Source organism: Mobula hypostoma, chromosome 3, assembly GCF_963921235.1.
Source record: "Mobula hypostoma chromosome 3, sMobHyp1.1, whole genome shotgun sequence".
NCBI classification, from domain to species: domain Eukaryota; kingdom Metazoa; phylum Chordata; class Chondrichthyes; order Myliobatiformes; family Myliobatidae; genus Mobula; species Mobula hypostoma.
The window spans coordinates 31,277,439-31,349,527 of record NC_086099.1 but is presented as its reverse complement, the minus strand read 5'-3'; positions in this window follow the sequence as shown (position 1 = coordinate 31,349,527).

The following is a 72,089-nucleotide window of genomic DNA, read 5'->3' as shown; positions in this document are numbered from 1 at the left end:
AGGCTGTAGAATGGGGGTTTGCAACCTGGGGTCCGCAGATAGCTTGCTTAATGGTAGGAGTGCATAAAAAAAGGTTCGGAACCCTTGCTGTAGAGGGTTGTACTCAGCCAGCTCCATCGTGGGTACAACCCACCCCACCATCAAGGACTTCTTGAAAAGGTGGAACCTCAAGAAAGCGGTATCCATCATTAAGGTCCCTAACCATCTGGAACATGCTCTCTTCTCATTATTACCCTTCGGGAGGACGTACAGAAGCCTGAAGACTCACATTCAACATTTTAGGCTGCAGCTTCTTCCTTTCCGCTCTCAGATTTCTGAAGTGTCCACAAACCCACGAATGCTCCCTCACTATTTAATTATTTTTTGTAATATAGTAATTTTGATGTCTTGCACTGCACTGCTGCCGCAGAACAACAAACTCCATGATGTTTGTCAGTGACAATAGGTCTGATTTTGTAAAGTCTGGTCATCATATCCACTTACACTACAATGATCTCCATCAACTGCTGCCCATTACTTCTCCTAATCTATTGCTCCCTTTGATGAAGTGGGCTTTATCACAGTAGATTCCTTTGTGACAGATTTGAAAATACGCACAATTAATTTTCATTTTAATATACTGTATTAACTGCATCAGGAGCTAAGCTAGTTAAAATCCCTCTCACCTATCAGCTTGCTAACTCTTGCTCTACCCCTTCCATTCACCTTTTTTATATTGGCTACCTCCCCTTTCTAGTTCTGATGAAGGGTCTTGACCCCAAATGTCGACTGTCTATTTCCTTCCGTAGATGCTGCCTGGCCCTTTGAACATCCTTTGTGTTGTTCTATATTCCATAATCTTCCATTTCTTGTGTCTCCAGTGAATTAAAATTCTCCCTATTTTGACAAAAAATTATTTTATCCTGTTTTTAAATAACATTGGCTGATTGGTGACTGACAAAACATTCATATTGAGAATGTGCTCCTTTTTCTGTTACAGTCTTTATTTCAACATTTTGTTTCTTAATCATTTTTCGTGTTTAAAAACATATTTTATAAAAACCACATTTCAAGTTCCAACAATGTTGGAAAAGTAGATAGTTCAGTTTATGTGGTAATCTTGTTTGGCATAATGCTGATATTCTTTTAAAACCTCTGACTCACTGGAAAGAGTGGAACTGGAGAATGAATGCTTTGACTCTAAAAAGTGGCTCAGACAATATTACCAAGAATCTTTTGCAACAAATGTTTATTTTCTCGGGAGTGTCATGGGTTTATTGAAAATTAACTAACAATCCTTTTGAGAGGAAAAGGAAGCAGACTGCAGGGGTCTGGTTTGTGCTCTCACAAGAAAAACATGAAATGCTGATTGAGGGATTCCAAAAGATTCAATGAAATTGGGTAAAACATTTTAAAGACAGTGTTAACGAAATTAAATGTTTATATGGGTCACTCAGTAGAGTTTTATTGAAAAAATGGTCAGCTGAACATACTTAGGAGCTCGCTGTTATTATCGTAAAATTTACAACTTTTGCTCTCAGTTCATCCTTTCGACTGAATTAGCAATGCAGGAAGGACCTGGAAGTGTACAGTGGCATTGGAAAACATGAAGGGGATGCAAATGCTAAAATATCCTATTCATTTAATAACATTAATTGAATCAGTACTTTTAAATAGGAACTCGCATGATATGTGCATGTGCAGTAGAGCCTTCGATTAACTCCTACTTATTGATGCTGGATGATGGAAAGACAGTCAAGGGAACACTGGAACAGTCATTCTAATAGTGAACATAACTATGGATAAGGGCTTTAGAACTACATCAGACTAACTAAAGCAATGGCAGAATTAACTGATGTTAAGGGAGGTGATGTCAAAATGTTTGGATGCTCATTCAGGGTTGAATTCTACAACAATGGGCTTAGTCAGCCATAGACAGGGAGAGGGATGAAATCAATGTCCAAGAAACAGACAACATGCTTGAAAAATAATAACTGGTTTACTCATGCTTATTTGGAGGGCTTTCATGTTCATTCAAAGTTGCATATCAGAAAGAAAAGTGTGACAAATCTGAAAGAGAAGAGCAGCTGAAAGAGCTGATGGTAAAGCTGAAGAAGAAACTTCACTCTTTCCTTGGAAGAATGAGACCACTTATGAATATTTATGCTAAATGCTTCATTGTCTCAGTGAGTTTTACTGGCATGAAATAATCAAGCATTCATTAAAAAAAACATTTCCAGTGATAAAGATATGGCAGCAAAATCTATTGATATGAAAATGACACCCTTTTGAAATTGTTGTGAAAAAAATTGTCAGTAAAATGTAACTTCAAAGAATGCCTGTGAAATCAGAAGCAATTTTTAAAAAACAGGTGATTTTCTTTTGCACTGTAGCAACTTGTTTTTGGTGAATTCTTTCAAATCTCCAAAACACATCTTAGGATGTTTAATTCATTATCATTTTCTTTTACATTTTCTTTCCGGACATATCATGTTTGGTCTTTGCTGCTGTTCCGGTAACTAATTGGTGAGGAAGACTGAGAGGCTGCTTCAGCAGTTGAGACTCCAGTCAGATGTAAATATTTCAAAGCCCTGAACTCCCATTTCATCTCCCAAACTTTGAAATCTTTATTAATTGTAAATTTTGGTCATGTACAGATATATTAACTTCTCAAAATTCAGAAATTTGTACTTTTTTAATCAAACATTCATTCTCTTTAATTTTGAACTGTTCCCGTTGCTTATCAAACATGCGTGGAACTAAAATGACCAAATATAGATTTAAACATAAATCAAATTATTCACGTAAAAATCGAGCTGCAAGAATTTGGAACAGATTAAATCACTGAACTTTATGCACTCAGACTCCAAGTAATTCACTGAGCTTAAAGACTTGCTAGCTATCTAATGTAATTTTGCCATAAGTCTGAAAGAAATGGGTAAAGTCAGAGAAGTATATAAAAACCACAAATGGAGGAGTAATGGGTCTTCTTCCTTCCTGCTGAAGTCCCATAAATGCAGTGATTCTACAGTTGTTTGCTGGCCTTCCATGTTCTTCCACTACCTAAAAAACAATCGGACTAAATATACCATTTAACTTTACACATGTCCAACTGCATTGTGGTTCTATACTGACAGAACAAATATGGTTTGGATGATCAGCAGTGACAGCAGAAATGTACAGAGTCACAATCTATCTTCAGTTACTTTGATTTACACTGAAGCAGCAAAAACAATTAGGCACTCCAACACCCCTACTGTAATACTGAAGACCTGTGCTCGAGCATTATCTGTGCCTTCTACAAAGACATTCCAGTACAAATGTAAGATTGGCATTGACCAGCAGTTTGGAAAATTGCTCAGGCATGTTTTATTCACAAAATAAAGATGCACGAATCCAGCTTAGCTCACATTCCGATTTAAGATTCAAGATTGTTTAATGTCTTTTCCTGCACGCAAGTGGAAGGAGAATGAAATAATTCTGACTCTGGATCCAATGCCACACAACAACCACCCCCCCCTCCCCGCGCGCGCACACACACAAAATACATGGACCACAATAATATTAAAAAAACACAAAATGAATATAAATACATATGATAGCTTACAGTATATAGATAGATTGATTATTTGTCCATAAAGAGATGCTCGGCTGTATTAAGGTGACTGACAGGAAATAATGAAATAGTGATGGAGTTAGTGGGTGGAAGTGTTGATCAATTTTACTGCTTGGGAAAAGTAACTGTTTTTGAATCTGGTGGTCCTGCCGTGGATGTGTATGTGTGTGTGTGTGTGTGTGTATATGTGTGTGTGTGTGTGTGTGTGTGTGTGTGTGTGTGTGTGTGCGTGTGTGGTGTGTGTGTGTGTGTGTGTGTGTATATATGTGTGTCTGTGTGTGTGTGTGTGTGTGTGTGTGTGTGTGTGTGTGTGTATATGTGTGTCTGTGTGTGTGTGTGTGTGTGTGTGTGTGTGTGCGCGTGTGTGCGCACGCGCAGCTTCTAGAATACTTTCTACTGTGCGTCTGTAGAATGAAGTGACTATGGATGTGCAAAGTTCAGTTCTCATCAGCCTCCTCAGAAAGTAGAGATTTTGATTTGTTTATCATATGTACATGTTAGCATACAGTGAAATGTGTTGTTTGCATTAACAACCATCACAAACTAAGAAAGTGCTGGGAGCACCTGCAAGTGTCACCACACATTCTGGTGCCAACAATTCTTGGCAGAAAACACAGAACTCAATAAAATAGAACATGACATTTAACAAAACAACAGCAAAACCAAATCCCTTTTCTCTATTCCACCCTCCCTTCCAACCACCCACACACATGAGCAGTCCTCCACCTCCAGAACATGCTTTGGCCATCGGGCTTCGACTTCCGAACTTCTGATCAAACTTTGGGCTCCTATCTTCGGCATCAACCCTCATCTAGCTGATGATGGGACCCTAAATTCCAAGCTCGATCTCCAGGCGCTCCAACTGACGAGCCCTTATGCCAGTTCATGCCTCCTGCTTACATAGATCCAATTTTGAGACACGCTGACTGGGAGAGCCCAGCATCCACAGATGTCTTCATCACTTGTCCATATAAATTACCTTAGAGCATAGAGCAGAGGTCTGGACTACAAATGTCTCTCATCATCTGTCCGCTTTGCTGGACCTCAGACACGGTGCGCAGAGTGGAGGCTTGACCCCAATCTCCTCCATATCCTTATCACTCTCCCTAAATCCTAACTGGAGCTCTAACTCCCCTCCTTGTCCCATAAACCATCCCTATGAACTTTAAAAAAACTAAGTCAGAGCCATGATCTCAACAGAGATTGCAAGTTGCCTCCATCTTGAAAAAAAACATTATTATCCATTTATTCTCCATCATCAATAAGGTGATTCCTTTGAAAGTGCTGTCAAATGACACATACACTCCATAACCTGCTTATTGATACCCAACTTGGGATTTTTCCAATACCAATCAGTTCCACATCTCTTCACTGCATTCACCTGAACATGAACTGAAAAGCTGAATTCAGATGTGAGGGGAGAGTGAATGTTTTGACATAAAGCTAGCATTTGACTTAAAGTGGCTTTAAGAAACCATGATAAAACTGAAGTCACCAGTTAGGGGATCATTATTGCATATAGATCAATAATCCCATTGGGAGAGTGATGAAATATTCTCCACTGGCTAGGATGGAAATATCTCATTGGACACTCAAGAAAGCAAAATCATCCAAACCAAACAGTCCTCTTGATTGGTGCTCCATGTAGCACACTGAACATTCATAACTTTGATTACTGTGTGGAGTACCTACATAATAAATTACAGTAGCTTACCCAGGATGGTCTACCTGCATCTTCCAAACTCATGCTCCTATTATCAAGAAGGACAGGGGCATCATATGTGTGGGATCACCACAACCTGCCCCTTCCTCTCTAAGTCACACACCACTCTGACTTAGAAATACATCTCCAAATCTTTATCTTTGCTGGGTTTAAATCCGAGAGCTCCCTATCGACAGCACAGTGGAAGTACCAGAAGGATAGGCATTTCAGGAGTTTCCAGAAGGTGGGTCCCCATCATCCATATAAAGGTGATTGGGTATAGATAATTGTTGACCTTGGCAAAGAGTTTGTATAACTCACTGTTCATGACGCTTGCCTATTCAGTTCTTGAATGAACTGACACAACCCTAATCTCTTAACACGGCAACTTTGTTCACTTTCCACTAAAATTGACATTTTTTTTGTTTTAATTGTGTTCTTTCTTGTAAAAAAATTTATAATTTAAGTTACATACACAAATTGTTAACAAACTCAGCAGGTTAGGCTGCATTCATGGAGATGAGCAAACAGTTGACATTTCAGGCCAAGACCCTTCAGGACTGTTTGTTCATATCTATGGATGCTGTCTAACCTGCTGAGTTCCTCCAACATTTTGTATATGTTGCTTTGGATTTCCGTCATCTGCAGAAATAAAGTCCAAAAGTTCAAAGGTTCATTTAGTAGCAAAGCATGGATCCATATACACACAACTGTGAGATTGGCCTTCTCCAGATAGACGTGAAAGAAAGAATGTGAAAGCCATTCGGAGAGAAACATCAAACCCACTCTCCCTGCACAAAATAAAATGACATCCCGATCATCAACCTCCCCAACACAAAATGGAACAAGAACATTGACCCTCAAACAACCCCTTCCCGGCACAAAATAAAAGCAGAGAAGTATAACATAGCAAAGACAAGTGGGAAGCCGAAGGATTGGAAAACTTTTAAAGAACAACAGAAGGTAACTAAAAAGGCAATGCATGGAGAAAAAATGAGGTACGAAGGTAAGCAACACACATCAAAGTTGCTGGTGAACGCAGCAGGCCAGGCAGCATCTATAGGAAGAGGCACAGTCGACGTTTCAGGCCGAGACCCTTCGTCAGGACTAACTGAAGGAAGAGTGAGTAAGGGATTTGAAAGCTGGAGGGGGAGGGGGAGATGCAAAATGAGGATCATCATTTTGCATCTCCCCCTCCCCCTCCAGCTTTCAAATCCCTTACTCACTCTTCCTTCAGTTAGTCCTGACGAAGGGTCTCGGCCTGAAACGTCGACTGCGCCTCTTCCTATAGATGCTGCCTGGCCTGCTACGTTCACCAGCAACTTTGATGTGTGTTGCTTGAATTTCCAGCATCTGCAGAATTCCGGTTGTTTGTGTACGAAGGTAAACTAGCTAAGAATATAAAGGAGGATAGTAAAAGCTTCTTTAGGTATGTGAAAAGGAAAAAAATAGTTAAGACCAAAATTGGGCCCTTGAAGACAGAAGTGGGTGTATTTATTATGGGGAACAAGGAAATGGCAGATGAGTTGAACAGGTACTTTGGATCTGTCTTCACTAGGGAAAACACAAACAATCTCCCAGATATAATAGTGGCCAAAGGACCTAGGGTAATGGATGAACTGAAGGAAATTTATATTAGGCAGGAAATAGTGTTGGATAGACTGTTGGGTCTGAAGGCTGATAAGTCCCCGTGACCTGATGGTCTGCATCCCAGGGTACTTAAGGAGGTGGCTTTAGAAATCGTGGACACATTGGTAATCATTTTCCAATGTTCTATAGATTCAGGATCAATTCCTGTGGATTGGAGGGTGGCTAATGTTATCCCTCTCTTCAAGAAGGGAAGAAGAGAGAAAACAGGGAATTATAGACCGGTTAGCCTGACGTCGGTGGTGGGAAAGATGCTGGAGTCAATTATAAAAGATGAAATTACGACACATCTGGATAGCAGTAACAGGAATGGTCCGAGTCAGTATGGATTTACGAAGGGGAAATCGTGCTTGACTAATCTTCTGGAATTTTTTGAGGATGTAACTATGAAAATGGACAAGGGTGATCCAGTGGATGTAGTGTACCTGGACTTTCAGAAATCCTTTCATAAAGTCCCACATAGGAGATTAGTGGGCAAAATTAGGGCACATGGTATTGGGGGCAGAGTACTGACATGGATTGAAAATTGGCTGGCTGACAGAAAACAAAGAGTAGCGATTAATGGGTCCCTTTCAGAATAGCGGGCGGTGACCAGTGGGGTACCGCAGGGTTCAGTGCTGGGACCATAGCTGTTTACAATATATATTAATGATTTAGATGAGAGAATTAAAAGTAACATTAGCAAATTTGCCGATGGCACAAAGCTGGGTGGCAGTGTGAAATGTGAGGAGGATGTTATGAGAATGCAGGGTGACTTGGACAGGCTGGATGAGTGGGCAGATGCAGTTTAATGTGGATAAATGTGAGGTTATCCACTTTGGTGGTAAGAACGGGAAGGCAGATTATTATCTAAATGGAGTCAAGTTAGGAAAAGGGGAAGTACAACGAGATCTAGGTGTTCTTGTACATCAGTCACTGAAAGCAAACATGCAAGTGCAGCAGGCAGTGAAAAAAGCTAATGGCATGCTGGCCTTCATAACAAGGGGAATTGAGTATAAGAGCAAAGAGGTCCTTCTGCAGCTGTACAGGGCCCTGGTGAGACCACACCTGGAGTACTGTGTGCAGTTTTGGTCTCCAAATTTGAGGAAGGACATTCTTGCTATTGAGAGAGTGCAGCGTAGGTTCACAAGGTTAATTCCTGGGATGGCGAGACTGTCATATGTCGAAAGATTGGAGCGACTGGGCTTGTATACTCTGGAATTTAGAAGGCTGAGAGGGGATCTTATTGAAACATGTAAGATTATTAAGGGATTGGACACGCTGCAGGCAGGAAGCATGTTCCCGCTGATGGGTGAGTCCAGAACCAGAGGCCAGAGTTTAAGAATTAGAGGTAGGCCATTTAGAACAGGGTTGAGGAAAAACTTTTTCACCCAGAGAGTGGTGGATATATGAAATGCTCTGCCCCAGAAGGCTGTGGAGGCCAAGTCTCTGGATGCTTTCAAAAAAGAGATGGATAGAGCTCTTAAAGATAGCCGAATCAAAGGTTATGGGGATAAGGCAGGAACTGGATACTGATTGTGGATGATCAGCCATGATCACAGTGAATGGCAGTGCTGGCTCGAAGGGCCGAATGGTGTACTCCTGCACCTATTATCTATTGTCTATTGTCTATAAAAAGACTAATAGAGCACAATAGAACATCAACTCCCTAACCCTCTCCCCTCACACAAAAAAAGGAAAAGAAACAGGTGATAAAAAACCCATAATATGAAAACAACAGGAATTCTGCAGATGCTGGAAATTCAAGCAACATACATCAAAGTTGCTGGTGAACGCAGCAGGCCAAGCAGCATCTATAGGAAGAGGTGCAGTCGACGTTTCAGGCCGAGACCCTTCGTCAGGACTAACTGAAGGAAGAGTGAGTAAGGGATTTGAAAGCTGGAGGGGGAGGGGAGATGCAAAATGATAGGAGAAGACAGGAGGGGGAGGGATAGAGCCGAGAGCTGGACAGGTGATAGGCAAAAGGGGATACGAGAGGATCATGGGACAGGAGGTCCGGGAAGAAAGACAAGGAGGGGGGGGACCCAGAGGATGGGCAAGAGGTATATTCAGAGGGACAGAGGGAGAAAAAGGAGAGTGAGAGAAAGAATGTGTGCATAAAAATGAGTAACAGATGGGGTACGAGGGGGAGGTGGGGGCTTAGCGGAAGTTAGAGAAGTCGATGTTCATGCCACCAGGTTGGAGGCTACCCAGACGGAATATAAGGTGTTGTTCCTCCAACCTGAGTGTGGCTTCATCTTTACAGTAGAGGAGGCCGTGGATAGACATGTCAGAATGGGAATGGGACATGGAATTAAAATGTGTGGCCACTGGGAGATCCTGCTTTCTCTGGCGGACAGAGCGTAGATGTTCAGCAAAGCGGTCTCCCAGTCTGCGTCGGGTCTCACCAATATATAAAAGGCCACATCGGGAGCACCGGACGCAGTATATCACCCCAGTCGACTCACAGGTGAAGTGATGCCTCACCTGGAAGGACTGTTTGGGGCCCTGAATGGTGGTAAGGGAGGAAGTGTAAGGGCATGTGTAGCACTTGTTCCGCTTACACGGATAAGTGCCAGGAGGGAGATCAGTGGGGAGGGATGGGGGGGACGAATGGACAAGGGAGTTGTGTAGGGAGCGATCCCTGCGGAATGCAGAGAGAGGCGGGGAGGGAAAGATGTGCTTAGTGGTGGGATCCCGTTGGAGGTGGCGGAAGTTACGGAGAATAATATGTTGGACCCGGAGACTGGTGGGGTGGTAGGTGAGGACCAGGGGAACCCTATTCCTAGTGGGGTGGTGGGAGGATGGAGTGAGAGCAGATGTACGTGAAATGGGGGAGATGCGTTTAAGAGCAGAGTTGATAGTGGAGGAAGGGAAGCCCCTTTTCTTTAAAAAAGGAAGACATCTCCCTCGTCCTAGAATGAAAAGCCTCATCCTGAGAGCAGATGCGGCGGAGACGGAGGAATTGCGAGAAGGGGATGGCGTTTTTGCAAGAGACAGGGTGAGAAGAGGAATAGTCCAGATAGCTGTGAGAGTCAGTAGGCTTATAGTAGACATCAGTGGATAAGCTGTCTCCAGAGACAGAGACAGAAAGATCTAGAAAGGGGAGGGAGGTGTCGGAAATGGACCAGGTAAACTTGAGGGCAGGGTGAAAGTTGGAGGCAAAGTTAATAAAGTCAACGAGTTCTGCATGCGTGCAGGAAGCAGCGCCAATGCAGTCGTTGATGTAGCGAAGGAAAAGTGGGGGACAGATACCAGAATAGGCACGGAACATAGATTGTTCCACAAACCCAACAAAAAGGCAGGCATAGCTCGGACCCATACGGGTGCCTATAGCTACACCTTTAGTTTGGAGGAAATGGGAGGAGCCAAAGGAGAAATTATTAAGAGTAAGGACTAATTCCGCTAGACGGAGCAGAGTGGTCGTGTGAAGATGTCCACATCCATAAATGCAATAGTCCAACAATAAATGCAGAACCACGATACCATCCTCCGATATCACCGACATTCATAGAAAGAGAGGGACACCACATGAGACAGAGGCCTACTTGCCTGCCACAGCAAGCCACAGCGAGGCCGCCCACAGAGAAGGCAGGCAGTCAGCACTGAAGTCGAGCTCGCCTTCTGTATTCACTTCGATGTCTCAGTCTTCCTCGATGCTTTAATTTGTGAAATAGAGTCTCATTTGATCTCCAAACTGTAAATCGCAGGCTCTAACAGTCCCAGAAACACATTTAAGATGATAAACAGACGTAAAAGAAGTAAAAGAGACATTTTTGTGGGCATCTGGAAGATATCGACATGCTGGCGCCATCTTGACTGGAAGAAATTTATTTTTATGTTTTTCTTGTGAAATGATACTTGCATGGTGTTATGGGTTGGTGAAGCAGCATTCTTTGTACAGGTAGTACAAACATGTATTATGTATGTGACCAGAAACTTCAATTTTGCCTTTCATTATGTTTTCATTCTCAGGAAGAATTTTAAACACAAGAACTTATATTTAAAACCAGTGCAGTTGGACTGGTTGTAAAATCTGGAACCCTTCCAAGCCATTTTCTTGGCATTACAACTAGAGATGGGTGAGTAGCAGATGGAAGATAACCAATTTCTTGGGCTAATGCCCTACATACTTTTAAATTTTCTGACCTTTCAATAGGTTGAGAATTTGTGGTGGAATCTCAAAGCCTACATTTTGTTTTTTTGTAGTCTTTCGCAAGGGTCCTCATGAAGTTGAACAGTGGTTAGTGATAACTGGATGTGACCAGAAGTTAGGAACAAAGTTAGAGCATCTCAGGTTGGAGGTCAGCAGAATGGAGATGTGGTAGAAACGTAGGGTGCCCTTAGACGCCCAGATGATTTTAAATTTGCCCGCAATTTAAATTGTATGTGTGCACATCTTTAATGGTATATAACAGGATGCTGTCCAAGTTGCATGCCATCTTGGACAATGTCTCCCATCCACTACATAATGTACTGGGTGGGCACAGGAGTACATTCAGCCAGAGACTCATTCCACCGAGATGCAACACAGAGCGTCACAGGAAGTCATTCCTGCCTGTGGCCATCAAACTTTACAACTCCTCCCTTGGAAGGTCAGACACCCTGAGCCGATAGGCTGGTCCTGGACTTATTTCATAGTTTACTGGCATAATTTACATATTACTATTTATTATTTATGGTGCAACTGTAACGAAAACCAATTTCCCCCGGGATCAATAAAGTATGACTATGACTATGACTATGACTATGACTACTAACATACACATGTGTGTGACCAAAACCCTGCACTTTCTTGGAGTGGTTATTGGAGTGTGCACTCCTAATTTAAAGGTCAGGTAGTATCCCTGGGATGGGAATCAATGTTAAACTTTCAAGTTGATGACCTTTCATCAGCAAGAGAAGAAATCAGAAATATTGCAAAAACAGGAGATTGTGCAGATGCTGGAAACCCAGAGCAACACACAAAGTGCTGGAGGAACTCAACAAGTCAGGCAGCATCTGTGGAGGGGGATAAGTAGTCGAAGTTTTGGGCAGAGACCCTTGATCCAGACTAAAAGGGAAGAGGGAGGAAGGCAGAATAAGAAGGTGGAGGAGGGGTAGGAGTACAAACTGGCAGGTGATAGTTGAAGCCAGGGGAGGGGGAAGGTAGGTCGGTGGGGGAGAGGGGGTTTGAAGTGAGAATCTGAATGATGATATCGCAGTGTTTTAAAATTGAGAAACATTAAAAAGGAAAAATCTTTGATTACATCCATTGGTTTCTCCTTTGTATTCAGGGGAATTTTGGGTCATCATCACATACTCTATATGTTCAGTTTTCCCTGAAGCCTCTTCATTAGAAACATATGAGCAGGCTATCAGTTTCAGGGTATTTGTAGGCACTTAATCCCCTTAGTTTCTCTAGTGGCTTATCTTTATTAATTTCTTAAGTCTCTCACTGTCATAAAACCCCTGGTTCCTCATTATTCTGCTTATGCTTTTACAAGTTCCACAAAGAGGTCAAATACTAAGTATTCGTTGAATGCCCCTGTCATTCATGCTTTACATTTAAAAACCTTACATTTATTTTTGTTCCTCTTTAACATTTTTACAAAGTGTTAGAAGCTCTCTCCATCTTCTTTTATAATTCTCAATAGTTTACCTTAACTGTTATCATGCTATCTCAGTATGACCGTCTTAGAATTTCCATAGCTTTCTGGGATATCACTCTCCTCGGCAACATTTTGAGCTAATCCTTTTCCATCTTTATCAGATTCAGATTCATATTTATTTATCACACATACACGTTAACGTACTGTGGAATGTGTCATTTGCATTAACAACTAACACACCTCAGGATGTGCTGGGGCAGCCCGCAAGTGCCGGTACACATTCTGGCATGCCCACCGTGCCCAGCAGAACAACACAGAACACAACAAGCTGCAGAACAGCCTTCCTACACCCACCCACCCACACACACACAGTTGGACAGTACTCAAATTCCAAGACATGCGTCCAGTCTCTAGTCTTGGCCATCGGGCTTTGACTTCTGGTCTTCTGTCCGGCTTTGGTGCTTTGATCTTCAGCATTGGCCCTTGGACCAGACAGATGATGGGACCCCAAACTTCAAGCTTGAACTCTGGACATACTGATTCACTGGCCCTCGTGCCTCCTCCTCACACGGACATCTGATCCTGAGCCACACTGACCTGGGACAGTCTGAATGTCCTTCATTACACATCCACGTCGCTGGCCATCAGGTGTGGATGGTAGCCTAGACTGTGGGTGTCCTTTGTCGTCTGTCCATTTCACTGGACTTTGAACACTGAATGGAGGCCTGACCTCTAGCTCCACCATGTCCCTTTTCCTAAACCTTAATCTCACCTCTAATTTGTCAACATCCCTGTCCCTAAACTACAACCTGACCTCTAACTCTCCACTCTGTCCCCAAATCCATCACTACGAACTTAAAAAGCAACTAAGTACAAAGTCTGATCAACAATCTCAACAGGAACCACAGGTCAGCACCATCTTGACTACATCTTTAACCTCCTTAGTCAGCCACCAATGGATCACTTTACCTGTGAGGTTTATATTTTTCGCCACTATGTACATTTTTGAGGACATACTGTACATTCTTTAAGAATGAGTTTGAAGCATGGGGGATTGGGGCACTAGAAGTTTGGGGGATTTTGGGTGAGGATCTCCAGAGCAAATTTCATTACTGATCTGCAAAATGATGGCCTGATATTAACTTGTGTGGTCTCTGTCTGAAGAAAGTATGAGGCAGCACCAGATATTGGCACCATCCTTCACAGAATACAAGTTACTTTGCCAATGAACATCAGTTGCCAATTTAATACAGATTCTTCCCAGATTACTACCATTTAACTTTTTTACAGCCCATCTATATGAAAAAGCATTTGGGAGACTAGTGGTAGGGATTTGTTTGCTACCACAAGGCTGCGGCATCTTCTGTCCTGTGGGAGCTCAGTTCACAGCTACATTTCCAACATGTGAGCAATTCAGTTTACAATCAGTACACAGGAATGCAACCCATAACCTGGGAAGGACCTGTAATATTTGTGTTGGATAACAAGTACATTACTAAAAGTTCAAAGGGAGCTCAATTTGAGTAAATTTAAGGAGTGATAACTTCAAGAGAGTGAAGGTCTCACTTGATAGTTAATAGATCTAGAGTAGATAAGAAACCACTAAGATGGCCTTCTTGAATCAAAAATAAAATGCTTGTACAAGCAGAAGAGTAAATAACACAATGAAATCTTCCCTTATACTATCAAAGACAAGTGCTAATTCCTTTCCAATTCCACCTGCAGTTCTCTCAGCTAGATTCACTGAAGCGTGAATTGTTGGGGTCATCTACTGTATCTGGTGCTTCCGGTGTGGCCTCCTGTATGTCGAAGAGACCTGACGTAGATTGGGAGGCTGCTTCACCAGGCACCTACACTCTATCTGTCAGAAAAAGCGGATCACCAATTAGGCATCCATTTTATTTCCACTTCCTATTCCCATTCCAACATGTCAGTCCATGGCCTCCTCTAACTGCTACGATGAGGCCACTCTCAGCTTGCAGGAGCAACACCTCATATTCCATTTCTCGAACTTTTGGTAATTGCCCTCACCCCCCTCACCATTCCCCATTCCCATTCCCTTCTCTCAACTTATCACCTTACTTGCCCATCACCTCCCTCTGGAGCTCCTACCCTTCCCTTTCTTCCATGATCTTCTGTACTCCCCTATCAGATTCTCCCTTCCGCAGCCCTAGATCTCTTTTTTTCAATCAAATTCACACCTCTTTACTTCACCACCCCCACCTTTCTGGTTTCACATATCATTCACCACCTTGTCTTTCTTCCTCACCTCCTTTCACTTTATTACCTTGACTTCCCATCCCTTTGTTTTTGTCCAGATTCTGCACTACCTTGGTCTTGTTGAACAAATAGGGTAAGGAATGTTCTTCAGAACTTTTTAAAAGTTGTAAAGCATCTAGTACTGATTATTGCATACTTGGCCAAAGGTCTTTATGGGCTCATTTGCATGATTTCCTGGATATCCTTGTGGAATATTTCCACAGATTCTGTCTGAACTACAATGTAATTCCAGCATGTTATGTTTTTTTTCCATATTTCTAGCACCTGCTTTTGTATCGATTTTCATTCACAGCGGCATTGATGCTTCATAGTGTGTTATTTTGCCAGGCAACAGTAAGGATCGGTTGTCAAATTCTTCCACCATTATTTAATATATTATGTTTCAAGGCACTTATTTCATCAATTACTGTCTGAAAGCAGGCCAGCAGTAAAATAGGAGTCTACATACCTACCTTGGAGCAGTTTCCATAGCTCATGCTCTGGAAATAGCCACAAAAGCTTTCAAATGAGCCCATCAAAACTGTAGAATTGATCACATGTGCAGCTGAACCCACGCTAGCTCAATTTCTTATTGGAATGGCCTACCATTCTATGAGTACCTAGCAGGTCTGCTGCAATCAAAACTGGATTTTTCATCTGATGCACATAAGTCTGGAAGAAATCGAGATTTCTTTATCGTATTCCAATCAGCTATTTAACTTGGTTATAAAATCCCCAGGTATTCCTGGTGTAAGTAAATGTGAGGGCATAAAGGCTATATCTTTGATATCTATTTTTTGCCTTTTTAGGGTGTGGGGGGTTCTTTTAAAGACCCTGGACTGGAGTTACACTCTGACTTCAGTTCTTTGTGGGAATGGGACCCGCTCTCAGGGCCTCATGACTGGCTGCTTTTTGATATCCCAAGGACATGGCCTGGAAGACAAGTGCACCTTCAGGGTTCTGGGATATTGTGACTCTCGGGACATGCTGATTCTAGGCCGGTATCCCTGACTGAAGTGTCATGGGAGAACATGGAACACTGGGAGCAGCCAGTTAGCTGTGGGTGGGGGGGTTGTGCCCAGAGAGCTGCAACTTTTTGGTGCTGACTCTCCGGGTACAGAACTCAGAAAACACAATGCAACAGACTTTTAACATCGTAAATCAGTGAGTTGTTTGTTATGTCTTCCCCTCTCGCTGTGAAATAGGGACACTCTTTTTCCGTTATTAGTGAGAGAGAGAAGAGAGAGAGAGAGAGAGAGAGAGAGAGAGAGAGAGAGAGGGGGGGGGAAGAGAGAGAGAGAGGGGGGGGAGAGAGAGAGAGAGAGCCTGTGGTATGTCAAGTTACTAGGTGAACGAGAACTCTTAGGGGTACTGCAAGTCTGTATCTTCACTGATGCTTTGCTGCATTCTTGAGTGCCTGGTGAAGGATGCTGATGCTTTTTATTCTGGTGGGGGTGGGGGGAAGGGGGTTTTTGCCTTGCTGCCTCTTCTGTGTGGGAGAGAGAGTTGAGAGGAGGCTTTGGGTTCTAATGTTTAACAGTCATTCATTCTCTGGGGCACTCCTCTGTTTTCATGGATGTTTGCAAAGAAAAAGAATTTCAGGATGTATATTGTATACATTAAACATACCTATTGCAACCAATTGATTGAAAGCATAGCTTACAATTCTCTTCTATTAACTGAGCAGCAAGAGTCCAGATTTTGTCTACTATCCCTTGCAAATGGAACAAGCGCAATAAAGCACAAGCAGAACAAAGGGAGAGAAATCCAACCACAAGATATTAATATTAATTGCATGATGATCCAGAACTCTAGGAATATTTACATTTCAATACCTTAAACTTCCAAAACAGACAAAACCATTTCCATGTTTTTTCAAAACTCATGCCATACAAAATCTTAACATCAATTATTCTGATGCCACAAACAGACCTAAGTAAAGCAGGAGGTTTGTGTGTTGTGGATATTACATGAAGTTGGTTTATTCCCATCAATCAAATAATGACTGTATCTCATGAACTTTCATTTAAGATCATAAGAAGCACAAGTCTCTGTACCACCTGTTATACCACTGCCATTTAAGGCAGCAATGAAGGTCCTCCATCTGTGGGAGTGTTCAGGGCTTTCTTCATCGTGTCAGTAGCTCAGTTTTCACTACTTTCAGTCATGCGTCGAGACTCAGAAATATCATCGCACTCAGGTATAGAAGAATTTTTCATTGCTGTTCCCATACAGTTTTATTTTACCAGTTAGGGCTGTTAGCCCTGAACTGAACCCCCGAATCTGGAGGACCAGTGGACCATGCTTAGACTGACCTCTGCCCTGTGACCTGCTTGACATGGGTGACCCTACCAAGAGCCAAAGCTTCAAGCTCCGACTCTGGCCAACATAGCTCTCTGGGTCACTGAGGCACACAAATCTCCAAACTACAACAAGGTTGTGATCCTCTTGGAGGAAGAAACAGAAGTAGGAAGAGGCTATTTAGCACCTAATGTCTGTTCTAACATCCAGTAAGATCTTTTATCTCACCATCAGCATTCTAAACTAATTCATGCAGTCTACAGTACTATCATCATTAATCTCCTTAATTACCCATGAATGGATCACCATACCTGTGAAACATTTAATTGTCCTGGGGGTTCTTAACATTTGTACAAACCTTACATGCCTTAATTCCCATGATACCCAAAAATCAATTGATCCCAGATGGAATAAAAATAATATTTATGTGTTATATAATACAAATAATCTGTAGGCTAGCTAGATAGTGATAGGTTAGAGGTGCCTTTATTGTACAAATGATGATTGTAATTCTATAACATGTTATTATTCTGTTGGGCCATTTTCAAAAGATATCTCGCAAAACTACAATTGTAGGTTTTTAGTCACTTTATCATTTTTTATTATTATGGATCTAGGCATACTTCTGACAAAGTAAAAAACATTAAGGTTTGCAGAAGATGATGACTTTCAACTCATTCTGTGGAGTAGAAATGTATCTTTTAAAAGCTTGTTCTGAAAACATTTCTGTTTCTTCTTTTAATAATTCTCAAGGTAACTGCAAAGAGAAAGGATACATGCAGTGTTTCCAGAAGACTCCTGAGTGCAAAACTGTTACGTTGCTGGGCTGCATGAATGCAATTCCAGAGCTCAGACTCAATAGCTTGTGTGTTTGCTTGGCTTTACACAATCTCTGTCAATAAAGGGAACAAATGGATCTCAATTCTATTGAAAAGATCTCACATAAATGTCAAAACACAAAATGGCATGACATTGTCTCCAGCTGTTTAATGGAAATCTCTTCATCAATCCTGAGCAGGGTTCTTGTCTGCAATAGACAAAGCAATAGAAACACTCTGCCATTATTTTAATTGATTGATCTTAATCAGAAATAAAACTTTTGGATTATTGTATCTGATATTGCTTTTGTTATTTTTTCAAAAGTTGTTTCAATAAATGTACTTCATTCAATATACAATCAGTGGCCACTTTACCTCCTGTACCTAATAAAGTGGCCACTGAGTAAAGGTTAGTGGTCTTCTGCTACCGTACCCCATCCACTTCAAGATTCAACATGTTGTGCACTCAAAGATGCTGTTCTGCACAGCAATGTTGTAACATATGCTTATTTGAATTACTGTAACCTTCTTGTCAGCTTGAACCAGTCTGACCATTCTCCACTGACTTCTCTTGTTAATAAGTCATTTTTGCCCACAGCACTGCCACTCACTGGATGTCTTTTGTTTCCTGCACCACCCTCTGTAAACTCTAGAGACTGTTCTGCTGCGAAAATCCCAGGAGATCAACAGTTTCTGAGATACTCAAACCACCCTGTCTGACAACAACAATCATTCTGCAGTTAAAATCACTTCAATCACATTTTTTCCCCATTTTGATGTTTGGTCTCAACAACAACTGAACCTCTTGACCATGCCTGCATGCTTTTATGCATTGAGCTACTGCCACATGATTGGATGCTTAGATATTTGCATTAACGAGCAGGGGCTCAGGTGTACCTAATAAAGTGGCCACTGAGTGTATCCCAACTCTCTGCTTTCTATTAGTTAACCAATCCTTTATTTATGCTAATACATCACCCCTGACTTGATGCATCCTTCTGGGCAACATCTGGTCTAATCCAGAATTATGCAATAGGAAGTTGAATTTTGTCCAAAGATGAAGTACAATAGGGAGCAATCCCAGTGTCATTTCTCTGTCATTCTGGAAATTCTGGGTATGAGCAATCAGTTGTACTTCAGATGTGATTTCTACATCAGGAGGATGTAAAATGATGATATTTCCAATGCAATGTTCTTGAAAACTTAAAAGTTCAAAATAAACGTATAATCAAAGTATATATGTGTACAAACATACATGTGTAATGCCCTGGTTCATATTTTTTACTGTTATGCTGTTCTGTATTTCATTTTGTGCTGTTCTTTGCAAGCTGCTTGTTTTCCACTTATGTTTGGGTTACTGTTGTAGATATGTTGAAGATAAAGACAGGAGAATTGTGTGCCATCCAGTTAGGATAGTCGGATTAAGGGGAGGTTTCTCTGGGGAGGGACACTAATGTTGGGCTTGGGGCTTTTGTTAGAGAGAGATGAAGCAAGACGACGCCAGAAAGAAGAGGTCATAGGATTCGACCAGGAGCGGGACCGTAATTTGACAAAGCCTGGGGTGAGATCGAAGGAGGATCGGCAACAGAGATACCGTGAGCTCCAACTTGTGCACATTAGACTGTTTCATTAAAATGGACCATTTTCTATTTTTGTTCTTTCTTCATTAACCCTTTAGTCAAATTAAGAATTATAAAGCTAAATCTTTTAATCATATGTGGTGTTCTGTCTGTTATTTTGTGGTACTGATTTGTAACAGGATAACAAATCACGCAGCATCCACACAAACAGGGGATTCGGGGTGGGCTCACATCTCAATCTCACACGTTTGGTGGGACAGGATATTGTCTTCACTAGACTTACGCAATCAAGGAAATCAGTGTTTCACAAATATATATCATCATATACAACCCTGAGATTCATTCCCTAGACTTACGCAGCCGAGGAAGTCAGAGTGTTTCATAAATATATATCATCATTAACAACCCTGAGATTCATTTTCTTGCAGACACATTCTCAGGAGCCTGTGGAGTTTTGGCATGTCATCAAAAACCTTGGCAAACTTCTCCAGATGTGTGGTGATAAGTGTGCTGACTGGTATTACAGCCTGGTATGAGAACACCAGTATCTTTGAGCAGAAAATCCTACAAAAGGTTATGGATTTGGCCCAGTACATCACAGGTAAAATCCTCCCAACCATTGAGCACATCTACATGAAAAGTTGTAGAAAAGCAGCATCAAACGTCAAAGATCCTCACCATCTAGGAAGAAGGTACAGGTGCCTCAGGACTGGCACCACCGGGTTGAAGAACAGTTACTATCCTTCAGTCATTGGACACTTGAACAAAAGGGGATAACTACACTCCATCTACTTCTGGTGTTCCCATAACCAATGGCCTCACTTTAAGGACTTGTTATTTCATGCTCGTTATTTATTGCTATTTATTTATATTTGCATTCACACATTCTGTTGTTCATTGATGCTGTTTGCAGTTACTGTCATATAGATTTGTTAAGTATGCCCACAAGAAAAAGAATCTCAGGGTTGTATGTGGTGGGTGACATAAATGTTCTCTGAAAATACATTTAACTTTGAACTTTTGAGACATTAACAATAGATACAAAGAAACACAATGAAATCAATGAAAGGCCACACCCAACAAGATGGACAAACACCAATATGCAAAAGATAACAAAATCTGCAAATATAAAGGAGAAATAATAATAATAATAATAATAAACTGGATGAGGGAGGAAAAATAACACAAATGCACGCACGCGCGCGCGTGCGCACACACACACACACACACACACCACAATTAAAGAAATCCAAATACCCGAAGTTACAATGGATATGCTGAAAGAAGTTATAAAAATACCCACAAATGGAAAAGTTTTGGCAGTAATAATATTCATAATTATTGGTATAAAATTTACTTGCCTTCATCTGTACCTATCAATACATATAAACAACTTTCTTTAAAATCCTGAAAATGTGCTTGAATTTGAACAGATAATCAGCTTTCTGGTTGTGCTGATGTTGAACGAGAAGTTGTTGTAGTACTGTTCAACCAGAATTTCAATCTCCCTCCTAGATGCTGATAAATCACCTCCTTTGATTCAGCCAACAAACTTATCTTTGGCATTGGAGCTGTAATTAGCCACTCAAACACAAAGTGAATTGAATGGGAGACTGAGCACACAGCCTTGAAGTGTACCTGTGCTCATGATGACCTTGATCATTAGAAACTGTTCAAAGAAAACTTGTTATCAAAGTCAATATATGTCACCATAAACAACCATGTGATTTGCTTTCTTGCAGCATACACAGTAAATCCACGGAACACAATAGAAACAAAGGCCACACCCAAAAAGGCAGACAAACAAGTCATGTGTAAAAGCTAACAGGCTGTGGAAATACAAAAGAGAGAAATATAATAATATTAATAACAATAAATAAACAATAAATATCAACAACATGGGATGAAGAGTCCATGAAAGTGAGTCCATATATTGTAGGAACAGTTCAGTGATGGGGTGAGTGAAGTTGAGTGAAGTCATCCCTTCTGGTTCAAGAACCTGATGGTTAATAATTGTTCCTGAACCTGGTGCTGTGGGTCCTGAGGCTCCTGTACCTCCTTCCTGATAGCAGCAGTGAGACGAGAGCATGGCCTGGCTGGTGGGGGTCCTTGATGATGAACACTGCATTCCTGTGAAAGCTGCATCCACAGCTTTGTGTAGGCTTTTCCATTTAAGGCCATTGGTGTTTCCATACCAAGCCATGATGTAACCAGTCAATATACTCTCCACTGAACATTTATGGAAGTTTGTCAAAGTCTTAGATGATATGCAGAACCTTTGCAAACATCTAAGAAAGTAGAGGCGATGCCGTGCTTTCTGACCTTGTCCACCTTTAATCCCCTGACTGGGACTGGCTCATGGACCTCCAGTTTCCTCCTCCTGTCATCAATAATCAGCTCCTTGGTCTTGCTGACATGGAGTGAGAGGTTGTTGTTGTGGCCCACTCAACCAGATTTTCGATCTCCCTCCTAATCCCTCCATATTACTCCTATCCAGGCCTCCCTCCACTGGCTGACAGTATAGTTCAGAACTGATTTTAAGATTCTCCTGCTTGCTTATAAAGCCCTAAATGGGCTGCCCCCCCCCCCCCGCTTACATCACAGACCCTCTAACCCTTTATTCTACTTCCAGGTCCCTCAGGTGGTCTGACTTGGGGCTCCTGGCTGTCCCGCGATCTAAATTTAAGTTCAGGGGTGACCGCACCTTTGCTATTGTAGCCCCTAGACTGTGGAACAGCATTCCCCTCCCTATCAGATCTGCCTCCTCCATCGACTCTTTTAAATCCAGGCTCAAAGCTTACCTTTATTCACTAGCGTTTGAATCCTCCTGATGTGGCTGATTTTTGGCTTTTGCCCAGGCTCTTGTGTTGTTTCTTTTGTGCCTATAAGCTGTTTGCCTTATTGGTTATATCTGTATTTCTTGTATTTGTGATTTTAGCTATCTGGTCTGATCTGTACAGCACTTTGGTCAATGTGCGTTGTTTTTAAATGTGCTATATAGATAAATTTGACTGGACTTGACTTACTGATTCATCACCACCATTTGATTATGGTGTCATCAGCAAACAAATAAGGCAATGGAGCTGAGGCTGTAGGTGCAACTGGGTGATAGACATTGAAGCAGGTTACCATGTCCTTCTTAGGCACTGGTATACTTGAAGCCTGCTTTAAGCAGGTGGGTACCTCAGACTGCTGAGGCGAAAGGTTGAACATATCAGTGAGCATTGCAGCCAGTTGATCTACAAAGGGTCTCTAGCACTTGGCCAGATACTCTGTCTGGGCTGCAGCTTTCTATGGCTTCACACTCTTCTCATGCTGACCTCAGAAATTGAAATCACGAGGTCATCGGGGGCTGTAGGAGTTTGTAAAGGTGCCTCCATGTTTTGATGGTCAAACAGAATATAAAAGGCATTGAGCTCATCTGGAAGCGAAACCCTGTAGTTACCTACGGCACTTTCACTTTGTGGGAGATAATAGCATTCAAGCCCTGCCACAGCTATTGAGCACCTTTCAGTGACTCAAGTTTGGTCCAGAATGCTACTTCACACGTGAGATGGCTTTTTGTAGGTCACATCTGGACTTCTCATATTTTATTTGGTTAAATGTCACTAATCTGGCCCTCAGAAGATTGTGGATATCATGGTTTATCCAGGGCTTCTTGTTGGGGCAGATTAAATTATTTTGTGAGGACACCACTAATCTATGACTGTTTTTAAAACATCCATGACAACCATGGTGTATTCATTCAGATCCTTTGATGAGACCATGAAGGTGGCCCAGCCCACCGACTTGAAGCATCCCCATAACCACTCCTTTGCCTCCTGCAACCACCTCTTTGTTGTCCTTACTTCTAGAACCTTGTTCTTATCCCATGCCTGTATGCAGGTAAGAAGAGAAAGATCATGAATCACAAGCTTGTTAAGATGTTTCAGAAGTACAAAGCTTAAAGGTATTGTGGTGAGAGTAGTTTGGAAGAGGTATATTTTTAAAATTTGTAGGCTGCCCACAAAGCATTGCTGTGTTTCACCAGTACCATCATACAGTTTTTCTTGTAGTTTCTTGGTTTCCAACTGCAATAAGATTGCTGAACGGATCTTGACCTGGATCTGGGCTGTACCCTCCAAATGTCCGGATTTGCCCCTTGGTTTTTTGCACTACCTTACTTTCCCTTTTCTATTTTCTATTTATGATTTATAATTTAAATTTTACTATTTACTATAGATTTGTACTCCAGGAAGCATGAAGCACAGAATCAAATATCGCTGTGCTGATTGTATGCTGTAGTATCAATTGTTTGGTGACAATAAAGTAAAGTCTATGTTGGGCTAGGAGCAGCCATTATTGAGTGTTCAGGGAGAACCTGATTATCACAGCATAGTGCTCAGTGGTGACAATTTTGAGTATGACAGTTTCTTACCTTTCATCCTTCAGTTATTCTCCCTAAATGACAGTGACCCACATATTATCAGCCACTTTCTTGACCCCTATGAACCCCCAAGTCCAGTTCCTAGTCTCTTGATCTGCCACCTAACCCAAACATCATTGCATGTCCCTGTTTCTCCTCTCCAATTGCCCATCACTCCTGGACTCCAATGTCTCCATTTGCATTGCTGCTGACATTTGATACCAATCCATACTCTCCCACCCACTCTTCCAACCCAGCCGGCCACAGCACAAATTCACCAGGGCATTTGGGCGCCAACATCAGGACCTACGGAATCCACCTCAGAACAGATCCTAGGAGGCACATCCTTGAAATTTCAATCAGCAGGACAAAGGATGGTTCGTGATAGAACCCTTTTGTATTACTAGAGTTCCTAGCTTATATGTGCACAATGCATCTTTAAAAGTGATCTTATATACAAGAGATTCTGCAGATTCTGGTAATGGGAGTCTCCAACCTGATGGCATGAACATTTCTCTAATTTTGGTAATTTCTCCCTCCTTCTCTCTTTTTCATTTCCCTGTCCTGGTTACCCCTAATCACTTCTCCTCGTCACCTGCCCTTCACTTCCCATTAGTTGCCACCCTCCTTCTCTTTGTTCCATGGTTCAGTGTTCTCTCTTATTAGATTCCTTCTTCTTTGATCCTTTTCTTCTTCCACCCATCTCCTTGCAGGTCCTTACTTCATCACCCCTACCTGGTCTCACCTATCACCTGCCAACTTGTACTCCTTCCTATTTCTCACTTCCTTATTCTGTCTTCTGCCTTTTCCTTTCCAGTCCCGAAATGTTGACTGTTTATTCCCCTCCATAGATGCTGCCTGACTTGCTAGATCCTCCAGCATTATGTGTGTGCTGTTCAAAAGTGATCTTTTTTTCCAAAATTCCACTTACAGTAATGGATAAAAGGATTAGATAAGTACTTGATGTTTCATATGGACAAGATGGACCAATAGTCCATTCAGTATTGAAAGATTCAAGGATGCCAAGTCAGATTTCTCCCAACTATCACCATGACCTTTAAGGCACAAGTGATGGCAGATGCAGGCATCTGAAGCAAAGTAAAATAACCACTGAAGAATCCTGTATCAGGACGTTAGATAGAGTCTTGACCTGAAGCATCGACCATCACTCTGCCTTCATTGATGCTGACAAACCTTCACTTCCTCTGGCAGTTTGATTTTCACATCAGCGTAACTTCAATGGAAATGAAAATGGAAAAAGATGTGTAACACATTGTTGATGCTGTATCTGTTAAATCAGCAGATTTAACCATCATCCAAGTTATTTACATAAATCCGAAATGTTGCTCAAAATGGCTCAGAACTCGGTGTGTGATTCCATTCCTGCTGTGCTCCTTTTTAACTTTAGGTTTGGCACTAAGTGGCCTTTTCATCACTGAATGATGTATTTGTGTGCTAAAATATATTAATAACATTTAAGCAATTACTGAGATGAATTATCCAACTTACTTTTGTTAGGTAACATGAACCTTTCATAGAGAACTCAGAAAGAAAGGTCTAATTTACATATAGATTGAAGCGCTCTGCAGAATAAAGGTCCTGTAACTTGGAAAACGATTGGGGGCTATTTGTAAAATTTCCATATTATTTTCTATGGACTTTCTTTTAACTGTGAAATGGGGAAAGTAAAACTCTTGAGGGGTTTTATTTTCCTCGTATCACATGTGTCTTTATATCAAAAGTAGTTAATTTAAAGAGCTTTTTGTAACAGCTCTTGTTTCACTTCTACTCCATCCGCCAAAAGCAGAACATCCAGGTGACCAAATTTTTTACTTCCGATTCCCATTCCTGTTCAACCATTATGGTTCATGGTCTCCTCTTATGCCATTCACAGTGTGGATGAAGAACACATTATATTCTGTCTGGGTAGCCTCCAACCTGAAGGCATGAATATTGATTTGTACTTTCGGTAAAAAAAAAATTCCCTCTCCCTCCACTATTCTATTCTCTCCTCTGGCGTCTTACCTCTTCTCAGCTTCCTATCACCTCCCCCTAGGTACCCTCCTCCTTCCCTTTCTCCTATGGTCCACTCTCTTCTATTATCAGATTCCTTCCTCTCCAGGCCTTTATCTTTCTCATCCACCTGGCTTCAGCTATCAACTTCTTGCTCTCCTCCTTCCCATCCTCCCACCTTTTTATTCTGGTGTCTTCACCCTTCCTTTCCAGTCCTGAAGAAGGGTCTTGGACCAAAACATTGACTGTTTATTCAATTCCATAGGTACTGCCTGACTTGCTGAGTTCCTTCAGCATTTGGTGCGTGTTGCTTTGCATTTTCAGCATCTGCACAATTTCTTGTGTTTACAATTTAACAGTTCTCTCCAAGTCATTAATCTCTTTCATAAAATTTTGTTATATAGAAGTTCCTAAATGTGTTCATATTGCTGTTATATCTTGAGGTGAAATTCCCAAATTCCATTCAGTGCAAGGGAAGATACTGAGCAATCTGACATGGATTTGACCAGGAAATATAAAAGAAAATTCACATTGTCCTGGTGCAACAATGTAGATACCTGCTAGGAAAGCTCACTAGTGCTTCTACTTCCCATCAGGAGACTAAGAAAATTTGGCATGTCCCCCTTGATCCTCACCAGTTTTTATAGATGCACTGCAGAACAAGGGTGTTTTGCATGTTAACTTGCAGGTAGAGTTGGTGGTGAGGAAGGCAAATGCGATGCTAGCAATCATTTCAAAAAGTCGAGAATACAAGAGCAGGGATGTGATGCTGAGGCTTTATAAGACACTGGTGAGGCCTCATCTTGAGTATTGTGAACAGTTTTGGGCTCCTCATCTAAGAAAAGATGTGCTGGCATTGGAAAGGGATCAGAGGAGGTTCACAGGGATGATTCCAGGAATGAAAGGGTTATCATAGGAGGAATGTTTGATAGCTCTGGGGCTGTACTTGCTGGAATTTAGAAGGATAGGGGGGATCTCATTTGAATGTTGAAAGGCCTAGGCAGAGTAGATGTGGAAAGAATGCTTCCCATGGTGGAGAGTTTATGACAAGGGGGCACAGCCTCAGTATAGAGGAGTGTCCATTTAACACAGAGATACAGAGAAATTTCTTTAGCCATAGGGTGGTGAAGTTGTGGAATTTGTTACCACAAGCAGCAGTGGAAGCCAGGTCATTGGGTGTATTTAAGGCAGAGTTTGATAGGTTCTTGATTGGATATGACATCAAAGGTTATGGGCAGGAGGCGGGGAGTGGGGCCGAGGAGGGGATAAAAGGATCAACCATGATTGAATGGCGGAGCAGATTCAATGGGCCAAATGGTCTAATCCTGCTCCTTTGTCTTATGGTCTTATGGTCTTATAGAGAGTATCCTATATGGATTCAACACGGCTTAATATGACAACTGCTCTACCTGAGGATGCATGAAAATACAGGAAGTTCTGGGAACAACTCATCAATTCAACAAAACCATAATCGCCTCCATGGTCTCCGTCTGTGCTTCTCTGTCTTGTTAAGAAGTTAACATAAGCAAAAATACCAACCACTCCAGACATTTTCCCTTCTTCATCCTCTCATCAGATGCAAAAGTCTAGAAGCATATATGTAATTCCAGGTTCAAAGGCAGCTTCTATCCCACTTTTATATGACTATAGAATTGTCCCTTTCTGCAAGAAAATTTACTCTTGATCTCACAATCTATCTCTATCTCATTATTGCCTGTAGGCACTGGACTTTCTCTGGAAATATAACACTTTATTCTGCATGCTGTTAATGCTTTCCATTGCCCTTTCTCAATGCATTGACATGATGAAATGTATGGATGGTATGCAACACAAAACTTTTCATTGAACCTCAATGTATATGACAATAATTTACCAGTTGTTAGTGTGAGAAGTGTTGGCGCGTGGCCAAGTGGTTAAGGCATTTGTCTAGTGATTTGAAGGTCGCTAGTTCGAGCCTTGGCTGAGGCAGCGTGTGTGTCCTTGAGCACGGCACTTAATCACACATTGCTCTGCGACGACACCAGTGCCAAGCTGTATGGGTCCTAATGCTCTTCCCTTGGACAACATCAGTGGCGTGGAGAGGGGAGACTTGCAGCATGGGCAACTGCCGGTCTTCTGTACAACCTTGCCCAGGCCTGCACCCTGGAAACTTTCCAAGGCGCAAATCCATGGTCTCATGAGACTAATGGATGCCTATTATTATTAGCGTGAGAAGGCTCTGGATTATCTGAATATAGAAGTGCCAGGCTTCCTGAGAAATACTTCCCTCTATCAATCTATTGGTGTTGCAAAGATTGGGTGAACACAAATGCAGGACACTGGCACGGAGATAGAGTTGGGATGCAGATGAGGGTGTGAGCGTGGCTGGAGCTGAACAGCAAACAGGAGGATGAAGGGAAAGGCAGGCGGTAGGCAATGCTTCTCTTGACTCGGAGAGACAGAGTTACACAGGTAAACCTCAGTACTGAAACAGAACTTAGAATACACAATCCTAAGCGGCCGGGAATGCGAATTACCACACTGGCTGAAACAACGATTTGGCGATGAGTGGATGCAAAGCCGGGGTATTTATGCTTCAGGTTTAGATGCGAACCAGGTGTGCCACAATCAAGGAGCCCGGGAGAACACAGGAAAAAGGGAATTAGGAGAATATGAGGAATTAACTGTCTGGACTGTGACAATTGGAACACTAAAATTAGACTCCCCATGCAGTTACTCAGCAGGATAAACTACCTGTAGGAACCGTGTCTGGTAAAGCTGAAATAAATTAATCAATTTAATTTGTTCAGTTGGGGTAAATAGCTGCAAGAGAATAAGTTTTAGATAATTTGTGCTTTATTAAACAAAAAGATTGAAATTATTTCCACATGCAAATTTTTTTATCTTTTAACACTTTTAATAATTCTTTGGGTGATGGGGTAGAGATACAATATGTCTCCACCAAAGGAGGTTTAAGGCACTCTTTCTCTCTGCTAGCCTACAGATCACCTTCGACAAGGTGTGTCACCTGCTTCGACCCCCCAGTCAGGGTCACGTGAAGCTATGGGAGCAGGTGGTGGATGATCGAATGAGCAGCTGTTGCATATCACAAGTCCTGGTTATGTGATCACTGATGCCAGGCAGACACTCTCAGAAAAGTACTGATAATGGCAGGGGTCACCCAACTTGTAAAGATACTGCTTAGAAGAAGGAATGGTAAAGCACTTCTGTAGAAAAATTCCAGAATCAGAATCAGATTTATTATCACCGGCATGTGATGTGTAATTTGTTAACTTAGCAGCAGTAGTTCAATGCAATACATAATATAGAAGAATAAATAAATAAATATATAGCAGTATATGTATATTGAATAGATTAAAAATCATGCAAAAACAGAAATAATACGTATTTAAAAAGTGAGGTAGTGTCTAAGGGTTCAATGCCCATTTAGGAATCGGATGGCAGAGGGGAAGAAGCTGTTCCTGAATCGCTGAGTGTGTGCCTTCAGGCTTCTGTACCTCCTACTTGATGGTAACAGTGAGAAAAGAGCATGCCCTGTGTGCTGGACGTCCTTAATAATGGACGCTGCCTTTCTGAGACAGCGCTTGTTGAAGATGTCCTGGGTAGTTTGTAGGTTAGTACCCAAGATGGAGCTGACTAGATTTACAACTCTCTGCAGCTTCTTGCGGCCCTGTGCAGTAGCCCCCCACCCCCATACCAGACAGCCAGACAGTGAAGCAGCCTGTCAGAATGCTCTTCGCAGTACATCTATATGTCAAGAATAATCATGGTCATGTAGACCATGATCATCTACATTATATGACATGGTACATAATGATGATGATGATGATGAATAATTCTTAAAGCTTCTAATTTTTACTTGTTCCTAAATGTAAGTAGTAAATAGATAGTAATGGATACTAAAGCTATAAACTAAATTCAGATCAGTATGATAGGTACAAAAGCTGTAAGCTAAATTCAGATGTAAGCTGAATGTCTTTTACGCTCTGTTTGATACACAGTATGATGTGCCAGCAAGGAAGGCCCCAACCTCCTTTCCCCCGCAGAGCAGGTACTGTGTCTGACCACAGCTGATGTGAGGATGATCCCAGTCAGGGTCAACCCATGTAAAACTGCAGGGCCTGATAATGCTCAGGTGTTGAGAGACTGTGCAGCCCAGTTAACTGAGGTTCTAACAGACATCTTCAACATCTGTCTGGAACAGTCTACCGTCCCCTCAAGCTTCAAGCAGCCACCATCTTCCTGGTGCCTAAGAGGGTGGCAGTAACTTGACTCAGTGACTATCATCCAGTAGCACTGGCCTCAACAGTAATGATGTGCGTTGAGTGGCTGGTTATGGATTCAATAAAACCCATCTTTCTGCTACATTGAACCCTTTCCAGTTTGCATATCACTCAAATCGAGCCACCAATGATGCCCTAGTCTTTGCCCTCCACTCCATCCCTCTGAAGCTGGTGGGTAAACTCTCCTTGTTCAGTCTCAATACCTCTCTGGAACTAAATCCTGGACTTCTTGATGGAAAGGTCACAGGCAAAAACATTTCTGGCTCCATCATGCTGAGCACTCCAGGTCTGTGTGTTCAGCCGCTGCTGTTCACACTGCTGGCACTCGACTGTACTGCTAGATCCAGTTGAAACCGAATCATTAGGTTCACTAATGACACAACAGTGGCTGGCCTCGTCAACAATGGTAATGAGATGGCATACAGTGAGGAAGTAGAGCGACTGGTAGCACAACAACTTAAGCCTCAACATGGAACAAAGAGATTATTTATGGACATTAGGAAGGTGAAAGCTGACTAATCCTCACTGCACATGCATGGCTCCTCTGTGGAGAGAGTTAGATGCACCATTTCTAGGAGTACACATAACAGGTAATCTCACCTGATCCCTCAACACCACCTCTTTGGTCAAGAAAACACAGCAGCGTCACCACTTCCTGAGGAGTCTGAGGCAAGTGAGACTCCCCTCCTCCATATTAACTGATTTTTACAGGAGCACCATCGAGAGTGCCCTGACCAGCTGCACCACTGATTGGAATGGGAATTGCAAGGAGCCTGATCCCAAGTTGCTACAAATGATTGCGAGGACAGCTGAGAGGATCATCGGGGCCTCTCTTCCACCCATTAGAGATATTTATCAAGAGTGCTATGTATATGTTAGAGCGTTTTTTGGAGTTAGCACTTATAGCAAATAACTTCAGCAACTGACCTCAGCCCCCAGCCTTCAGATGTGAACCTGAACAATGGATTCAACCTAAAATGCAGCTCTGAACAATGGGTCCCTAAGCACGCTGAACAACAGTTAATTGGAAGACCAGACAATGCTGATTAAAATTCATCCAGATGTCAGTGGTGTGGATGCAAAGCAGGAGGTGTGAAGTTTGTGTGCAGTCAAAGAAAGCATTGTAGATGCATAGTAAGTATGGAATTGTCCTTTGATCTTTAGCACAAAAAACGTTACGTAGTGTTGGGTCAAGCAGACCTTCTTCCTCCAAAAGGGTCTCCATTTGATGCCTGTTGTATCTCATTTTGCAAGAGACAGTTTCATATCTACTGGTAACATTGTTCATGTGACAACAGTTTGCAGGGCGCTTAGCATTGTGAGTGATTTCTCCCACCTGTCCAACAATCTCTTTGATCCCCTAAAATTATGCAGGAGGTATCATTAGGACAAGAACTGTTGGGATGGGAACAACCTCTTTCCACAAGCCATAAGACCACTGAATTCCCTGCCACCACATATGAATTTCATCATACGGTCTCATCACATATCAAGTGCCAATAGCATTACACTGTTTACTTTTTAGCTTGAATCATATATGCACTTTATTATTTGTTAATTTATTTGTAGTAATATTACTTTATGTGTTATTGTGTGGGCATGTGGCCAAGTGGTTAAGGCATTGGACTAGCGACCTGAGTTCGAGCCCCAGCCGAGGCAATGTGTTGTGTCCTTGAGCAAGGCACTTAATCACGCATTGCTCTGCAACGACACTGGTGCCAAGCTGTATGGGTCCTAATGTCCTTCCCTTGGACAACATCGGTGTCGTGGACAGGAGTGACTTGCAGCATGGGCAACTGCTGGTCTTCCATACAACCTTGTCCAGGCCTGCGCCCTGGAGAGTGAAGACTTTCTAGGTGCAGATCCATGGTCTCGCAAGACTTTATGTGTTATTTGTTCATGTTATATGTACTGTGTTGTGCTTGTCAGTCCAGGGGGACGTTGTTTTGTTTGGCTATAAAGATGTGTACAGCTGAATGACGATAGACTGAATTTGAACTTGAACTAAACCTTTTCTAAACATTATACTGAATCTCTAATCTAAAGTTCTATGAAGATTGATTAAATTAATCAAACAGATTCCTCAATGTGAGGAAAACTTCATATAATCGTATCATCATGGTAGAAGGTATAATAATGCACAATGTCTTATTTCTTTTATCAAAACCCATTATAATATTTAATAATTTAAAAATACAGTTTTAAAGCTCCTTGCTTCAAAGTTTCTTCTCCATGTCACTGAAATTCTCTTTCCTTGATATTATGTTCTGTACCTACTCGAGGCTCTAATGCGCTTCTTCGTAAAGAAAATTACCTCAATTCCACCATCCAAAGGCTTAAAATATGAAGTAATGCTATTTTTATTTTAAAATAAATTGGTGGTTCTTAATGATATTAGTAATATAGTTTTGAAGTGATTATATAACAATATATGTTTTTTATTTTTCCTGATTAACAAACAGGAAATGGCTTTGGAAGAACATTTTCGAGGATACACAGCTTGGAATATTAACAATGTAGCATTTACTTTCTGTGAAAACTAAATCTACTTTTTTCTCTTTTATTTCAGTGTCACAAGTTTATGGTTATGTAATGGAAAAACATACCATAAAATTCTGATTTCTAATTTGTGAAAAACAATGTTTGGGTGGTTCGCACACAGAGTCAAACCACAAATGAGGCCTGCCTGATTCGCAGCAGGACCACTCTGACTTCAATGAAACTGCTACTTTTCGTTTCTATTTCAAGTATAAACTTCATTCATACTTTATACACAGTAAATTCAATTGGTACACATATTTTTTGACATTTCTTGCAGCTTGCTGTGCAACAATGGGGTAAGTGAAGGGCACTGAAACACACCTTCCTTGTGGAGTCTGGCCATTGGCAATATGCATTGCAGCTGTCCTGGAGAGATTGAGAGGGAGAGAAAGAGAGAGAGAGAGCCAGAGGGGGAGAGAGAGAGAGAGAGAATTAGGGCAGCCCTCTACGTAGTGGTTAGCACAATGCGTTACAGTACAGGCAACTGGGTACAATTTCTGTCGCTGCCTGTAAGGAGTTTGTACGTTCTCCCCGTGACTGTGTGGGTTTTTTCTGGATGCTCTAGTTTCTTCCCGCAATCCAAAGACATACCAGTCGGCAGGTAAAATTGGTCATTGTAAGTTGCCCCATGAGTAGGCTAGAATTAAATCGGGAGATTGTTGGGCGGCGTGGCTCAAAGGGCTGGAAGGGCCTTTTCTGCACTGTATCACAATAAAAAAATGTTTTAAAACATTTTTTGCACACCCTTTCTATTTGGCTTGTGTTTTATCTATCTTGTTGTCCCAGAATTTTAGGTAATACAGAGTGCTCAACTGAAAGAAGAACAATCAAATAGGCATTTCATGTTCATCATTTCCTTAGGTTTATTCATGTTAGTCATAGAAGGATAAAGCCCTACAACATAGAAACAGGTCCTTTTCTGAACTGCTATTCTGCTGGTCCCATTGACCCGAACCTGGACCATAATCCTCCATACCCTTTCCGTCCATGTACTTCTACAAACTTCCCTCAAACATTGTAGTCGACCCTGCACCCATCACTTCTGCTGGCACTTAACATTGTTATATTTAAAGAGTGATGGGCAGAAAATAATTAATTTTAGTCCTGCATTTACTGTTATTTGTGTTTTTGCTGTGCTTAGCGCCTAATATGGAAATATGTCTCCCTGCCTTCACTGTTCCTGCGTCTAATTTCTAGATCTGTAACACTGTGTGAGTACCTCCACCAGAAGGATAGTAATAGGACAACAGTATCTTTCGTGCATAAAGTGGGATGAACAACAAGTACTGGCTTTGCAAGCAGTACCCATGTCTGTAAATAAGCAGAAAATGCAGAAATAATTCCATTAACTTCAGATTCAGTACTCAACTAAAACTTGTTTGCTGAATCTATTCTTATGTCCTTGTAGTTTAACACCGCTAATTTGAAGACTACCCACAATCCCTTTCTCTCTTGTTATTTAGTTTCCTAACTAGGTCAATTTCCATGAGATTCAACTTTAGCTCATGGTCTCATGTGAGACATTTATATTTGAATGTGGGTAAACAATGGAGCTCCAAATGATAAATTTATTTATTCATTATGTATTTGTCATACATTTACACAGAGCACGTACTGCTGACAAAGTCAGTTTACAGTATTTCAGGCATCTCCTCAAAGAATTCAAATAGGTTTTTCAAGCATGACCAGCTAATCAGCTTATAATTTCCTGTTTAACTTCTCTCAGTATACTTCAATATTCAAATGACATACACAGCTTTTAACCCAAAATGTTAAAACACAAGAATACGTATAATATTCCCACCCTCTTCATATATAAACCTGGGATATGAACTATTTGGTTGTGGCAAGTTATAATTTTTATTGCCATTATTTTCTTTATGAGCCTTTTTAGTGGAATCACTAGTGCAAAAGCATATCCAATTAGGAGCAAATTGAATAGGAATAAGGAACCTTGGCTCTCAAGGGATATTGCAACTCTGATAAAGAAGAAGAGGGAGTTGTATGAAATGTATAGGAAACAGGGAGTAAATCAGGTGCTTGAAGAATATAAGAAGTGCAAGAAAATACTTAAGAAAGTAATCAGGAGGGCTAAAAGAAGACATGAGGTTGCCTTGGCAGTCAAAGTGAAGGATAACCCAAAGAGCTTTTACAGGTACATTAAGAGCAAAAGGATTGTAAGGGATAAAATTGGTCCTCTTGAAGATCAGAGTGGTCGGCTATGTGCGGAACCAAAGGAAATGGGGGAGATCTTAAATAGGTTTTTTGTGTCTGTATTTACTAAGGAAACTGGCATGAAGTCTATGGAATTGAGGGAATCAAGTAGTGAGATCATGGAAACTGTACAGATTGAAAAGGAGGAGGTGCTTGCTGTCTTGAGGAAAATTAAAGTGGATAAATCCCCGGGACCTGACAGAGTGTTCCCTTAGACCTTGAAGGAGACTAGTGTTGAAATTGCGGGGGCCCTGGCAGAAATATTTAAAATGTCGCTGTCTACGGTGAGGTGCCGGAGGATTGGAGAGTGGCTCATGTTGTTCCGTTGTTTAAAAAAGGATCGAAAAGTAATCCAGGAAATTATAGGCCGGTGAGTTTAACGTCGGTAGTAGGTAAGTTATTGGAGGGAGTACTAAGAGACAGAATCTACAAGCATTTGGATAGACAGGGACTTATTAGGGAGAGTCAACATGGCTTTGTGCGTGGTAGGTCATGTTTGACCAATCTATTGGAGTTTTTCGAGGAGGTTACCAGGAAAGTGGATGAAGGGAAGGCAGTGGATATTGTCTACATGGATTTCAGTAAGGCCTTTGACAAGGTCCCACATGGGAGGTTAGTTAGGAAAATTCAGTCGCTAGGTATACATGGAGAGTATACATGGTAAATTGGATTAGACATTGGCTCAATGGAAGAAGCCAAAGAGTGGTGGTAGAGAATTGCTTCTCTGAGTGGAGGCCTGTGACTAGTGGTGTGCCACCGGGATCAGTGCTGGGTCCATTGTTATTTGTCATCTATATCAATGATCTGGATGATAATGTGGTAAATTGGATCAGCAAGTGGAGGTGTAGTGGACAGTGAGGAAGGTTTTCAGAGCCTGCAGAGGGACTTGGACCAGCTGGAAAAATGGGCTGAAAAATGGCAGATGGAGTTTAATACAGACAAGTGTGAGGTATTGCATGTTGGAAGGACAAACCAATGTAGAACATACAGGGTTAATGGTAAGGCACTGAGGAGTGCAGTAGAACAGAGGGATCTGGGAATACAGATACAAAATTCCCTAAAAGTGGCGTCACAAGTAGATAGAGTCGTAAAGAGAGCTTTTGGTACATTGGCCTTTATTAATCAAAGTATTGAGTATAAGAGCTGGAATATTATGATGAGGTTGTATAAGGCATTGGTGAGGCCGAATCTGGAGTATTGTGTTCAGTTTTGGTCACCAAATTACAGAAAGGATATAAGTAAGGTTGAAAGAGTGCAGAGAAGGTTTACAAGGATGTTGCCAGGACTTCAGAAACTCAGTTACAGAGAAAGGTTGAATAGGTTAGGACTTTATTCCCTGGAGCGTAGAAGAATGAGGGGAGATTTGATAGAGGTATATAAAATTATGATGGGTATAGATAGAGTGAATGCAAGCAGGCTTTTTCCATTGAGGCAAGGGGAGAATAAAACCAGAGGACATGGGTTAAGGGTGAGGGGGGAAAAGTTTAAAGGGATCATTAGGGGGGGCTTCTTCACACAGAGAGTGGTGGGAGTATGGAATGAGCTGCCAGATGAGGTGGTAAATGCGGGTTCTTTTTTAACATTTAAGAATAAATTGGACAGATACATGGATGGGAGGTGTATGGAGGGATATGGTCCGTGTGCAGGTCAGTGGGACTAGGCAGAAAATAGTTCGGCACAGCCAAGAAGGGCCAAAAGGCCTGTTTCTGTGCTGTAGTTTCTATGGTTTCTCTGGTTTCAATATTTTCCACCAAATTTGCTTAACCGTATATATATTTTCAGTTTTCTGTTTTAAGAGGCCCATATTGCCATGCTTTTCCTCATAGTAATTTTTCGTTACCTTGTGCAAGTTCCATTTTTGTAGCAGTCATTTTCTGATTTGTGACCCTGTTTTCCTATTTATTACCCAATTCTCAAAATATTTGCTGCCTTTTTGCCCTATTTTAAGCTTTTTCTCTTTGTCTGTTGTCTTTATACCTTTACTTTTCAAAGGGCTTTCATTCCTGGCAAGTGGAGATCCTTGGAATAGGAATGGATTGATTATTGTCACTCATAACAAAATACAGTGAGAAGATTGTCTTGCATATTGTTCATAAAGATCAGATCATTACACGGTGCTTTGAAGTAGAGAATAATAGCGGGATACAGAACAAAGTGTTAACAGCTACAGAGGAAGTGTTTTGCAGATGGACGATAAGGTGCAAGATCATGCCAAGGTGGACAAGAGTCCATCTTATCATGCGAGGGAACTAATCAATAGTCTTATAACAGTGGGGTAAAAGCTGCCCAGGGCTTCAGTACATGTGACAATATTAAACCAATTCCAATTCTGGGCAATAGTGTTTGGACTGCTGGTGGGACAGGTGACACACTGGTGGTACTTTAATAACACACTCATGAATTTAGCCCACTTGTAATCACAGGCAGTGATAAAAAGGGCCTTGGAGTATCCTGCTTTAAGGCTGATGACTACAGAGTATAGTCTATTGAGTGTTTATATCCGTCAGAGGCAGGATGTTTACTGCCATGAGGATAGCTGAACTGAGCTTATAACAGTGGGGTAAAAGGTGCCCATGGTTTCAGTACATGTGACAATATTAAACCAAAACACCACAGCAACTTACCAATAAATGTAAATCTAAATGGTGAATAAAGATGGTTCTTGATCCTTGATCCTTTCCACACTGATCTTTTTGATCCTTATCCTTTCCACTGGGATCCTAGTCCCAGCTTGGTCCAGAAGGGCTCACTATAATGTTACCGAACTTTCTAGTCACAATTTTACTATCTCATACGTTGGAATCCCTCCTTCCACCACACAGCTCACACATGCATTCAGCTAATCTATTTATCACTGCACCATGTTGTCATCCAGATTTTATAGTAAAGGTCTTGTTTCTTTGTTTAGATCCAATTGGCCTTTCTCTTGTCTATCTTTGAGTAAACTTAATATTTCTTGGACAAATTATCCATATTTTCTCTTGGTAATCTGTCAGCATGAACAACACTGCATTTACATTTTGCCAATTACATGAAAATATGGCCTTATGTAATATGTCACAAATCTGCAGATACTGGAAATCCAAGCAACACAGACAAAATGCTGGAGGAACTCAGCAGTCTAGGCAGCATCTATGGAAAAAGCACAGTCGACGTTTCCGGCTGAAACCCTTTGGCAGGACTGGATTGAAGAGTTATGTTTTGTTATATTTTGTTATGCAATATGTAACATGATAATAAAATCTAATGAATTAAAATTTACACCATGCAGTCAAAGCAAGGACCGATGGCAAAGGTATCCTATTTACAGTAGTTATCTGTTACCATGGGGATATATATATAAAAAAGAGCTGCATTTGCTTGATAAATTACTTTTGCATTGCTAGGCAACTGATACTATTGATTGCTACAGCTGGGATTTTGAAGTGGAAAGTTCCATGCATTTTCTGAAATGTTTATCAGGAAATCTTTATTTAATCTTTCAAAATCACGAACAATTACAGTCCGGAAGTTCTTCAAGAAGCTTTCAGTCGTACATCTGGTCTCAGAACTTCAGGATTGTGGTTAAAATAGGTAATTCCGTGCTTGAAACAGATTTTTGTCCAGCAGCTATTAATATTTCCCTTTAAGGAAACAAGCAATACCTTGAAAATACTATTTGTCATAAAATGCAGAAAAGTGGATAATTTATCAGTCTTAGAAGTGTCCTTTTAGTAGGCAGCTTAGACAAGAAGTCACCTTAATTGATTTGTTCCCTTTAACATGGTACATGATAAGTGAGAAAAAGTCATGAGAAGGACAACTTAAAAATACTTTCTGTCAAGAACTACATCCAAACTTAGACAACAAAAAATGCTAAATTGCAATTTTTTTGTATCTAGACTATGCTGTTAAAATATTCAGTCACAAATTACACAAAATCTTACACCTTAACATCAGACATGTTTTACATTAAAAAAAAGTTGGCAGTGAATATATTTTGGGAATGTTCGAGAAAATGTGCTTTCAGTGGTGAAAACCATTCATTCTGCTACCAGAGTGTAGGAGTAGTAGAGAATAACAAGCTAGAATGAGTCAAAGAAGATCTGGAATCTGGAGTCTGTTGATGAAGCTATGGAGAGACTTACACAACAAGGACTTACCAACTAAAGTAACTGAGTCATCAGATATAGAATAAATGGAAATTAATGGAGGTCAAGGTTAATAAGTGATCAGGACTCAAAGAATCTGTTGTGGGATGGGTTGGGCTAGAATAATCAACACAGTTTAAAGAGTTTGTGGTATGGATGCTTGGAGGTCAATATCTAAAGCAATGAAGTGAGAATTACAGCCCATCATAATCTGTGTTTGTTTATTGAGGATGAACAAGGCAAAAACAATGATTACCCCCGGGTGAAAATGCTTGTGAAATCCAAACATTACAATAACAAATATTTATGATAAGTATAAGCTTCAGAATGCCTCTGTAATGATTGGTTTTAGTTGGCTTCTGTAAACCATGCCACAAGGTTTCACTCAGCAAGCGGAGCGCTACAGGGAACATGCAACTTTTCCAGTCAAAAGTTCTTTGGCGCCTTCATTATCTCATAGGACCTCAATTTCAGTGTTCATCTCCTTCCAAAAATCCAGCCACTTAAAGAAAATTAGAACGGAACTGGAATAGAACAGGAACAGAACAGTAAACGAACCGAAGCAATTCTGATGGTGAGCTCAATTCTGTTTTCACCATCTGGGTTGGATTAAGACATTGATACAAGTGCACTTCTTTGACCATAAGAAACTTGTTTAAAACAAGATCTTTTAATATGAAGGCAATTTTAACAGGAACTACATAGAAAATTCAGGCAGATGGGTAGCTAAAATTGCCCAGATTATCTCCCGCTCTTGGAGCAGATGTGGCCTTTATATGTGCATGTTAAGTTTCATTGATGTTATATGATGGAATATACATTCCAAAGCTTATGCTTAACATAAGGATCTGTTCATTATTGTAATATTTGGATTTCACAAGCATTTCCACCCAGGAGATAATCATTGTTTATATTTTGTTCATCTTCAATAAGCAAATACAGGTGTCCCCCACTTTTCGAATGTTCGCTTTACAAAACCTCGCTGTTACGAAAGACCTACGTTAGTACCTGTTTTTGTTAACAGAAGGTGTTTTTACTGTTTCGAATAAAGGCAGCGCGCACCCCGAGCAGCCAAGCTCCTCTTCTGGAACTGCATTCTAGCCAGCATTGCTAAAACACGTGCCTGTGAGCATCTGTGCTTTATGTCGATTTATTTTGAGCATCGTTAGTAAGATGAGTTCCAAGGTATCGGAAAGAGCTCATAAGGGTGTTACACTTAGCATAAAACTAGACATAATTAAGCGTTTCGATCGTGGTGAATGAAGTAAGGACGAAGTGAGTTTGGCTTGTGGAAGTTGATGCAGATGATGTTGAAGAGGTTTTGGCATCCCATGACTAGGAACTGATAGATGAAGAGTTGATGAAATTGGAAGAGGAAAGGATAGCAATCGAAACCGAATGTGGTAGCGAACGGACCGAAAGTGAAGTCATCCAGGAACTGAACGTGAAGCAACTGCATGAGATTTTCGCTGCAATGATTGCAGAAAAGTACAACTTTAATTTTGAAAGGGTACGTAGGTTTAGGGCATATTTGCAGGATGGTTTGAGTGCTTACAAAGAACTGTATGATAGAAAAATGCGCGAGGCTAAGCAGTCAAGCATAGTGTCGTTTTTCAAGCCTTCCACATCAGCCGTAGCAGACGATGAACCTTGACCTGACCTTCGACATCGAGGCAGGCAGACATAGAAGATGACCTGCCTGCCCTGATGGAAACAGACGACGATGAGATGACACCCCAGTGTCCCACCATCCCAACCTCCGGGCCGCGAACCGATACCGATCCGCGAAGCATGCAGCGGGGCAGCAGTAGCTGGGACGCACCCAGCACATCTTTAAGAAAAAAGTTGAAATAAACAAGCTAATTAATTAGGTGCCGCCTGGCAGGTAAATGTCGGCTCAGATCAGAGGCGATTGCCGATTGCATCGCCTATGATCTGGGCCGATATTTACGTGCCGGGCGGCAGCTAATTAATTAGCTTGTTTATTTCAGCTTTTTTCTTAAAGATGTGCTGGGTGTGTCCCGGCTACCACTGAACCACTTCATGTTTCGTGGATCAGTATCGGTCCACGGCCTGGAGGTTGGGGACCACTGCACCACCCCAATCTCCGATGACTGAGCCTAACAGACCATCATCAGTGTGCTCGGCGCTGTCTTCCCGATTCCGGTAAGTGATACTATACTGCACAGACATTATTTCTACTTTATATAGGCTGTGTATTTTTATGTGTTTTTTGGTATGATTTGGCAGCTTCATAGCTTAAAGGTTACTGGAGAGAGTGCTTCTGCTGAGAGCGCTTGCGTGAGATTTTTGCTATGGTGGACAGTGCGGCAATGATTCTAGAAAAGTATTTCTACTTTATATAGGCTGTGTATTTATCATACCATTCCTGCTTTTACTATATGTTACTGTTATTTTAGGTTTTATGTGTTATTTGGCATGGTTTGGTAGGTTATTTTTGGGTCTGCGAACTCTCACAAATTTTTCCCATATAAATAAATGGTAATTGCTTCTTCACTTTACGACATTCTGGCTTACGAACCGTTTCATAGGAACGCTCTACCTTCGGATGGCGGGGGAAACCGGTACAGGGTACGATAGGCCCTGTTTTCACTTCATTGCAATTTCAAATGGGCAGTCTGAGGGAGCTGCCAGTGTGTCTTTCCTATTTAATAAAGACATTGGCCAGAAGAAAACAGAACCAGTTTAGCTCTCTATGTGAGGCTAGAAGAAAGAGAATGCTTCCTGGATCAACGGACTAACGGGACATTGGCAAAATTCCTGCAGATAAAGAAGAGAATTGTTCCTTGCAAAATCCCTTTTGGGATTTTATCAATCTGTTATGAACATTTTGGAAGAGAACAAAAGCCACTCTTCATAAGATATTGATATCCACTGGTTTAATAAATAATTGCTAATATAGTGATTATTTATTAAAAGTGGACAAACGACTCTTAATTTCCATACTTTCTAAAATAATCTCGATTTAACTTTTTATCAAAATAAACATTATTCATTATCACAATATATACTCAAGAATAAAAAATGCATTGCCTTTTCCTCCAATCCTGCTGAAGGGTTTCGGCCCGAAACGTCGACTGTACTTTTTTTCCCATAGATCTGCCTGGCCTGCTGATTTCCTCCAGCATTTTGTGTGTGTTGCTTTGCTTTTTCATTATTTACATTCATAGCCCATGCTTTCAATACTGATCTGTTGTATTCCTACACAGCGATAGCATGGGGCGGTATACTACTACAATAATTGATCGCTTCTTCAGCCAATCCGGCCCCTCCCTCTCCAGTTGCTCCTTCAGCACCGAGCCTCTGTGATGATTCAGGGTGTCCCTCAGCGTGCCCTCCTGCAGTATGGAGAGCGCCAGTCAGCAGCACTTGATGTTCGTCTCCATGTCTGTGCCTGGAAACAGCCAGTAAATTAAAAAGTCCCCTGTCACGCAGCTGCTCAGGGTGAACTGCGACACGGGCCTTTGCATCTTTCTATGTGCTCATCCAATAATCTTTGGAATTTGATGTGTCAGCTCATTGGGAAATGGAGTGAATTTGGTTAATGTAACTTGTCTAACATTAGACAAGTTAGTTTGCATACAATCAAAATGAATAGATTTAAACTACTCCATAGGTTAGAAAAGCCCATCATTTGACGCACCCATTCTCCTCCAGATACTTTGCTTGATGTTAAATTTGTCTCCGACAGCAAATAAAATTCCTTAGTAATTGTAAACTACTTGGAATAATTATCCAGTACATTAGCACGATAAAAAGAATCATTTTGTAAGGAATCAAAAGAAATGTGCAAGTAGTTAAATAGGAATTAATTACAAATGCAATTATCAAATCCTGATTATCATAGAACCCATAAGTTTAACTCTAAAGAAGAGCCAGTTCATCATAAAGCTATTTTTCCTGAAATTCATCATAGTAGAGACCAACGTAATGGAAAATATAACGTGATAAATTTATAAGCCAAAAATTACAACACAAGGATAAAATATGTGAGTTGCGTTAGTAAGTTTAGATCACATGACATTATCCTTGACTCTAAATCAAACATTTGTGTTACACATGTCCCTGTTATCACGTTATCTGCAATTGTTTAAAAAATTTTAGAGTTATAGAATTGTAGAGTCACACAAGATGGAAACCAGCCTTCTGGCACAGCTCATCCATGCTGACATTTGCCCAGAAAGCCTGTCCCACTTGCCCATATTTGGCTCATAGCCCTTTCAGCCTCCTATCCATGTATTTATCAATGCTAATATTCCCGCCTCAACCCCTATATCTGGTAGCTCATTCTGAATACACTCCAATCTGCATGAAGAAACTACCCCTGATATTCCTTTTAAATCTTTCGCCTCTTATCTAATACCAGTACCCTCTTGTTTCTAGCACCACTTCCATGGGAAAAAGAACTTTGTGCTTTCACCTTGTCCAGTCCCCTCATGAACTTAAGTGCCTCTGCCTGGTCACTTCACCACCTCCTACATTCCAGGGAATAAAGTCCTATAGTTCCTCAGCCTCTCCTTGTAACCCAGGCCTCCAAGTCCAGGCAAGATCCTGGTAAATCTTTGCTGCACACTTTCTAGTTTTTTAACATTTTTCCTATAACAGGGTGACAAAAAGTACACACAATTCTCTAAGTATGGTCTTACCAATGTCTTATAATGATGAGATGGGCCAAAGGGCTTCTTTTCATGCTGTGTAACCCTGTAACTGCAACATCATAACTCCTATACTCAGTGTTCTGAATGATGAAGACCTGCATGACAAGCACCTTCTTCACCACCCTACCTACCTGTGATGCCACATTCAGAGAATGATCCCTGTTCTATAATATTTCCCAGGGTCGTTGTGCATTCACGTCCAACTCATTTATATAAACTACAAACAACAAACACTCCAGCACTGATTCCTGTGGCACACCACTACTCTGACAAACATCACAAGTCTGAAAAACAACCCTCAGCCATCATCCTCTGCTTCCTACCACTGTGTCAATTATGAATCCAATCCGCAGTATCCCCAGATCTCACGCAATCTAACATTCCTGACTAATCTTCCATGAGGGACCTTGTCCAAGGCCTTGCTAAACTCCATATAGTCAACATCCACTGTGCCATCTTCATCTACCCCCTGGGTTACCTACTTGATGAACTCCAAGAGATTTCTGAAACACACCTTCTCACAAGGCCATAGTGACTGTCCTGAATCAGACCCTGTCTCTCCAAAGGAAAGACATGGGGGTGAGGGGGGGTGGTGGGACACAGGAGGGGTATGTTATTAGGACCTATCCCTCAGAATCTTAATGTACTTTAAGACCTGTAATATCTCCTCCCTGCTAATTGGTATGTGGTACAAGACAACACTCATTTCTCCCATTTCCTTAGCTTCCATCGCAATCTGCAGGACCTTATTTATCATGGTAATTAAGCATTATAAAACTCAGCATTATGTTTGCACTTTTCCTTGCAATGTACTAATATTGTGAAAATGTCAGAATGATGGCATGAGAAACAAAGTTCAGTACATGTGACAATAATAAACTAATTAGCAATTAAACTGGAATTGGAATTGGCTTTTATTATTGTCACATGTACTGAGGTACAGTGAAAAGCTTGTCTTGCATTTTTGTTCAGACAGATCAGGTCATTACAGAGTCCATTGAGATAGAATAAGGTAAAACAATAACAATGTAGAATAAAGCGTGACAATGACAGAGAAAGTGCAACACAGGCAAATAATGTGTATGCTCATAGTGAGTTAGATTGTGAGGTTGAGTTGAACTTATCATGCTAGGGAACTACTTGGTAGACTTACGATTGTGGAGTAGAAGCTGTTCTGAGTTTGGTGTTGCGGGAGTTTGTATCTTCTGCACGATAGAAGAGGGGAGAAGAGACAAGGTCCAGTGTGGGTATTTGATTATGCTTTAGTGAGATAGAGAGAAGTATAGATAGAGTTCACAGAGGGGTGTCTTGTTTTCGTGATTATGCTCAGCTGTGACCACAGCTCTCTGCAATTTATTTTTGTGGTAACATGTGGAGCATTTGACATACCAAGCAATTATGAATCCAGGTAGAATGCTTTCTATGGTGCAATGATAAAAATCGATAAAAGGTTGAAAGAAACATGCCACATTTCTTCAGCTTCTTGAGGAATTGCACATATTGGTGAACTCTCTTAGTCATAGCATGAAAGAGATTGGACCAGGGCAGGCCATGCACAAAGGTGATGTTCAATCCTTGAAACCTGAAGCTCTCACTCCTCTGAAAATTAACACTGTTGAGGTAGATAGGGGCATGTGCATTTGCCTTCTCTTCTTAAGCTAATCATCCCTGCTGGAGCCTAGGCTGCTGACAGTAGCTTACCGGAGTCCTCTGTCCTGGGCCAATAGAAGGTGGATCGGCCCTGTGACTTCCACTTTCATCACATGACTTCATATGTCTTCTAGACAAATATCCTTCAGAGCTTCTATTGGTGTTTATGCAGTTCTGGGTTTTTACAGGATTTGGTTGCTAGCCCCCTGTCCAACACTCCTCCTTTCACAGCCAGGCTTGGGACTGTCCATGGCAGAGCTGAGCATGTACATTGCCCCTTTCCTTTCCTTTTGCATTGAGGGAAAAGTTGTTGTCATGACACCATGCTACTAAGCTCTCTATCACCTTCCTTTACTCTGACACATCATTATTTAAGATACTGCCCAATACGATGGTGTCACCTGAACTCTTGTAGATATAGTTAGAGCAGAATCTGACCAAGTAGTCACGTGTGTAATTCAACTGCGTAGCTCTTTAGAGTCAACAATGCTGATCTATGTACAATATAACATCAAATGCATGTGCACAAGCACACATTTGTAGCAAGGACCTCCACCATCCAGGCTGCTACCATCAGGAGAGAGGTACAGGAGCCCTAGGTCAGGAACAGTTCGGGGTCCTGAGCCATTTCAGCCACCCCAATAATGAACTGATTTCACAAACTATGGACTCACTTTCAAGGACTTGACAACTCACGTTCTCACTGTCATTTATTTTGAAATGTGAACTTCGAATCTATCATCCACTTGTCTCTGTTTTCCCATCCCATCTCTCCCATTTCCTACCTGGCTTCAGCTGCCCATCAATCTATCTCTGCTCCTTGTTGGTCCATCAGTCTCCTACTGTCCCCCATTTCATCTCAGCTGCTTTCCTCCTTATACTGGCTATCTTCCTTCCGAACTGTCAGTCCTGATGGAAGGTTTAAACTCAAAATACTGATATCCCCTCCCCACCTCCCTACACCCACACATTGCTTGACCCATTAAGTTCTTCCAACAAGTTGATTGTTGTTCAATTTTTGATATTTCCACACTAGAAAAAAGACCCTGTCTACCTACTCTCTAAACAGTATACCTCTATCATTTTATATACTTCAGTCAGGTCACCCATTAGTTCAAAGTTCAAAGTACATTTATTATCAAAGTAAGGATACATAATATAACCTTGAGATTTGTCTCCTAACAGACTGCTACAAAACAAAGAAACCCAAACGTGAACCCCATACATATGAAAAAAAAGACTAACACCCAATGTGCAGAGAGCTTCAACATCCCGAGGGCTTCAACAGCCATCACAAAGACAGAACAGCTGAGTCTTTCAAAGGTAGAGGAGATGGAGTATGCTTCATGAATAACTCACTGTTGTGCACAGACATACTTGTGCTGTTTCAGTTCTGCTCACCTGACCTAGAACATCTAGCGATCAAGAGTCATCCATATTATCTGCTGAAGGTGTTTCCTGCCATCATCCTGGTTGCAGTGTACATTCCACCCCTGGACAATTTCAGGCTGGCACTGAAGAAACTGAGCAGTCATGATTCAGCACACCTTGATGCGTTCCCTATCATTGCGGGGGATTTCAACCAGGCTAGTTTGAAGAAGTCTCTGATCAACTGCCACCAACATATCACCTGTGGAACCAGAGGAGCCAACACACTTGACTACTGTTACATCAATAGCGTTTACAGTGACATCTGCAGAAAATCCAATTATCTGGTTTAACTTCTACTCGGGCATACAAGCAAAGACTAAAGCCTGTAGCACCAGTGATGAGAACCAAGAAGGAATGGTCAAGGGAAGCAGGAGAATGCTTACAGGTCTGCTTTGAGTTGGTGAATTGGACAATATTCACAGATACGTCTTTGAATCTGAATGAATACACGTTGTTACTGACTTCGTCAAGATCTGTTTGGGTGAGGGTGTGCCTTCGAGAAAAGCCAAGAACCATGGATGGACCAGAAGACTCATAGTCTGCTGTGGTCTTGATCTGCGGCATTTAAGACTGGTGATCCAGAACTATAAAAAAGTCCAGGAATGGCCTGTGAAAGGTTATTTTAAGTGTGAAAAATCTATTCAGTTTGAAGTTAGAGACAGAATCGGACGCAGGTCAGCTCTGACTGGGTTTGCAGGACATTCCTTCCTATAAGGTGAAACCTAATGTCATAAAGGACTATGATGCTTCACTTCCAGATAAGCTCAACAGCTTTTATGCAAGCATTGTTAGGGAGAATAATGCTGCTCCTGTGTGAATCGCTGCGGTATATGGTGACTGCATGATCTCTGTCTCAGAGGCCGATGTCAGAACATTTTTCAAGAGGGTGAGTGGTTGCAAGGTGCCGGGCCCTGACCTGGTAGAACACTGAAAACTTATGCCAACCAACTAGCGGGAGTGTTCAAGAACGTCTTTAGTCTCTCATTGCTGCAGTCAGAGGTTCCCACCTGATTCAAAATGGTAACAAATGGACCAGTGCCCGAGAAGAGCAAGGTGAGCTGTCTCAACAACTATCACACAGTTGTGCACACATCTACTGTGATGAAGTGCTTTGAGAGGTTGGTCATGGCCAGAATCAACTTTTGCCATAGCAAAGACCTGGAACTGCTGCAATTTGCCTATTGCCCCAATAGGCCTGCAGCAGATGCAATCTTATGGGCTCTCCACTTGGCCTTGGAACACTTGGACAAAAGTAGTACCTACATCAGGACTCTCTTTGTTGATCACAACTCAGTATTCAACAGCATCAAAGTTCAAAGTAAATTGATTATTGTAATTTATAGCTTTTTATGATTATGTATTGCACTGTACTGCTTCTGCAAAGCTATACATTTCGCTACACAAGGCCATGGTACTGAACCTGATTTTGATTCAAAACTTGCAACTGGATTAAGACTGCACGAAGGTACCAAGACTCAATTAACCTCAGCTAAAATCGTTTATTTTAGCACTAATACAATAACAATGTTACCCATTCCATTCTCCAAATGTGTGGTCAACTAATTCCATATTGCTGGACTTCAAAAGGGCTGTCTTTGCACCCCAGCTACATGCCCCTCACTGCAGGTACCCTAACATGATTTTGATCCCATCCTTTTATACAATAACATATCTGTATCACCCAGTTTAATTACTATAGCTATCCTGCTCTCCATTTGTCCATTGCTGAGAGGAACCTGCAGTCATTTTGCCACTAAAATTACCCTAAACTATAAATGTCTGAGAATTGGGGCAGCAGTTAGGACTGCCATTGTAAAAATGCAATGGTCCAAGTGCGATTAATTTTGGAAAGTAATCTTTCAGTGTTTGAACTCTCTCACCATCTTCTTTGCAACTGGAAACTAATTCTCTTTTTATTTCTCTTCCCAGTTCCATGAAAGGTCTTCAGCCTGAAATATTAATTCTGTTTATCTTAGATGTGTCTGACCTTTTAGAATGGAAAGAAACATCCTGCTAAATTCTTACCTAACAGCGAAGCTGATTAAATACTGGGAATAATTTCTTCGTAAGCGCGTTGTGAAATTTGTTGCACTTTAGCACCAGCATTTAGCTGAAAATGGTTGAGAGTAGCACTTGTTAATAGTTAAATAAGGCACTCTGCCGGCTGTTTAGAAAATAGTAGAAGCGTTAAAGCCTCTCCAACTGGAGAACCTTTCTACAGCTGAATGTGCCTTGTTTATATTATAACACCAGCAGAAATTAACCCTAATAAATAGTTTACAGTGTTCACAGGAAAATATATAAAAACACATATTAGTGTCAGATAGAATACAATGTAAGGAAATGTAGGGTCATTCATTTTGGTAGAAGGCATGGACTATATTTTTCAGTATATGGAGAGCAAATTCAGAAATCAGAGAAATGCAAAGGGATTTGGGAGTCCTCCTGCAGGATTCCCTAAAGGTTAACTTGCTGGTTCAGTCAGTGGTAAGCAAGGCAAATGTAACTTTAGCATTCATTTTGAGAGGAATGGAATATAAAAGTAAAGATGTATTCTTGGGGCATTATAAGGTGTTAGTCAAACTACATTTGCATCAGTTTTGGGCCTCTTATCTAACAAAGGATGTGCTGGAATTGGAGTGGGTCCATGAGAATGAGTCTAGGAATGAAAGGGTTAACGTATAAGGAGCACTTGATGGCTCTGGACCTGTACTTACTAGAGTTTTGAAGAATGAGAGGGGATATCATTGAAATCTATCGAATATTCAAAGGCCTAGAAGGAATGGACATTAGGAGGATGTTTTCTCTGGTGGGTGAGTCTAGGACCGTGAAGACACTGCCTGAGAATAGAAGGGTGTTCCTTTAGAACAGAGATCAGGAGGACTTTCTTTAGCCAGAGGTTGTTGAATCTGTGGAACTCACTACCACAGATGGCTATGGAGGCCTAGTCACTAAGGTTTTTGTTTCAAAGCGAAGGTTGTTAAATTCTTGACTAGTAAGAGCATCAAAAGTTACAGGGTGAAGGTAGGAGAATGGGGTTGAAAGGGATAATAAATCAGCTTTAAAGGAAAGGCAGAACAGACTCAATGGCTGAATGGCCAAACTCTGCTCTTACAGTATGTCATATGGTCTTATGGACTCAGTTTTGGAGCAACTGAAACAAGCAGGAGGAAACGTATCAAATTTAATTCAGCATCGATGCTACATTAATTTCTGCTAAAGTTGTTCTGATTACTGGGTCATTGGAAAGGTAAATTAAACAGCAAGAGAGAAGTGGAGCAGCAATGACACTGGTTTCTGGGACTAATTCAGAAGGCACATTAGAATATCATTCTATCCCTAGGAAATAGAAGCTTACTCATGGAAGGAGTTGGGCACGCGTTGGGCACATGGCCAAGTGGTTAAGGCGTTCGTCTAGTTACCTCAAGGTTGCTAGTTCGAGCCTCAGCTGTGGCAGCGTGTTTGTGCCCTTGAGCAAGGCACTTTAATCACACATTGCTCTAGTCTGTGCGAGGAGTGTCGCCCCACACAGACTTCCAATCTGCGCCTCGTAAGGCATGAAAATGACCAACACAGGCCTCTCATGGTCTGAGTCGACGTTCCCTCCCTCCCCATTGAAGGATGAGGCAAGGGAAGTCAGGAACTGCATAAAAGTAAAAGATAAGATATATTATATGGTGAAGATTAATGAGAAGCCAGAGGATTGCAAAGCCTTTATAAACTATAGGATACAATTATAGAATGATATAAAAGAAGATTGCAAAAGTTATTTAGATATATAATGATAAGGCAGAGGCAAGAGTGGATATTGGACTGCTGGAAAATGTGCTGGAGAAGTAGTAACATAGAAAAGAAAACTTAATTTAACTTTATAAGCGGTAATAGTATTCAAACCCTGCCACAACACTCAAGCATCCTTTGTTGATTCAAGTTTAGTCTGGAATTGCCACTTTACCCACGAGATGGCTTTCTGGAGATCGTACCTGGATCTCTTGTAATGTTCTTGGTCACCAGATCTGAATGCCTCTGATCTGTCTCTCAACAGACTGTAGATCTCATGGCTCATCCAGGGCTTCGGATTGGGAAAGACTGAATGATTTTGTGGGGCACACTTTTTCTATAACTGTTTTAATAAAGTCCTATGTATTATAGTGTATTCCTTCAGAAACACAGATGAGTCCTTGAAAATGTTCTGAAAAGATGTTGCTGAAAAAAATTTTGGAGGCATTAATCAAGAATCTCTGGAGTCCGGGATGCTCCCAGAGGACTGGAAAAATGCAACATGACACCACTGTTTAAGAACGAAAGGAGGCAAAAGTCATGAAATTATAGACTGGTTAACCTAACCTCAGTGCTTAGTAAGATTTTAGATTCCATTATTAAGGATGAAATTTTAGAGTATTTGGAAGTACATGATCAAACACAGCAAAGTCAGCATAGTTTTTTTTAAGGGGAGATCCATGGAATGATTGTCAAAGATTGCGACAGACCTAAAGCACGATTGATTGCTATGGAATGTCAACATGAGTCAAAATATCAAGGAATAAATCAACAAGCAAAACAGATCAAATAATCTGCTTGAAACCACATTGTTGGCATCAAGAATTTCTACCATTTACAGTGAATTTTTTCATTTGTTTGTCTATAAAGATGTTCCTGTTTTGAAAATTACATAATCCTACAGAGAATTTATGGCTTGTACTTTTGCTTTCAGGATTTGTAATATCTAGTGCTATTATAGTGGCAGCTATAGGCTCAGGTTTCAATTCCCAGTGCCGTCTATAAGGGGTTTTCCTTGTGACAGTGTGGATTTCCTCCGGGTGCTTCAGTTTCCTCACATATTTCAAAGACATATGGGTTAGTGTCAGTGAGTTGTGGGGCTGCTATGTTGCTGCTAGAAGCATGAAGGTGCTTGCAGGCTGCCCCCAGCATAATCCTCACAGATTTGATTTGATACAAAATGAAGCATTTCAAGGTATGTTTCAATGTACATGTGATAGGTAAAGCCAATATTCAAATCTTTAAATCTTTAATTTCCCCGCATTCAATTCCCTGGACTGTAGAGTATAAGGGGAATTTTGGCAAAGCAGGAGAAGCATCCTGTATAATTTTTCAATACCACAGGCACACCTGAATTTATAATATGCATTTCAGTCAAGTGAGACTACTGAAAATATAAAGTCCAAAAAAATGCTGCCTGCTTAATGCATTCTTTTTTATTTCATCTGCATATTAAAGCACATACAATATATCCAGACCATTTTCACTAGTCTCCAAGTCAACATGATGATTATGTAAACCATGCAGTGGGCAAGTGTACTAACACTTAGTTTTCTGAATCTGGATTTAAATCTGGTGTAAACAGATGGAACAAATTATTCCACTATAGCTGAAATTAAATTTCCAGAATCTTGTCCCATTTCTCAGTGGCTACATTGTTTTTGAAATTTGTACAGTTTCAAATTAAGTCCATGTTCTCAACAATATTAAATATTTAACTAGAATATAGTTCAATTCAAAATAGTTGTAATTGAATACTATATCATCCATTTTGATAAGGTGTCTTCAGGAATATGTTGAGTATTTTAATTTATTATAATTTTGCTCAGGAAAAATAACAATGAAACAACAATGTTTACAACCTGAAACAAATGATTTTAGAATGAATTTCTGCCATGCATTAAAACTATGTTATGATTTTAATTACATATTGACTTCAACATTTTGGTCTTTGATTTTAATATCAAGCAAGATACTAATTGTAATATTTGATAATGAAAGCACTGTAATAAAGGCACAATAATAATATAAATAAGAGATTTCAAGAAAAGGAGATACAGGGTGAACTTGTTGATTTGTCACAGTCGATTGTTCAAATATACTAAAGTATTTTAATGTATAGCAACACACACAAAATGCTGGAGGAACCTCTGCAGGTCAGGCAGTATCTATGGAGATAAATAAACAGTCAACATTTCGGGTTGAGACCCTTCTTCAAGAAGGAAGGGGTAAGATGCCAGAATAAAAAGGTGGGGGGAAGTGAAGGAGAATAGCTAAAAGGCAAAAGGTGAAGCCAGGAGGATGGAGGAAGGGACCCAAGGGGAGGAGACAGGCAGGTGATAAGAAGTAAGGGGCTACAGTAGGGAATAAAAGAAGAGGAAAGGGGGAGGGAAAGTTTTTTTAACTGGAAGGAGATATCAATATTAATGTCATCCGGTTGGAGGTTACCCAAACAGAATATTAGGTGTTCGTCCCCTACCCTGAGGGTGCCCTCATCATGGCAGAAGAGGAGGGTATGGACCGACATGTCAGAATGTGTATGGGAATTGGAATTAAAACACGTAGCCCTAGGAAGTTCCACTTTTGGTGGATGGAGCAGAAGTGCTTGACCATTAATGTATTACTGTAATCCCATCATTTGCTTGTTAGAACTACCATTGTATCCAATAGGTGAAAAAAGCTCTTGTTTTTTTTTACATGTTGAAGTAACAAAAGTAAATGAGAAATTATGCCTTGTAAATTTGTACTTACCGTCAAAGCATGGATCTAGTTTTCTTTACTGGAAACTTTATTTCCAGTAACTTTAGCAGTATGGCAAATATTGTTCAATTGCCAAGTGTTAAATTGTTCTGTGAAGAGCAGGCTGTGGTATGCAGATGATAAACACTGCTCTTGTAGTGCAAATAGAGGCCTGTGAAGAATGTGGAAATGTGTCCTGAAATGTTCTGAGAATGGCAATAATGGTAAGAATTCCCACCAACAAAGACAAACTTGCTGGAACAGCAGTATTTTACCTCCCATGGCCACAGATCAGGATTGTGAGATTTTGATGTTGTATTGCAATCTTAACTCTCTATTGTATAGAAACACTGGAAACTAAATGACAAATATAAAGACAATTTCAAATAAGCCGTAGATGCTGGAAATTTGAAATAAAAAGAGAAAATGCTCCTTCCATTCAGAAGGTCAGGCAGCATCAATGAGAAGGGATAGTTAATGGTTCAGTGGAATACAAGGCAGATTGTTCAGTTAATTTTTCCATTACATGTTATCACCATTTGTTTTTAAACTTGGAAATATTAAAACAATCAGAGCAATGAGACCTGCTGAGTTTCTCCAACATTTTATGTGTGTTCAATGACAGCAATGTCTGCTATCTAATCTGGTTTTTAGGAGACCCTAATTTTAGTAATGGGAATCACAATTAACCTTTGAAAGATGAATGCGACGGCAAGGCTGCACATTTTGAGCTCATGTTTGTAGCATTTGTTGAGATAAATCACAACACGCCAACATTCTCTCCCCCAATTTCCCAATTATATTTTGTTATTCATATTTTGTTCAATAATGACTAATATTTGTCATAGTAAATATATAGTTTCAATTTTCTATTGTACTGATCAAAATACTAATTAACAAAAGCAGAGTCTGTTCATTATTTAGTAACTACAAAATTTCAGGATGTGTTTTAAAAAATTTCCTTCCAACTTTAGTAAAGTCAAACAAATAGACACAAGATGAAGCTAGTTAAAAGATGGAAGTATTGTAGAAAACATTATGGAGCTTTCTTATAAGTATAATAAAAATAATTGTGCAGATAAGTTTGTTTATGCATGGTACGTAAATAGTTTCGGAAGATAAGTGACTGTACTTCTGCAGCAAATTGGGGTCCTATGGGATTCATATAATGGACACGTCTATGTGGAGGGGCTGGTGGTAAGGCTGACAGTTGAGTTATCAGCAGAGGCTGGGACAGTCTTCAAACTGCCAGAGGAAGTGGTAGAGGGAGGTAAAATTTCAAGGTTTAAAAGGCATTCAGAGTGGCAGATGGATGGGAAAGCTTTACAGAAATAGGGCCAAATGCAAACAAGTGGGAGTAGCTCAGGGCTTGGCTGCCATGGACAAGTTCAATTAAAGGGCTTGTTCCCTTGGTGTATAACTCTATGGATGTATTTAATAATTTAGCTTTCCCAACTATATGAAGTAGAAAATTCCAAAATTTCCTGATCCTCTGGGACAAGAAATTCTTCCTCATTTCTCCCATCTATGAATGGTCCTTTATTATGAAACATATGTCCTTGATTTTAACTTCTTCATGCAAGGAACCATCCCAACAAATATAGTTTTATTTTTCAACAACTTTCGCCCTATAAGCTCATATTTCCAATTTAATCAACCTCATCTTTCCAGGAATCAACAGAGTGAATCATTCTTGTATGGCCTCCAATGAGCAGTGAATATGTGTTCATATCCAATCTTAACCCTGCTACTGTATTATCTCTAAATTGTCAGAGTTCTTCTCCTCAATTGAGTTTGACAAACAGTAATGTTTTTCAAGCAAATATTGAGCAAATTAAAGTCTCTGTCTTCAACTTCATCATAGATTCCATTTCTTATTCATCTCCTTGACAACCAGGTGAAACATAGAAACAGAAAACCTACAGCACAATACAGGCCCTTCAGCCCACAATACTGTGCTGAACATATACTTACTTTAGAAATTACCTAGGGTTACACATAGCCCTCTATTTTTCTAAGCTCCGTGTACCTGTCCAAGAGTCACTTAAAAGACCCGATCGTATCCGCCTCCACCACCATTGCCGGCAGCCCATGCCACGCACTCACCACTTTCTGCAATAAAAACTTAACCCTGACATCTCCTCTGTACCTACTTCAAAGCACCTTAAAACTGTGCCCTCTCGTGTTAACTATTTCAGCCCCGGGAAAAGGCCTGTGACTATCCACACAATCATATAAGGTGATTCTTATATTTAACATTAGATATTATTCAGAATAAAGGAGATGTGTAGGGCAAGTTTTTTTACACAGAGAATGGCTAGTTCTCAAAGCACAAAGCCAGAGTTGGTGGCATTTAAAGTGCATTGATAAACACACACACACACACACACACACACACACAAACAAACATGAATAGGATGAAGTCATATGGATCACGTGCAGGCAGATAGGATTAGTCTCATTTTGCATTGTGGTTGGTACAGACAGCCTCGGCTGAAGTCTTTGTTCCTGTGTTGCACTTTTCTATGTTCTACAAGGTTTTTAACCAAATCATTTGTCAGTTATTTAGCATCATGAATATTGCCCAATTTCACCTCCAAAATGTAGAGCTTTTCTAACTTTAACTACATTTCAACTGTGGCTGAAATATTCATCCATACCTTTGTAATCTCTAGACAGATCAATTCTTTGGCCTTTGGACATAACTGGGGAAGAGAGTGAAGTAGCAGAGGTATTTGACTTGACTGTGGTTTTAATTTAGTAGCATCCTCTCACCTGGTGCCAAAATGTTTTCCATTTTTAAAAAATTTACTGTATCACTGATAATGCCAGCAGTTACCATCCATCCCTAATTGTTCCTACACAGAGACGGCAATGAAAGTCAACCACATTGGCTGATGTGTAACTGTATAAAGGACAGAATGGATAAGGATCACTGATTTTATTCCGTTGAAAGACATAAATGAAACATTTTTACAATATGTTAATGTTTCAGGTCATCTATAGGTATTGCCTTATTTGTTGAGAATTTCCCGTCTTTTCTGATTTTTACTTCATATTTGGAGTGTAAGCAGCATTTTAAATTTTCAATTAATAGTAGTTATTTCATGCTGATCATCAGTGAAGTTTTATTTTCAAGATTTTATGTACTTATTTCAATGTTCTCCAACTGCCGTGATGAGATTCAAACTCATGCCTTATGGTCCAATTGTCCACACCACTAATAGCTTGCCTAGTGACTCATTCTCTATGCTGTGGCCATACTCAATAATCAATGCATGTACAAAATTCACAGTAAACAATTATTCTGTATTATGAACATCCATTATAAAATTCTGGACACTTTCTGCTGAGAGACAAGGAAACATTTTTAAAATATCTAACTTTGTATTTCATTTCAGTCTGCAATATTTAGTTTATGCAGACATTACTGTACTGTGCTATTTACTGTTTACCTATGCTGTGCACTATTTACGCTTCGAATAATATTTTATTAACTTGTTTGTGGTAATATTTTGGTTTACAGTATGTGCTGTGTATGATATATGTTTTAAGGATGCACCTTTGTCCTGAGGAATGTTGTTTCATTTGTTTGTATATATGTACAGTCATACGACAATAAACTTGAACTTCTGTCTGCCAGTTAACTGTTCATTTCTGAACCCCTTTATGTTAAGTTTTAATGCTATAAGAAGGAATGCAACAAACCATTGACATGATATGAACTCACAATGTTATACTGGCTCAACCATGGATTGCTCTAGCAAGGGCTTTAAGGTTATATTTGTATAACAAATGTAAAATGATAAATAAACTATCATTTTAGTGGTATACTGAAGTTTTGAATTACTCTCACAGCATACTAAAATTAAGTGCATTTTTTTTCAAAGTATAATGCTCAGTAAAATTGGATGGTGGACTTGGAAATAAAAGACTGTATTGTGATGCTTTCTCACTGGGTGAAGTAAAGATGTCTCCCCCAGACAAGCCTGAAGTTCCAATAAATTGAAGCCAACATTACCCACAAACTAATATGAGAAAATATGGCCTGTGAAAAGGCTTTATATTTCCATCACATATTCACATTAATTCAAAAATGATTAATATCATGAGTTACTTTCATAAACTAAATCAGAAAATAGGATTACCTACAGATGTCATTTATCAAAACAGTTACACCAAGATGTTGAATCCAGTCCAAACACAGCTGGTTTGAAACAAGAAATAGGTCAACTGAGCTCCATAAATTGGTGTTCTTTTTCTATTCTTTTAAATTGATAAATGTTTGATCCCAATCAGTCTTTATTAAAGTACAGTTTTTTTTACCTCTGAATTATGACGATTACTGCAGGATTAAAATCCAGAGAGGTCTACGAAACAGAGCATGAAACATTTTAAAATCTTGCCTTTGTATTCTAACATACAGCATAGAAGAGAAGAGCGCAAGCATGTGTCCTTCAGCCCATAATGTCACTGCCAACCACAGTATCAATGCAAACTATTTCCATCCTCCCATATACTGTATAGTCTATATCCCTCCATACTCTGCCTGTTCATGTGTCTCTTTAAATGCCTCTTAAACATTGCTATTGTATCTGCTTTCACTACTTCCCCAGCAACACATTCTAGACACCTACTACTTTGTGTAAAAAAAGCTTGCCTCATAAATCTCCTTTAAATTTTCTCACCTTAAAGTTATGTCCTCAAGTATCTGGCATTTCCAACTTGGTGAGGAACCTCTGATGATCTACCTTGTCTACATCCCTCATAATTTTATATATTTCTATCTGATATTCCAATGAAAACAATATTTTACTTTGAACTTTGAACTTAATACATTGGCGATAAAAGAGCAGAAAACCTGAAAATATTCAGTAAACATTCCTGTTCTGGATAATATTAAACTTCTTGACTATTCTATGGATGTTTAACTATGAACATTGAGAGTTCAGCATAATTCTTGATTTAACCTCACCCACCATATACCCATAAGAACCTTAGATTACAATAACCTGCATCTCAACCAAATTAGACTCATAAAAATACAACAAGAGATTGAGTTGTCTGTAGTAACTAAATCACCTCTTGACACCCCAAGTCCTTCCACCATATAAAAGTCACAAAGTCAGGAATGTGGTTGAATATTCACCAATTGCTGGCTGAATGCAGCTGAGAAAGGCAATTCAAAAAGTTGACATCAGCTGGAGCCAAGGAGACTCCTTGAATGACAGCATGTCCACAACTTGGACACTCACTCTCTTTTCTGCCATTGAACAATGCACTGTATTTGTTTGGCTAGGCTGTCATCAAATCTTTAATCTGTGACCACTAGCACCAAGATGGACAGAGATGGGAACGCCACCAACTAACACATCATCTGACTTGGAAACATATTGTTCTTTAGGGTGGTACTGAACAAGGAAGCTTGTCTCAAGAACCAAAGTACCAATAAAGACAACTGACAAAAGCAATGAGGTGTATAGGATCACCTGTGGTGACCAGAACAAGAACTATGTCAGCCACACAGGACGTAAGGTCTCAACATGTTTATGGGAACATAAACCTACATTACGGAGACATGATCCACTGTCACTGATCGTGGTACGTGAAGACTGAGAAGGACACCACTCTAACTAGGACACCGCAGAGGTTCTGGCACAGGCAAACACGAAGCAGGCACAAGAATGTTTAGAAGCGTGGATCTCTTTGGATAATGCTGTAAACAAGCACATTGAAATGGAAGTCATTTCCGAGTCAAAGAAACATGAGGAACAGAATTCAAAGATTGACTGAAGGGATGACCAATCAGGACCGAGGCAAGTGAACAGGGGCCTATATAAATGAACAGGGGCCTATATAAATGCGCACTGATAAAGTCACGTCGACTGGAGATGAAACATCTGCATGCTAATTGTCAAGCTCACCGAGCACCACAATGTCAAATATTGCTCTTTCTTCATTTTTGCTGAGACTCGGTTCTCTTTACTGAATTGGTACTGGTGTTGATTTGTTATTGTCACATATAGTGAAAGGCTTATTTTGCATACTATTCATTCATCATTACGAAGAAGAAGGTAAAACAATAATGCAGAATGAAGTCTAAAAGCTACTGAAAAAGTGCAGCACAGGTAAATGATGAAGTGCAAGATCACAACAAGTACGTTGTGAGGTCAAAAATCCATTTTATTGTAGAAGAGACAGTTTCAAGAGCCTGATAACAGCATGATAGTAGCTGTTCTCGAGCCTGGTGAGATGTGCTTCCAGGCTTTTGTATCTTCCACCTGATGGGAGAGGGGAAAAGAGGGAACGCCCAGAGTCGGTGGGATTTTTACTTTACTGAGGCAGTGAGAAATATGGACAGCATCCAGAGAAAGGAGACTGGTTCCTGTGATGGAATGTATTCATGCAGATTTAATTATTACACAGTACACTGAGGAGGGAAATTAACAGAAGGAAAGTGCACTGCAAGTAAACAATTTTAACCAGGTAGATTGCGAGTTGAAAAATTTGTCTTATCCTACTAGGGAACCAGTTAATTGTCTTATAACATTGGCTAGAATTTGTCCTTGAACCTGGTGGTAAGTGCTTTCAGGCTTTTGTACCTTCAGCCCAATGGAAAATGGAAAAGAGAGAAGTCCAGGGCAGGTGGGGTCTTTGATTATGCTGACCTTCGCTCAAACAGCCAGAAGTATAGGCAGAACTCATTAGCATTATGTCCTCCCAAAGGACTGTAGCTGTACAAGAAGGGAGCTCACCTTGACTTTTCAAGGGCTTCTGGGAATGGTCAATGAATTCTGACCTTGCTAGTGAGATTCAATCCTCAAAAAGTAAATTAATTTACAAAATGCTTTCTCTCTGACATTGATTAATTTATCCATTGTTCCTCTATTCCTTATTGATGGGATGGTTCTTAGAAAGCCAAAGCTTTTTCTTCAAACTTCAGGCTTTTTGCATCACTTCAAGTGTTACTTAGCTGACAATATTTACAAGGCATAACATTGTGTTATAGTGGGTGAGTATTAGGGTAACAAATCAAATAAAATTAGAATTATCGATGAGCTTTTCCTGGTCCATTGGTCATGAATTAGCACATTAAGCAACTACTCCGGTGAGAGAAACAGAATTAGCATTTCAGATGGAAGACTCAAAAGAATTCTGACCAGAACTGTAATCAATCCCATCACGTTGTTTCTTTTTTTTCAAGAATGTATTTCTAATCTTGAAAGACTCATATTCCAAATATTTTTTACAGTACTTGCACCAGTTTATATTTCTTTCACACCCTTGCCAGCAAATGGTTAGGCTACACTTTGTTTGACTCAGATTAGTGTAGAGTATAGACTGAGAATGTTTGCAAAACATATTTTCAGAGTAGTTTCGATTTATGGGGAAAAGAACATTTTTGCTGTTGTTTGTTAACATGTAGAATTCTATTAGTAGCTGTTGCTATGAGATACTGCTCAGTATCCAAGGGCAATTTACAGCCTTTGCCAGAATAGCTTTGAATATGGTTTATGCAAGAGCATTTAAATTATAAATCTGAGCATATATAGTACCAGATTTATATCTGGAATACTGCTAAGGCATTCTGTACTGTTGGTTTGAGTACCTAAAGTTCACATTGTTGCTTAACATACGGAACCTTCAGATGATTTATACAGCAAACGGCTGACTATTTTACCATAAAAATGGCCAGCAATTTGGTTCATTGATTGCTGTGTGAGGACAAAATTCGCCAGCTTTTCCCGGTCCAGCCTTTGACTTCAAACTCATTTATATGGTTGATGCTTAAACTGAGTTGCAATTCCTACCTCTGAAATTCAAAATGGTTCAGTTTACTGTGTTGCAATTCTGGGATATGCCGAGGTCAGGATAAGAGCAACCGAAATGCAAATTATTCTGTATTTTGTTTAACGTTTGTGGCCCGTGTCACAGAGAATGTGTCTGTGAAATTCAAGCTTTCCCTTATCATTAGATTTCCTTTTTTAAGTATACTTATTTCTAACACAATGTCAGTTAATAAGTTGGAGGTGGTGCAGGGTATCTAGCACAGCAAATAGATTCTTGCATAACAGACAGAAGTCAATTTAGAAAGTAAACTAGATATTTAATAAAAGAATAAAGAAAACAAATTGCAGCAAGCTTCTCTCAGTAAACTTATAGATATTTTTCAACAAAAATGACGTGACTGGTAGACGATTTTTATATGCAGGAAAACAATCTGTGTACCTTCACTGCCTTCAACCCATCTGTGGTGGCACAAACTATTTTGAAAATTGAAACTAACCATGTGGGCACTAAACCTTAAAAGCAGGGTAAGCACCAAGTCATGCCCACTCTGATAAAAATAAAGCTAAACTTTATTTGTCACGCGGATGTTGAAACATAAAGGGAAGTATGCCATTTGTGTTAATGACCGATATAGTCTGAGCATATGCTGGGGGCCGTCCACAAATGTTGTCTTGTTTCTGCCACTAAGATAGCATGGCATATCTTACTGACCCTAATCTGTATGTTTTTTGGAATGCGAGAGGAAATTGGAGCACCTGGAGGAAACCCATGAACTCTCAGGGAAAACACAGAACTCCCTACATACAGTGACAGCAGGAATTGATCCGATCATTGCTGCTGTAAAGTGTTATGCTAGCCACCACTCTACCGTGCCACCATGGATGTCACTATTAGTAGCCTTTCTGCTTCATCTGCGGCTTTGAAAAACAGAAAGATGAAATTTTACCAAAGTCTCATGATTTATCTTTTCTTTCCTATCCTCTGTAGCTTAGGTGGGGTCTATTACCTTGGATGTTGCTCCTCCATGAGGCTTGGCAATTCTAAAGTAAAACAATCAGATAATATTGGAGGTTGTTATTGCAGATGCCCAAGAAGTAATGCATAAATGCATTTCTGCAAAATCAAAAAAAAAAAGTTTGATTTTAAAATCCTGCTGATCTAGTAGAAAGTGAGGGTAAAGCAAGAGTAAACTTCAAATCCTAATATATTCTTAAGCAGTTCTTACTTCAACCCTGAAATCAATATCCCCCCCAAATATGAGGTGCTGCTCACAGTTGAGTTATGTTACTGTACCCGAGAAATTTTATAGATGTTGCATAAACTTTATAAAGAATAAATGATAATCCAAAGCTTGCCAATGTACCTGAGAGTCTTTATATTTCACTGCTCCGTCTGGCAATCCAAAGAGCAAGTTTAAGCCAGTTAGTTAAAGGATAGTGTGTCAGAAGTAGAAATTTATCCAAAACTACTCTCAACCCAGAAATAAAGAAGCATTGAACATGAAAGCTGCCAAAAGAAATATCAGCCAAACAATGTTCTCAAACCCATTTCAAGGACCAAAGCTAGATCATTTTAAAATTGCTCTTTCATCATGAATGCTATAAATAACAACTTTTCCAGTGACCTGATGTCATTTGAGTTCTGTTCTTCATCCAATTCATTGTTTAAGAAGGATTTATCTCTTTGTGGCCTTCCTGCATGTCTAATGTTGTTGTTCTTGTCTTCAAAATCTCTCCATGATCTCACCTACTTCTCCTACCTGATGTCCATCCTGTTTTCTCTACACTATGGCCTCTAGGTTTCTCATCTCTTTCTTTTCAAACCAGCAATTCATTCAGTCAAGACACAAGGTCCGTGAAATGTTTTACATGCCTACCATCCAAGACAGCAAAAGTCTCTAGATGGTTGCTATACATGAATGCTCCTGATGGCTCTTGACGTCAGTTGGCAACAGCACATGACGAACGTCGAGCTCTATAACAACCTACCGATGCTCACCACTAAAATCGAGGTGAGAAGACTGCAACTAGCGGGGCACTGTCTACGCCACCCCGAGCTACCTGCCAGCCTAGTCATCATATGGGAGCCCAAGCATGGGAGGATGAACCCTGGGCGTCCTCCCAAGACTATGGTCAACACGCTCCTAGAAGACAGCGGCGCAGCTAAGGTAGATGAACTGAACACACTGATGAGGGAGAGGGAGAAGTGGAGCCCAACGCCGGCCCCTTAGAACTGAGTCGACATAGTAGTAGTAGTAGTAGTAGTACTATCTTAACTTCATTAATCTTCTTGAGTTTCTCCTTTCTTTTACTCCTCATCTTTCACTTCCATCACTTTTGTGGCTATTCTATGCCTTCCTTTGTATTCTGAGAAAATGCAGGGATATCATTCTGCAAGTCTAGAGTTTTGTAACATCCAAGCTGTTGTTTCAGTTTATAAATAGTTAGTGCATATCGAGCTGCTCGTTCATTTTTTCTCATCGATACCTTATTTCATTAACAAGGGAGCCCAGCAGTACCTCATCACAGGCATGAACCCTGCTTCACCTCCTCTTATTTATTTGTTCTGTCTATTTCCTCCGCAACTTTCCATGCTAAAAGATAAAAGATTAGCTTTATTTGTCACATGTACATCAAAACATCAAGACAAACAGAGAAATGGGCTGTTTGTGTCAATGACCGACTCATTCTGAGACGTGCTTTGAGCAGCCTACAAATATTGCATTGCTTCTGGCTCCAACAGAGCATACCTGTATTTTTCTACCCTTAACCCTTTCAAATGTAAGAGGAAACCAGTGCACTCAAGGGAAATCACACAGTGACAAGGAGAATGTACAAACTCCTTATGGTGGGAATCGAACCCGAATAATACTGCTGGCACTGTAAAGCATTACGCTAACTGCTACACCACCTTGTCACTCTCCAGTTGGTCGTTACTATACTTAAAATTAGCTTCAGTTTTATTGCCCATTCCTTGAGCCATAAAGTCAATATTTCTTTCTGCTCCCCCAACGTAGTACAATGACTCAATGTAAAAACAAATATGGCTGATATTGGAAATCAGAAGAAAGAATTGAAAATGCTGGAAATTGTCAGCAACTCAGTCAGTACTGGAAAATCAGAGGTATAACATGTGATTAAATGGAAGAAAAGACAGAATGGGAGAGGTAATTGACCAATATTCACAAAAGAATTCCTTCCATCACTGCCTCATCGACATTTATTCTCAGTAATGCACGTGACGGAAGTCAACAAAAACTTAGCACTTTAGTCTCAAAAAGGCAAAACTAATGACCATGTTAAAAAGGGAGAAGAGACAAAGGTTATGGGAGTGGATTCCAGATCTAAGAGACTGAACAGTTAAATCCACAGTTCACAGTATTGATATTACTAAAATGGTGGCTCCTCGATGAGGGAAGCCACCCCTTTTGAAAGTCTGAAGAGTTAGAGGAGGTTATAATGATTATGAAAAATGATGTCAGAGTAAGTGGCGATAAGAGTTTATCAAGCAATGTTAAATGTGGCCATGAATTCCTACTTTTCTGATTCAAAGCCATAAATGAGTGTCATCCTTTATAAAGCAATATGTTAAAATATTACTCTGGCATACTACTGGTAACTCATTGCAGAACTGCAAAGAAATCAGTGGACAAAACCAATGCAATATAGTAGCATCATTGATTTTTAAAATATACTTCATAATGGAACCAGAGATTTGGTAAACCACCTCATCATAGTCCAAGTATCCTGAACTTACATCAGCTTAACTTGTACAGCTAGTACACTTAATCAAATCAAAGACCCAGATGCTGGGTCTCCTAATGTTCGTCTACGTTAAGTACCAGAATCTGCTGTATATCTGGGACCTTCAGATCAGGTATACCTGCACCAGTGTCTTCAGCTACTAGGACAACAAATGTGGAGTGCTGGCTCCACTCTTTGTCTATGGACACTTACTGCGTTTGCTGAAATTGAAACTGATATACATCCTTACTAACCAGCATCTCACTCTCCCTCAATCCACAAAAGTCATGCAGTACTCATAACTTCAGAACCTCACCTTGAAGAGTCCAATCCAGTCCCAGAAGCCGCTTGAGTAGCCCTAGGCCAGGCAGTAGAAAATGATAGCACCTCAGATGCTGCAAATGGCAGAAATTGTGATCATGGGACAGCTTCAGAATCCCAGACTGATACTCTTAAATATCATGTTAGGATTTCCAGTACAGCAAAGCTGAATAAATAAGAAATATGAAACATTGTACATCTCCTTTGATGTTAGTGATTGAATTTTCCCTTGAAATGAATTTTTTAGAACGTTGTAACCTAAGGCAAATTTTTATTCATTGTTCGTAAGTAAAATGTACAATGAAATAGGCTGTAATTGTTGAGACCCCAAGTAAAACTATGGTCAATAAAACTTTTGTGGAAGTCTCTTCACTGTTATATGTCAAAACGCCGTAAGTATGGGAATATCATTATGATAGGAACTGCAGTATTTCAAGAAGGCCCATCACTAGCTTATCAGGTTCTAAATCAATTTGATTTAGATTTATTCCTTAGCAGGTTAAATTTAGGGTTAATTAGCAATTAGTTTAATTAATAGATAAAAGATCAATCGATTTTACTTCACCAATAAAAACAATGCTGAAACACCCTTGAAGGTATTATATCAACCAGAACAATTAAATTGATCCCTCAGAACTTCCACCCCATAACTGTTGCTACACAAATATATTTTTGATCAAAACAGGCTTAAGAATAGCAACTGAGTTTAATTCAGATAAGTGTGAGGTGTTGCATTCCGGGAAGACAAATCAGGGTAGGATTTTCATAGTGAAAGACAGTGCCATGGGGAGAGTTGTCGAATAGATGGAACTAGGGTTACAAGTATGGTATATGGTTCCCAGAAAGTGGTGTCACAGGTAGACAAGGTGGCAAAGAAGACTGAAGAACAGAGTTATAAAGAGAGGATGAAAAGGCATGGACTCTATTCATTGGAGCATTGCAGGATAAGGGGAGATCTTACCGAAGTACAATATAAAATCATAAGGGGAAGACAGGATGAATGCACAGACTTTTTCCCAAGGTTGAAGAATCAAGAAGTATAGGGCACAGGTTTTAGGTGGGAGAGGAGATATTTAATTAGAGCCTCAGGGATAACATTTTCACCAGTATGTGGTACTTACGTATGTATCCCAGTGTGTGGTACTTATGTGGAAAAATCTGCCGGAGGATGTGGTTGAGACAGTGCGTTAACAACGTTTAAAAGATATTTGGACAGGTATATGGATAGGAAATATTTAGAGGAAAGTGGGACAAATGTGGACAAATGGGACTAGCTTAGACAGGCATTTGGGTTAGCAGGGCTAAGATGGTCTGAAGGGCCTGTTTCCATGCTGTATAACTTTATCACCATGACCTGGTAAATGATATTCCAAAGGTCTAACAGTAGAAACGCAACTCAGTTTTACCCAAGGCCAAAAATTTTGCAAGTATATTTCAGGTTATTGAAATTAGTTTCAGGAAGAAAAGCTTACTGCAAAATAAATTAGATACAAATGGAAGATCTCTAAATTTCTTAGGTATTGATGCCATAATGCTAATGTAGCCTTGCCAGTAACTGTATAAACAGGTTTTTTGGTTATATTTCTGGCAAAGTTACATGGATGCAGATGCAGAATATTTGAAGAAATACAAGGCCAAGGTCCTTTCACTGAGACGAGCTTTTATCACAAGATATTTAGCAAGCTACTGTTAATGGAAGCAGTCATATATTAACTCTTCCAAATCTTCAACTCAGCAGATTCCACTGACAGCCAAATACATTTGCAATATTAACTATAATAAATCTCAACTAGTCACCTTTGCAATACATCCAGACCTTAATTTTGTACTGCACTGTTTTTGCACATATTGCCAATACAAATTTTTCAAAGTATTAACAAAGAGAATTTAGGATAGTTGCAACAGAATTTTGAGTAGTACAAGTACTTTTTGGGTTCTAAGAAGGTGACTAAAGTGAACTTGCACTTGTGGGATGAATCAAATTAACCACATATTGCTTGGGTCATTAATTTGTGTTTGCTATATTTGTAACTCCAAAACATAAAGACTATCTAAAAGGAAAAGAAAGAGCTGGAAATGTGTGCCTTAGTTTCATTCTTTACTTTAGTGAGATGTGCATGTATGACATGGTGTCATGATAAGACCATAACATATAGGAGCAGAATTCGGCCATTTGGCCCATCGAGTCCGCTCCTCCATTTCATCATGCCTGATCCAATTTTTCTCTTAGCCCCCAGTCGCCTGCATTCTCCCCGTATCCCTTCATGCCCTGACTAATCAAGAATCTATCTAACTCTACCTTAAATATACATAAAGACATGGCCTCCACAGCTGCCTGTGGCAAAGAATTCTACAGATTCACTACTTTCTGGCTAAAGAAATTCTTCCTCATCATCGTTCTAAAAGGACACCCCTCTGTTCTGATGTTGTATCCTCGAGTCTTAAACTGTCCCATCATAGGGAACATATTCTCCACATCCACACTATCAAGGCCTTTCACCATTCAAAAGGTTTCAATGAGGTCACCCTTCAATCTTCTGAATTCAGGTACATACACTCCCAGAGCCATCAAACACTCTTCATATGACAAGCCATTCAATCCTGGAATCATTTTTCTGAACCTTGTTTGAACCCTCTCCAGATTCAGCACATCCTTTCTAAGATAAGGGCTCAAAACTGCTAACAATACTCCAAGTGAGGCCTCACCAGTGCTTTATAAAGTCTCAACGTTATATCCTTGCTATTATATTCTAGTAATTTAGAAATGAATGCTACCATCTCATTTGCTTTCCTCACTACAGATTCAACCTGCAAATTAACCTTTAGGAAACTCTGTACAAGGACTCCCAAGTGCCTTTGCAGCTCATTTTAATTTGGATTTTCTCTCCATTTAGAAAATAGTCAACCCTTTCATTTCTTCTACTAAAGTGTATGATCAAACACTTCCCGATGCTGTACTCCATCTGCCATTTCTTTGCTCATTCCCCTAATTTGTTTAAGCCCTTCTGTAGCCTCTCTACTTCCTCAAAACTACCTGCCCCTCCACCTATCTTCATATCATCTGCAAACTTTTCAATAAAGCCACCTATTCCATCGTCCAAGTCATTGACACGTAACTATAGAAGAATCGATCCCAGCACTGACACCTGTGAAACACCACTAATCACCAGCAGCCAACCAGAAAAGGCTTCTTTTATTCCCACTCTTTGCCTCCTGCCAAACAGCCACTGCTTTATCCATACTAGAATCTTTCCTGTGATACCATGGGCTCCTAGCTTGTTAAGCAGCCTGATGTGTGGCACCTTGTCAAAGGCCTTCTGAAAATCCAAGTACACAACATCAACAGATTCTCCTTTGTCTATCCTGCTTGATATTTCTTCAAAAATTTCCAACAGATTTGCCAGGCAAGATTTTCTCTTGAGGAAACCATGCTGACTCTGGCCTATTTTATCATGTACCTTCAAGTACCCTAACTAGCCTATACTGTAGTTTTCTTTTTTCCTCTCTCCCAACCTGAAAAGTGGTGAGACATTTGCAATTTTATAGTCTTCTAGAAACATTCCAGAATCGAGTGATTCTTGAAAGATCATTACTAATGCCTCCACAATCTCTTTACCCCCCCTCTTTCAGAGCTGTGAAGTGTACACCATCTTGTCCAGGTGACTTATCTACCATCAGACCTTTCAGTTTCCAAAAGAACCTTCTCTCTAGTGGCTCTTCATGCCCCCGATACCTGGAACTTCCACCATTCTGCTAATGTCTTCCACAGTTGATTGGGAAAATTAGGTTGGTGCTGGATTTTGTTGTCCCCATTACTACCTCTCCAGTGTTTTCCAGTGGTCCAATATCCACTCTCGCCTCTCTTTTACACTTTATGTATCTGGAGAAACTTTTGGTATTCTCTTTAATATTATTGGCTAGCTTACATTTGTATTCCATCTTGACCTTGTTAATTACTTTATTAGTTGTCTTTTGTTAGCTTTTAAAAGCTTCCCAATCCTTCAATTTCCCATTAATTTTTGCTGTATTATGTGCTCTCTCTTTGGCTTTCATCTTGGCTTAGACTTCCCTTGTTAGCCATAGTTGTATCATTTTGCTTTTAGAATACTTTTTCCTCTTAACGATGTATATATCCTGTGCCTTCCGAATTGCTTTCGGAAATTCCAGCCTTTGCTGTTCTGCTGTTAGTTCTGCCAGTGTTCTTTTCCAATCAATTCTCCCCAATTCCTCTCTCATGCCTCTGTAATTCCCTTTACTCCACTGTAATACAAATACATCTGACTTTAGCTTTTCCTTCTCAAATTTTTGGGTGAATTCGATCATATTATGATCACTTTCCCCTAATGGTTCTTTTACTTGAAGCTCTCTAATCAATTCTGGTTCATTGCATAATACCCAGTCCAGAACAGCTAATTCCCTTGTGGGCTCACCACAAGCTGCTCTTAAAAAGACATCTTTATAGGCACTCTAGAAATCCTCCCATTTGGGATCTAGCACCAACCTAATTTTCCCAATCTACCTGCATATTGAAATCCTCCATAACAATTGTAACATTGTGATGACGTATGTCATTAACATACTTTTACATTCAACAGGTAATGAATTGTTTAAATGAAGAGGAATGCTTAATCAAACAATATATTTGTAATGTTACACAAATATTAAATACACAACACTCCTCCCTGCTTAGTTATCAACTCCAACTCAACTCAAATATGCAACGTATTGCTCTCCAGTCGTCTATATACCCTTTATACTATACAACACAGCTTCTTCCTGTTGTACTGCAGGTCATGGTCTTTCTTGGGGGCTTTGCTATTGCTTTCTTGGTGGGTGGAGGGTGTTAATGCTTTTTTGCTGAAGTAAGTAGGGGAGATGTAGGGGTGCTTTGGGTTTCTAACAGTTTTACTATCATTCATTCTTTAGGGTGCTCTTCTGTTTTTGTGGATGTCTGCAAAGAATAAGAATTTCAGGCTTTGTATTTTATACATTCTGGGATATTAAATGGGATTATTGAACTACTATATACACATTGACAGAATAGTAAATTTTAAGTTGTCACAATCAGACCTGAAGATTTAATTACTACAGCGTGTTTTCTGAGAAGGAGGTCATTTTGCTTGGCAGTTGAGATTTGTGTCTGTAAAACAACCCTGGGATCTGGGGCATCCTCCGGGCTGGTTTTAGGATTTGAATCTGTGTCTGCAGGAAGTGGTTCTGACAGGTCTGGATACCTTTCTTCTGAACATGTTGGCATCCTGAAAAGTATGGCAAGCTTCTCTGGATGACATGGATCATAATGTGTGAGTACAGTGTCTGTCTTCACCGCTTCCTTTATCTTTTGGAAAGCCACTTCACTCTGTTTTGAACACTGCCATTTCTCCCTGATGTGTAGTAGGGAGTTTAAGGGGTGCAGCACAGTAGCTACGTTTGGCAGGAACCTGTTATAATCGACAACTCCTAAAAAGGACTGCAACTTGGCAAGTCCCTTGGGGAATCCACCATGGCTTGAATTTTCTAAGCACACTTGGTTTAAATAATTCACACTTGTGTTGTGCTCTAAGTCCATTATCCTCTAATCTTTTTAACACTCTCTTGAGATTTTGGAGATGTTACTTGTCATGCTTACCAGTAGCAATAAGGTATTCTGGCTAACACAGAGTGCCTGGACATCATGTAGCACTTGGTCCATAGCTATCTGCCCAAGTGCAGGTACAGATGCTACTCCAAAAATAAACCCATTATAGTGTTATAGCCCTTTGTGAGTTTTTAAGGTGAGAAACACTTCGTAGTCTTCTTCTGTCTCCCTCTGTAGGTAGGCGTTAGGTAAGTCCACTTTGCTGCAGTGTTTTCCTCCAGAGATGTTTGCAAAAATATCCTCTATTCTGGACAGAGTGTTTTGATCTACTTTCAGTACTGGGTTGATAGTGGTCTTAAAATCATGACAGATCCTGATAGACCCATTCATCTCTCAGCTAATCACACTGCCACAATGCTGGCCCTCCTGTTTTTACCACATACAAGCCCAATGTGGCTTGGTGGTTGTTGTATTTCCCCCAGAAGTTATTTTTTCTCCAGTATAAGTTCTTAATTAGATATCTGCAGGCTTCAGTTCAGTATCTTTGAAATGGCATTCAAACTCATTTTGTGGAATGACTGAATTAACCGAGTCAGTGTCCAAATCTATTTTAATTGATTTACAGTTCACTTCTGGTGTAAACAATATTGCTCGACTGATGTTAGTTTTCATTGGCACTTGTTTTTCATTGGCTTCAAAATGCTTCTCAATTTGCTCAGTATACAATATCGGAGATATTGTATATGGTGAGATATTGGATATAATGAGAAAACAGGTGTACGGGGTTGAGTGTGATCTGGGATCAGCCAGGATGGAATGGCAGAGCACATCTACCTTTCTGATGTAGTAAGCCATTTCTGCTTACTATTTATAAACAATACTCACTGTTTATAAACGTTGAATTTAGTCCATTTTCTGTCTTTTTTTTAACTGAACAATTACTCTCACCCCTTCTGGGGAGACACATGCTACAGTGCTATTTTTTAACTTGAACATCTCACTGTTCTTCAACAGGTAGGTGGTGTCCTTGGGTTCATTTTTAAACTTCTTTATCACTGCTGTAATGTTTTGTAAGTTAAGAAATTAATCCAAGAAAATAAGGTGGGGAGTCTGGGAGAGCTTGTAGGCTTCATTTTTACATTAGCGGGACACATGCTTATGACGTGGTGGTGTGATATGTATGCCATTCACATACTTTTACATATAACCCGTAATGAATCAGTTAAACAAACAAAAATTCTTAACCAAACAATATATTTACAATATTATCCTAATAATACTGAAATATTAAATACACAACAGTGTTCAGTAATATTTGT